This window comes from Malus sylvestris, chromosome 10, assembly GCF_916048215.2.
Source record: "Malus sylvestris chromosome 10, drMalSylv7.2, whole genome shotgun sequence".
NCBI classification, from domain to species: domain Eukaryota; kingdom Viridiplantae; phylum Streptophyta; class Magnoliopsida; order Rosales; family Rosaceae; genus Malus; species Malus sylvestris.
In genome coordinates this window covers 21,923,370-21,994,819 of record NC_062269.1, presented here as the reverse complement: position 1 = coordinate 21,994,819, position 71,450 = coordinate 21,923,370, and the positions used below count along the sequence as shown (strand labels likewise).

Below are 71,450 nucleotides of genomic sequence, written 5' to 3'. Positions count from 1 at the left end.
AATGATAGATCTGCTACAAACTCTTCGTGTGGGGAAGCTACTGGTGCTTATAATGCAATCAGATCTTTTGAATTTACTTTCATCTTGCATCTATTGCAGGAGATCATGGGAATCACTGATATCCTTTGTCGTGAACTGCAAAATAAGTCACAAGACATTCTGAATGCTATGAATCTAGTCACTGCTACAAAAGATGTCCTCCAGAAGTTGCGATTGGATGGTTGGGCTACCTTTATTGATAAAGTGAGTTTATTTTGCAAAAAACATGACGTTGATATGCTCGATATGAATGCTCAATACAAAGTAGGAACTGGCCGTTCTTATCAGCAAACAGATCATATTACATTTGAGCATCATTATCACATTGATATCTTCAATAATGCAATAGATTTTCAGTTGGCAGAGCTAAATAGCAGGTTTAGTGAGGAGGCAATGGAACTTCTTATTCTCAGTTCAGCTTTAGAACCAAGAGAAGCTTTTAAGGCGTTCAACATTGATCATATTTGCAAGCTTGCAGAAATTTTATTCTATGGATTTCATAGAAAAAGAGCTACATACGTTGAGATGTGAGTTGAAAATCTATGAATCAGACGTACCGCATCATCCTGTCTTTCAAAAAATGTCTACTACTTCGGAATTATGTCGGGGATTTGTTGAAACAAAGAGGTCTGAAAGGTACTATTTGATTGATAGGTTAATTCGACTTGTATTAACTCTTCCCGTTTCTACAGCAACTACTGAACGAGCTTTTTCAGCAATGAATCTTATTAAAACAAGACGTCGCAACAAGATGGAAAGTGAATTTCTAGCAGATTCAATGGTTGTGTACATTGAAAAAGAGCTTGCTGAAAAGATTGATTAAGAAGAAATAACCAAGGATTTCAATTCCATTAAGGATCGAAGGGCACAACTTAAATAGGTACCTTTTCTTTTATTTGTTAAGTTGTTATGACAAGATTGATGATGTATGTTTCTTTCTACTATAAGTTGCAACTTCAAATGTTTTCTTTGTTAAATCTAGTTGAAACTTGCTTTATTCTAAATTTCTTACTTTAAATTATTGCTTTCAAGTTTGTCATTGTGTAACTTTATGTAAGTAACAAAAAAATTTAACCATTTGATCTCCTAGTAATAATTTAGTTTAGCCCACCCACCAAATAATTCCTGGCTCCGCTATTGCTCCACCATTAATCGGAATGAGGCCTCCACTTCCTGTTGAGCGGCGTAATCATCATTTGCTTTGCCCTTTTCCTTTAACCTTCGGGCCTTGTTTCGTCTCATAGCCCTAGGTATGGAACCTTCACCCGAAGACGGATTTTCTACGTACCCTTGTTTGTTGAATGGTAGGAAATCCATCTTCATCCATATCTGCAGTTGAGGATGCAGTTCTAAACACCGGCGTAGGGCCTACTCTTTGTTGAGGTGGATCTTCAAATAACACCCACCCTTTACAAATTTCCCAACAACCGTGAAACTAAAAGGGTTTCAAGCTGCCCACCATATACAATTCCTCCGCTTGGTGTACCTAGAAAATATAATCACAAAAATTAAAGGAAATTAATTTATAAAATTAAATGTAATATAATTAAATATAATTACAAAAATTAAACGAATTTAATTTATGAAATTATATGTAATATAATTAAATATTTAAAATAAATTGTGAAAACACTTACTTCGTCATAGTAATTGGCACCGCTTTCATGTCTACTTGTTGTTGCTAACAATAGGGGTGGGCAAACGGGTACAGGAACCGCGGGTCGGAGCTGGTAATTAAGGTTCGGGACGGGTACATGCCAGTTCCTAATTTTTAAAAAGAGAAACGGGGCGGGGTGGGCCGGGTCCAGAAGTATAAAAAAAAGGTACCCAGGGACCCATTTGTGTAGCATCCCAATTTAAAAACATTAATGTCTCCGAGGGTCCATGTGACAGTTCTCCCTTTCAAGAACTGAGAACATTGTCCCGTGGTCTCCATCTCTCTTATATCGATGTTCTTTCCTCTCGGAGAACACACACACACCCCAAATCTCTCGATCTTTCTCCTTTATTCCTCTCTGGGAACTCTTCTTCCCGGAGCAGACACACCACACACACACACACACACACCATCGCGACCTCCACCATAGTGTCTCACACCTTCTCAAAGACTCTCATTTCCTTAGTCTCGTCCATCTCTCTCTTTCTCTTACCCTTAGTCTTTTTCTCTCCCGACACCTCTGTCTCTGATTTCTCACACCTTGGATCTGTCGATTCTCAACCTCTTCCTCTCGATCTCTCTTTCCCCCAGCCTTCTGATTTTTTTATTTTTTTTATTTTTTTGAGAATTGAGGTTTTAAAGCAATTGGGTTTTGGTTTTGGGTTTTTGGTTTGGATTTGTAGGTGTCGGAAGATCTTGCTTGCTGTTGCAATTCACGGATAAGAGGTTCCAGTCTGTGCATGATTTTACCATCGATGTCGAGTTCAGAGCTCGAGTGATCGCCATCTATGGTCATCCCTTCTTGTTTTATGTTTGGCTATTGAGAAAATAGAATTTTCGTGGTGAATTGGGTTTATGGTTTTGTACCATATTTGGAAACGGCGCTATAAGTGGATGTGGGTCATGATGTCGGAGACCGAGTCGAAGATTTGAAGGATGGCGAGTTTGGGAGGCGATCAAAATCGGAAAAAAAAAGACCCGTGGACCCGTCCCGAACCGGCCCATTTCAAACGAGTCGGGTTAGGTCTAGTTCCAGTAATCAGATTTGCAATACCCGGCCCAACCCATCTCGTTTCCTTTTTAAGCGGGTCTGGTTCAGTCCCTCCAAATTTGGGCCCGGCCCGTGCCCACCCCTCGCTAACAATGCTTGATCCCATTTGTTCAAACTTGGATGAAGATGTTTCTTCCATCTTGAAGAACAACTCTCGTGGTTTTGGGTATTCAGTGGAGTGGTGCCTTCATAGAACTCTAAGTATTTTTTGGACACATGAGTCCAAACACCTTCACTTGTTTGAGAACTCCTCCTCACACTATCTTCTGACATCCATCTATAAGCCTTGCAAAGAGCTTCATCTTCGTTTCGAGTCCAAGCCCTACCTTGCAGATGAGGCCATTTGAAAATTATTGAAAAAATTGAAGGAAAGATTATTGGAAGAGGTAAGAAAATATGAGAATTGAAATGGTGTAGGAATGGTAAAAAATCTGTGAGGAATGCTATAGGAATGATTTAAGGTTGGAGATGGTTTTCAGGCCATTTTTGACCTTCTGACCCTCTAGACCCTTCGGTTGGAGATGATCTTACTCCTGAGACCAGCCGTTGGTAAGGAAAAAAAAAATCATAAGAGCTTACGTTAAAAAAATCAAGGGAGAAGGTATTCTCGAAACCCTCCCTTTGTGCTACTCTCTTCTCCAGCCTAGAGTAAGAAGGTGAATTTCTCCTTTTTGGTTTTTTTTGCTGCCAAATTTTTTCAAGGAAGAAGAATTCAGTTTCTGATTGCTTTGCTTATGACGATTAGGACGTGTCAAATTCCTTCCTTTTGTCTCCACTAGAGTTGTCCATTTTTTCAATTTGAAATCTTATTGTTATTTGGTTAGATAACCCTTCAATTAGAGTTTGTGGGAGTAGGAAAAGTGGAAGTATCATATTGCATGCTAAAGTTTTAAAGATGAGCACCAACTGCAGAGCAAGTCAATCAACACTAACAAATTGTGAGTCCTACACATGTGGCCACATACACAACTTTAAAGACACATAAGCAAATTTAACAGATGTTTAACGAAATTAATAAAAACAAAGCAATGTGGAGCGAATTTTGATTTTCAAGAACTAAAGTAGTGATTTTTGAGTTTTATTGAGCAAAAAGTGAGATTAAAATTGAGTTCTAAGGGACGTAGCTAAAATAAGCCTAAAAGAAACAAATTGTATTTGTATATAGAAATGAACATCTGTCAATTCAAACTACATTACAGCTTCAACAGAATGTTCAGTTTGAACAATGAAGAAACTTGAAAAGAAAAATGACCTAGAAACTAAAATGCAGCAACTAGCGCTGGCCTAAACCCTAATTCACATATGTATGCACATCTTAAGAGAATGATGAAACAAAAACAAAGCAGTTAAGAGTTAATACTGAGGTCAGTTTTTTGTGTTATATCCCCTAAAAAATTAATATTGTACAACTTGATTACATCAATAAAATCCTCTTGATCCTCTAGACTGATAAAGCTCCAGCCTACTTTTAGCTTCCGGTAATAATTCTTCGACTGACGGTTCATTCGCCAGATGAGCCTGCTTTATCGACCACTCTAGCACAATCAGCACCTCCTCCTGAGCAAGCGTCTCGCTGTCCGGAATATGCAGCGCAATGTAGCACAGCAGAGTCAATGACGGAATCTGCACCCTGGATTCCCCAAAATAAACCAGTTGAATTAGATGCTTGGTTCCCCCAGCTTCTATAATCGCTTTGCAGTGATTTACGTGGAGGAAATTCTCAGTGCATGCAAACTTGTTCAGTGCAATCACAGCCGCTGTAGAGATATTCAGTTCTGTTTCGTCGAGCAGCTTCACCAATGGCCCAATGAATCGCGTCTCCGTCGCTCTGAAAGTTCTTGCTAAGTTTCCGATCGCTTGGATGCACGGTTCAAGCAGGTCGGAGTCTGCCTTTTTGATTATTTTCAGCAGCTGCTCGACCACTGCTTTGCAGGCGGGTGATGTCGGCTTGAAGGCCGACCGCCTCAAGTCCGCATTCTGCTCTGCCACCGCGGTGATCTCCATAAGCGCATTGGCCGAATTCTGCTGAACTTCCCAAGAACCTGTTTCTAGCAAAACCGCGAAACACAAAAGCGCTCTTGACTCCGTGATGCTACCACAAACACTCGCATTCCCCTTGGCAAGTTTCCACAGCGCCCTCGCCGCCATTGCCTTCATCTCCGCCTTGGTTTCGGGGTCCTCGTACTCCCTCCCCTTGATGCTGGCCCCTGACAGCGCCACGTGGTGATTGTGCGGTCTTGCGATGTGGTGACTCGGAGGCTGATGATGAAGGTTCTGGTGATTGTTATTTTGAGTTGGCTTCCCCTGGGCATGACCAGAGCCGGGGGGAGCCGGACCCTGATTGTTCGTAGCCATTGTGCTTTTCACAACATTCTGTATCTGACTAAACATGTTTTGATTCCCAGTTATCGGGTGTACCGTCTGATGCTCCGTGTTGTTGTTGCTCGCCATCACAATCGAGTGCAACGACATTTGTTCCTTGCTGGGGATAGTGTACTTGCTGTGCTCCTGAATCGTCTCGAAAGCGAGATGACTTACGAGCAATCGGATGACATTGTTTTGCGCAAAAGGGTCTTGGCATTTCGGATGATTCTCCGCCAATTCGGAGACCGCCCAAGCAACGAGCGCCTGGACTTTCATGTGGCCTTCTTTGAGGATTTTCGCAAACACTGGGCAGACGCCGGCGTTCACAATCTGCTCGACGCTTTCGGGGTCCTTTCCCAACAACCCAATTGCCCTGGCGGCGCTCTCCTGCCCTTCCTTTCCTCCTTCCTTCGCCACCTTCAGCAGCGGAGGCACCCCGCCTTCCTCAATGATCAGCCTCCCGTACCTGTCGTTGTCTCTCGCCAACGACACCAAAGAAGCTGCCGCATCAGATCGCTTCTCCATCGAGCCAGTGTAGAGGATCGCAATCTGTTCCCAGATAAGGCAGAGGATCGGTTCATTAGAGGCGATCGGGGGGAGCCCTAGATACTCATCATCACGGTCGTCGGCAGGGGCTGAGACTTGGAGGAGCCATGACACGTCGCCAATGTGGTTGTCGAGTAGCTGACCGATCTTTTTGAAGGCGCCGCTGGGGATGATGGTGAATACACGTTTCATAAGGCCGGTGGCTCGGCACTTGATGACGAGGGTGAGGGCCTTGTCGAGGGCTTGTTCGGTTTCGTCGATGATGCGACGCGTGGGGCGCTCGTAGAGATCATTGCTCGCACGCGCTGCCTGGCGGAGGAGGCCAGCGAGCTTCTCAGTCTTGGATTTAAGCTCCATGCACTCTTGTTTGTTAGATTGTGCCTCGTCGGCGGCCTTGCTCACCTGGTCTGCCAATTGTATTGGCCTTGCCAGGATCTCTTTCACAATCGCCGCCATGGCCAAGGCCCCCCCCAAACCTCCAAAACCTGATCAAACACCTTCAAACTGAAGAAACCCACCACCTCAGAAAATCCCAATCGAAGATGGGTTTTTGTCTTTCAACAATGTCAATAATGAAATGCGATTGATCCTTTGATCATCACATATTCATGTTATTCGATCAAAACATTAACGTAACAATGGTATCATTTCTATGGCAGATGAAGTCTCATTGGTGTCCCGGTGGGGGAAGATTATGGATGCGTTTGCATTCCCAATTGTGTATCAGTGATGGTGGTGGTGGTTCTGAGGGTTGAAGAGGAGGGTGGCGCCGCCGTTACGACGAGGAGGAAGAGGAGTTAATTGTTAAGGTGAAACAGGTTTTTCTCCAACTTTCACGTAAAAAAACTACAATTCATGTTGACGTACGTTATATATAGCAAGTGAATTGATTGGTCTAACTTTCCTTTGGATTTATTTTATCCAAGAAAAAAAACTCTCTTTCGACAAAAAGAAAGAAAGAGAAAAACTGTCTTAGATTGTCAAATGAATGGAGAGAATAAAGTTAATGAAGTCTATGGAGATGGGTCCAAATATGGCTTTACATTTATGATTTGAATTGTGCAAGGCTTATAGCTTCCAATAAAATCAAGTTTTGACTTTAGGGTTTTGCATTACGATTATTATACTCTAAAGTAATCAAATATTCAATTCTCTCAAGATGATAGAACAATTTTTTGGGTACCCGAAATACATTACAATTTTACTTCAATTATAACATGCGTGTGTTTTTTCATTAATATATATACATTAGAAGTAGACACTATAAAAGACCTTGCTAGGAGGAAACAATTTGTCGCGTAAAACATGGTTTCGTCTTTGAAAATTTTAGGCAACGAAATCCCGTCAGGCAAAGTTTAACGTGCAAAAGTCGTCGCTCGAAGTTTAACTTGACAATATTTAGAATTCGTCAGGCAACTCTGTTTTGCCTGACATAATTATGGACCACCAATTCATTGTGCAATATTGTGTTAACCAACTAGGCCCGACGATAGGCACGCTTGACCAAATATTTTCCTTGACCAAAGTTTAAATTTATGAAGAAAAAAAATAAACTGTATATTACTTGACGAAATTTCGATGGGTAAGCTTTATAAACAAAAAAGAACAAAAATGTAAAAACCTATACCGACTATTGTAGGCCTATTTGATTGAACGATCTAGGGTTTAGAGAGAGGGGGGCCGGCTACACTTAGAGAGAAGAGAGATTGATTTAATTGTGAAGTGTGTTTAATTCACCCTATTGTGCCTTTATTTATAGTAGTAGGATAGGTAAAAACCTTTCCCTTTAGGATTACAACATTTAATAGGTAGTCAACTCCCAATAGGAATATAAGATACATTCTCATATCTACTAGGATTTACACAATCACATTCCTATTCTAAATATGACTGCAACACCAATGACTTTCTTAGTTAGCTAAAAATTATTTAATATTAAAAACAATAAAAAAAAGTGTTATAAACTTCTTATTTAAATGTGATTGTGTAAATCGTATATTAGATTTGATTCTAGTTATTCTTCCCTATTAGGACTTGAATTCCTTGGAGGAGAAGGACAACCCTACGAACACATCTCTCTCTATATTTTCTCTGTGCCACCGGCCCCTTGTCCTTGTCAATTAAATATAGGCCACAACATATTATCAGCACGCTCCTACCGCCGCACTTAGAAATCTGACATGGAAGTTTTCTGCATCAAACCAGTTCACTAATATCATCATGCAATCAGGTTCTTTCAAAACAACAGTTTTTATCTCGATATTTTTGCAGCCTGATAGCATGAACATTCACCATAATGAATGACCCAACTTTACGTTTTTCAAATTTTAGATTCTACATAAATTGTGCAAGCATTATATCCATAATATGAATTATGTGAAATGATTTTGCCATGAATTGCATCATTTATCTATTAATGCATTAAATTATATGTTGAATATGCATCAAGTTTCATTAATTTTATAATCTGGAATTGAATTAAAAAAAAAAGGGGTTTCGTTGAAACCCAACCATGTCGCATGGGCCATCCCCTTCCCTAAGCTGAGAAACCCAATCCTGGAGCCATGACTCCAGGCTTAAACCCTAAACCCGATGCCTAGACAGTGTCGTATCTCCTACAACGTCGAGTAGCATGGCCTACAGCCATGCCCAGCCACCACGGCTAACTTCCTAGACAACCTAAAGTTGTCACCAACGAGTCTTGACCAAGATTCATTTGAATCTCATCGATTTTTCTTTCGAAATCCCGATTTAATTTTTAGGGTTCCTAAAAAGAAAGTTGAGAGTTTTTAATTTTCGTTCAAATTTTAGGGTTGTCGTTGAACCCACGGCCTTCACTGTGATTCTTGCACCACAACACAACCGCTTGAAACGATAGCGCCGGTTTACTTCTCTGGCGAGCTCCCCTAGCTCACACTGAGGTGTCTAGATCAAAAACCCAACCCACTTGAGCATGGCATGTCTCTCGGCAAAACACGACCTTTTGGGCTTCGACGTTTCTCTCGGCCCAACACCAGCCTATTGGCCACAGTGTTCCCACCGCACTGGATCCTAGCCGCTGTGCTGGTGTATCCGTGTCTGTATTGCACACGAGTGGCGCCCTTATTTAGACCATAGCCATTTGGACCTGCATTTGCGGCCCACGTTTATGCATATGGGTTTCTTACTCAAATCCCTACCTTCGAATGACACCAGCCCAATTGGGCTTTGGTCTCTTAGTGTACCCACCACAGCAAAACCTAGCCCATGTAGGGCTTTTTAGGTTCCCTGCACCCAACCGCACCAGATCTCAGCCTATAGTTGGTGATTTGGTGCACTTGGCCTGTGACGCACTCAATCGCGCCCCTTGGGAACACATACGCAGTGGATCCGTGCCTATTTGTCTTGGGCCTACAGCCAGGCCGAGCCCAACCCAGCCCAACTTTTGGGCCTGGGCTGCACGTTTTATATTACTCAGCCCACCCATGGGCTTTACCCCAATATTTTGGGCCCCGAGTTTAAATGCTTATTTTTTTTAAGCCCTATAGATTTTATAATTTTTTTACCCGCAATTTAATTTTGGCCCGAAGTCCAAATAATTAATTCAATTATTATCAAGACTATTTGCATATTTTCTTGTTGCATATTTCTGTATATATATTTGTGTTTGTCTGCAGGAACATATGAACCTAAAATTCATAATTATTTCGAAACCTAAAGTTTCTATAAACATGCCTTGTTTGAAAACCCTAAGTTTTCCTTCAAAACATCACTCATGGAAAATCCAAAGTATTTTTCATGTAAATTTAAGCCAATACATGTCTATTAGAACCTGAATGTTTTACTCATATGTGAATGGATTGATTATTTTCTCCATTCCACTAACCACATCTTGTCCATTTATTTTGTGATAGGAAAATGTCAAATTTGAACAAACTCGACTTCAACACTTTTGAGGTCTTTGGAAGAAACTACCTCAAGTGGGTCCAAGATGTGAAGCTCGACCTTACTGCAAAGAATTTGCGTCCCGCCATTGAAGATGAGACGGACAACCCGATTGACGAAGCTAAGAAAGTCACTGCCATGATCTTCATCCGAAAACACATTCATGATACACTGCAAATCGAGTACCTTATTGAGGATGATCCACGAGCACTCTAGGTCACTTTGGCTAATCGCTTTGATCACCAAAAGGACATCTTCTTGCCTGAAGCAAGACATGACTGGCAGCATTTGTGCTTCTAAGACTTTAAGTCTATGAATAAATATAATTATGAAGTTTGTCGAATTCGATCACTTCTCAAGTTCTATAACGAGACCTTGACCAAAGAAAATCTCTCGGAAAAGACCTATTCAACCTTCTCTGCTAATAATATTCCTATAGCAATAATACAGGGCTTAGAAGTTCACTAAGTTTTCAGATTTGATCTCTGTTTTACTTATTGCTGAAAACCAGAATCAGCTGTTGAAGAAAAATCATCAAGCTCAACCTATTGTGGCACTTATTGTGCCTGAAGCACATTATAGCACAAACCAACTCCCAAAACGCCAATATATGCATTGTAAGAGTGGCCAGAAGTCACCCCGTCAAGGTCAACAGAGCCAAGGCGCACTTAAGGGAGGAAACCGAGCCCAGAAGCACCCTAACCTTGCTCTCAAGGCCTCAAACTTCAAGAATAATGGCAAAGCACCTTTAACTATGGATGCGGACATGTGCTATTACTGTGGTTCAAATGACCATTGGTCCCCTGTTTGTCGAGCTCCCCAGAAGGTTATAGCCGAATATTATTCTCGTCTTAAGAATTTGAATTAAACTTTGTGCAAGTGGAAGAACCAAAGAGTACAAAAATGGAGGTTTCTGACTTTTAGGAAGATTAAAATCCTATGGGAGATTAGAATCTTAGACATGAACTATTTTTAGTTGAATTTAGAACCTTGGGGGGCGAATTCCACCTAGTGGCCGAACCCCCCCTTTTGTTTTTGGTTTAATTTTGAACAATTTCCTTTATGATTGGATTATTTATTGGTGATTTGTTTTTTTGATATTTTTTTTATTAATTACCATCCTTGAATACTTAAATTATTTTGAATGGATATTTGTTTTTAGAGCTTTTATGCATGTGACCGATTGAAATTAATTTTTATTTCTAGGTATGACTAGTGGGAAAGTTAATTGTCTGGCAGATAGTGCAACCACACACAGTGTTTTACGTGAGCGCATCTATTTCACTAACTTCATACCTAAGAATGCACCTCTGACAACCATCCCAGGCTTATCCAACCTAATTGAAGATACGGTAAAGGACGTATAATGTTGTCCAATGGTACAATCTTGACCATTGATGAGGCACTTTATTCTCCGCATTCCGGAAGAACATTGTGGAGTTTCAAGGATATTAGAGATAAAAATTACCACGCTGAAATCTATGTAGAAGACGAAGTTGAATTTATGTGCATCACTTCTTACGAATATGGCCAGAAGCATATTCTAGAGAAGATTGAGTGTATCCCGAGTGGTCTATATACTACGACCATATGCCCTATAGAAAGCCACCATGTGGCCGGCCCTACCTTTAGGACCACGCACGAAATTACACTTGGCATTATCTTTTGAGACACCTTGGACGAACAACGATGTGCCATATCCTCAAATCATCACACGGGCATCCACTAACCCAAAGTTTAGGTTCAATTCAAAGAATCACATGTCAAACCTACTCTATCTGAAAGCTTATTATTAAGCCTTCTTATGACAAGATTCGTTCGAATCCTCCTATTTTTCTACAAAGGAATCAAGGGGACATTTGTGGACCGATTCACCCTCCCTGCAGACCATTTAGATAATTATGGTTTTGGTTAGCGTTTCCACACGTTGGTCACATGTGTGATTGTTGTCCACAAGGAACGTTGTATTCTCCAAATTGTTGTCCACAAGGAACACTGCATTATCAAGCTCAGGGCTCACCACCCTGATTATCCGATCAAATATATTCGATTGGATAATGCTAGAGAATTCATATCTAAAACTTTTGATAACTATTGCATGTCGGTTGGGGTTGAAGTTCAACATCCAGTACCCCATGTTCACACCCAAAATAGCCTGGTAAAGGCATTCATTAAGTGCTTACAAATGATTGTTTGATCGTTAGTCATATGTACCAAGCTCCCGATTACTGCTTAGGGCCATACAATATTACACGTAGTCATATTGGTATGCCTGAGGCCTGTTGCGACCCAACCATATAGCACCCTTCACTTGGTTACCGAATACGAACCCAACATATTGCATCTGCGCGTTTTTTGGTTGTGCGATCTATGTACTGATTTTGCCGTCCTTACGTACAAAAATGGTGCCTCAACGAAGGATGAGAATCTATATCGGATATGATTCTCCTTCAATGATTCGTTACTTAGAACCTTTGACACACGATATGTTTACCGCTCATTTCGCGAACTTTTATGAGACAGTCTTCCTGTTATTCAGGAGAGATAAGAACATCAACGTCCTTAAAGAATAACATGAATTATCGTGGACAACTCCCACTTTGTCTCATTTAGATCCTCGCACCGTTGAGTTTGAGACTGAAGTGCAGTGCATATTAGATTTTCATAACGTAGCTCAAAGCATGCCAGATGCTTTCACTGATCTAGCGCGAGTGACAAGATCACATATTCCAGCTGCGAATGTGCCTATAAAGATTGATGTAATAAATGTACGACGGACTTCCTTCTTGGAGGCCCGAGATGTCATTTTGGCTAATACACGTACATTAGTGGCTAGCCAATCATCTGCCCTTACACACAAGAGTGACATAACATTTGGTTTAAAGGACTCACACTCCCGGAAGAGGAAACCCACTGCACAGGCCCCTGAAGAGCCAACCGTGAATCCGACTGTTGCCTTTTCATTCTATCTAACTCATGAGGAAATTGTAAATTACTAAAATGTCCTTAAAGAAACGAATCCACCTCCCGAGAATCGTGAGATTTTGATCCATTATGTTAGCTTGGATGATGTTTGGTGTAGAAATAAGATGATCGTCGAAGATGCATTAGCATATGCAATAGCTACTGAGATCATGTTGAGAGATGACATTAAACCTCGTTCCATTGATGAATGTCGACGTAGAACTGATTGGTCAAACTAGAAACAAGCAATCTAAGCTGAACTTGATTTGTTAGTGAAACGTAAGATGTTTAGACATGTAGCTCCTACTCCTCCACATGTGAAGCCCGTTGCTATAAGTGCATTTTCATTCAGAAGTGTAATGAGAATAATGAAATTGTGCATTACAAAGCTTGTCTTGTTGCGTAAGGCTTTTCACAATGCCCCTGACTTAACTATGACGAAATTTATTCACCCGTTATGGATATGATTACTTTTCGTTACCTTATCAATTTGGTAATTTTCGAAAAATTAAGTATGAGCTGATGGACATAGTGACTGTGTATCCTTATAGGGATCTTGATATAAAAATTTATACGAAAGTTCGCGAAGGACTTACTTTGATTGAATCAAATATTTCCAAACCTCGAAACACACCCTCAATTCGGCTGAGGCGTTCACTCTACGGTTTGAAGCAATTCGGAAGAATGTGGTATAACCATCTGAGTGAGTATTTAACTAGTCAAGGATATATGAACAATGAACTATACCCTTGTATGTTCATTAAGAAGTCACATTCCGGTTTTGCGATTGTTGCAGTATATATCGATGACATGAATCTCATTGAAACTCCTAAAGAGCTCGCGAGAACAGTCGCGCACCTGAAGTCGGAATTTGAGATGAAAGATCTAGGAAAGACTCGATACTATCTCGGTCTTGAGATAGAGCACCGTTCAGATGGAATCTTAAGGAGTGTAGTCAAAATAGGATTTGATAGGATTTTAATAGACTTTAAAATCAGGGTGTAGTTAATTACAGTTTTAAAATAAGATTTTAAAAGATTTAGAAATCATGGTGTAGTCAAAATAGGATTTAAGAGGATTTTAAAGAATACATCCAAATCCAAGGATAGTCAATTAAGATTTTAAAGAATACATCTAAATCCATAGTTAGTGAGAATACATCCAAATCCAAGGATAGTCCATTCTGATCCCTAATTAACTATTGGGTTCTGGCAAGTTCTAATCCCCTTTGCCAGTTATAATCTTGGCGTGTTGGTGGAAAAAGGGAATTAGGGACACTACAATAATAGCCACCATTTTTCCAACCATTTTTTTCAAGGTGAAGTGACGCACCCTAAACTCTAATCCCTTATATTGGCATGTTCTAATCTTTCCACAAATGACTCCCCACCAGTCACATGCTCTCCTAGGCAAGTACTTCTACTGCGTGTGTCATTTGGTGTGTAGGTCATGAAGGCAGTTTAATCTCAGCCATAAGATTTTATTAAAAATGATCTAACAACTCTATGTGTGATTTCCATTTTTTTCAAAATACTATGAAATCCATGAAAGAAGTTCATACAAATCCATAGAAATCTATAATATGATCCATATAAATCTATCAAAATCCATATACAATTCTAGAGTCTATTAAAATCCTTTGAAATCTGCCACCTAAAAAAGTATATTAAAATCATCTGAAATTCAAATTGACTACACCCCCTAATACATCAATCGAACTACACCCAGAAGGTGTTGCGCCGCTTTAACGAGGATAAAGCGAAGCCTTCGAGTACTCCTATGGTCGTTCGATCGCTAAATGCAAAACGAGATCCCTTCCATCCGAATGAGGATGATGAAGAGATTTTAGAGGCTGAAGTTCCTTATCAAAGTGCGATAGGCGATTTTTTGTACTTAGCTCAATCCACTAAACCCGACATCTTCTTCACTGTTAATCTTTTGGCAAGATACAGTAATGCACCAACACGTAGACTCTGGACTGGTGTTAAAGACATCTTCCTCTACGTTAAGGGTACCAAGAATTTGGACTTATTTTATCCGTACAGATCCTCGAGTGATGTCGCACCCCTTTATCTCGAGTTGATTCTTGCCTTATTGGTTATGCCGACGCAAGATACTTTTGATTTGCACAATGCGCGTTCTCAAATAGGTTATGTCTTTGCCATTTGAGGTATCACAATCTCTTGGAGGTCAACTAAACAGACCTTAGTTGCCCCTTCATCTAACCATCCTGAAATTCTCGCCCTATACGAAGCAACTCAGGAATGCTTCTGGCTGAGAGCAGTTATGGGCCATATTTAAAGCTCCTGAAATCTTTACCTCATCATTGACATCCTAACGATAATCTATAAAGACAACGCAGCATGCTTCAAACAACTCGATAAGGGTTACATCAAAGGAGACAACACCAAGCACATTGCACCGAAGTTCTTCTTCTCACATCAACAACAAGAGCATCAAAGATTGAAGTCACCCAAATCCGTTCACAAGACAATCTGGCCGACCTCTTCACCAAATCACTACCGAAGGCAACGTTTTAGAAGCTTGTTCAAGGAATTGGTGTGCATAAACTTTTTTAGTTGTAACATTGTTAGTTCTCCTTGGAATTGTGTCAAACTTAGGGGAGTATTCTGAAGTATACTTGCTTGATCTTAATGTACTCTTTTTCCCTACGATTAAGAGCATTTTTCCCACTGGGTTTTTGCTACCTAACGAGGATTTAACGAGGCACCCACCGTGGGTTGATCAAATCCTTGACGTTTCATTTGACTTTGCATTACTTAAACATTTTTCCTTAGACTATGGATTTTGTCCCTGCTCGGGTTTTTACCATAGCCTTAAGGTTTTTTGTGAGACTTATTTCCTTATGCAAGTTCCTACCTTATTGAGACTAGCGTGTTCCTAGAATTAGTTCGACAAGTCGACTTCCTACATGATGCCGAATCTACTTGAGTATTTACATACTCATGGGGGAGTGTTATAAACTTTTTATTTAAATGTAAATCCTAAATTAGATTTGATTATAACTATTCCTCCCTATTAGGACTTGTATTCCTTGGAGGAGAAAGATTTCTTCTCTCCCTTTTTATTATAAATAAAGGCACTGCGTAGGGGGAATAATACATCCTCTACACAACCCTACAAACACATCTATCTCTATATATTTTCTATGTGCCACCGACCCCTTCTCATTGTTAGCTAAATATAGGCCACAACAAAAAGATTAGATTATGTGTAATTTATTTAACAATTTTTATTATTAAACATTAATTAAAAAAATATTTCATTATTATAACCAAAATGTTCGTACAATTATTGCTAGCTCATTGTGAAACTAAACCCACCCCTCAACCTTAGCATAAATAATATCGTTTGTTAAAAAAAAAAAAAGACTGAAATCAAATTTATTCTCGATGGGAAATTGCTTTACTCATTCAACTACTACACCTCAACAGACGCCCATTTCCAGAATTTGTAAATTTTGAAAATAACCGCAAAGCCAATGACACTCGTCCATCCTATTCTCAAAACCATAAGGTGACACGCCCGACCCTGATATCCACCAAACACCAGGGTAAGCACGTACTGGCCAACACCCGAAGGTGATGAAGCCATTCTAGCATGCATGAGAAGTAACGAACATAAATAAAACTTATAAATTTAACTATAATGAAAATACAATTATGGAACGTATTCAAAGCATACAACTAATCATGAACTGTAAAAAGGAATAATATAAAATTAAATGACCAAAATGATGGGTCCTACATCAAGAGGACTCGAAGATGCCGATGCGAGAGTGCCTTGATGCCGGGATTGCACGCCTGGAATCTAAGTCCTGAGGGGGCGCAAAACAAAACATGAGTGGACCAAGTTGATATATAAGTAATACTAAAACAATTATTCATCAACGTACTAACCCCCAAAGTTTATGAAAACTCAATAGTATAATATGTAATAGGTTTTCCGAAAACCCTAGCATGCCATAAAACCTTCGTAAAACATATATCATATAGTGTGCTTAATAATGTTATCATAATCGGCCAAAACCACCAACCCACACCTGGCCGAAGCCATATCTTATTTCTCCTGACCAAAGCCATATCATATATCTCCCGGCTGAAGCCATAACTTATATCTCCCAGCTGAAGCCATATCATATATCTCCCGACCAAAGCCATATCTTATACTCCCCCAAAACATTTGTAACGTCAGAAAACACATATATAACTATAATAAGGTAAGTTAAAATGCTTGCACTGAAAATTAAAGTCAAAAGTCAAAAGTGGGTCTCACCCAAGCATTCGTAACGTCACGTACTCCAAGAACAGGTGTGTGTCTTTGGGTCGAGCCCCAACAATAACTAAATAGTAACAACTATCGTAGACATGTCTACCTGTCCACTTGCTTAACAAACCCAACAAATAAGCCATCGATATCACAGTCGGCCGCCCGCAATCTCAACAACACATTGTTGTCTCGATAAGCAAGTAGTAATTTCCTAAGGGTGCAAACATACCAATTTGTCCAGCCACTAAGGCGACAACAACACAAGTACACAATTTCTCCAATCGTAAATCAAACATCCGAAAACCAATTCGCAAAACTCTAATGTTTAACCAGTGCTACCAATAGAATATATCATACTAAGTATCAAATAGTGCCACACACAAACTGAAAATAAAACTATCATCATAACTACTCCAAAAGAAATCATCGCAAAATCTAATCATTTAGAAACCACAAATTAAAAGAATGTAACACGTCTTTCAAGATCTACCTAGTTCGTTAAAAACAATCCAATAGTCTGCAAACAAAGATGCGATATAGGACAAGCAACTTAGTACTCAAGACCTTCACGAAAACTTCATAAAACTTAGAAGCGACACACGTATCACGACGAGGTACAAAAATGGCGATTCACCGAGAACCAGAACAATGTAATCCATAGCACCTACGCAAGTTGATTTATTGAAAATTTCTCTCGGATTTAGCGAACAGCTATGCCGAGAAGGCCAAGTGAACACTCACGAATGTAAGGGTCAAAACAAGTCTAACAAATTTAAAGTATATGATAACTATAAGGAAAGTATAGCCTTGATGCAAGAATACGTGTAAGTACCTAACTTGATTTTGTGGTGGCAAGTCGAGATGGTTGAGTGCAGACTCGACTAGGTGGTAGTCTAAAGCAATCTGATGGACAGGAACTCAAACTTTTTCCCCATTCCAACTTTCACAACAACTTGTTACAACAATAAACTCAGGAATATTCAATCACCGGTGGTAATGCTTCGCTCGATAAAATGTTAAAGGGTGATAGAACGATTAATGGTTCCAGCTAAAACTTTCAGATCTGAGTGGTGTTCCTGAATAGTCTATCTGCTTTAGAAATGGTACAAAGTGTCATAGGGTAAGTATGAACCCAAAGTCGACTAGAATGCCTTCCAGTACCAGGAAGTGAAACTAAGATTTCAATCGAAATCGAAGGTAATCAAGATGTTGGTCTAACGAAGTCTAGAATGATTTTTTTTTTTTGCCAAGTGGTCGAAAGTATAGTCATCACGGATTGGTAGATAATACGACGAGTGAGTTGATTAACAAATACCAAAATGTCATCATAGTCTCCACGTGTACAAGGTGCTTTGTACAGGAAATCTAAAGTGACATTCACCCATTTTCATTCGCATCCTTAATGGGTCCCCTACAACCCAAGAAGGACAAACATGGGAATTTCCTCCCACCTCCAAACAAGAATAAAAGGAAATTGAGATAAGCTCAAAGGCTTCCATCTCACCGCTTCCACTTACTAGTAAATCAGACATCTACTCACATATTCATCAACATCCCATACATACAATGCCAGTAATAAAATGGACGAAAACAGTGGTACAATTTAATACTGCCAACATGCATAGCATACGCTGAAATGTGAGCCTCACCAAAAAATTTCCTTCTTCCAATTTCATTGCCCTTAGGCAAAAGCAACCTATTTTGTATCAAGGGAGTTCCAATTCCACGAAGAGAAAACGATAGTGGCACATGGATAGCTCGGATGAAAGTAAGCTGTGCATGGGGTTTTCTGACTAAGAGCATCAACTACAATAGTTGCCTGACCACGATGGTACTCAAAGGTGCAAACAACTCATCAATGAGTTCTATCCACCTCTTCTGTCCCCAACTCAACTATTTTAATGTGCAAACACACTACATCTTCTTTGATAAAAAAGGACACAACATTTCTCGTTGTAGAGAAAACTGTAAACACGAAATTCCTGGGATGAATGAGACAAGAACACGTGTACAAAATAATATTTGTATTAATGATTTAAGGGTTACAATCTCTTCTACAAATTTAGCATCTGATTCGATCTTCGTAATGTGTAAATTTGTGGATTGTGTTGTTGATCCAAGGGCCGTCGGGGCTTAATCCTGGATGAACGATTGATGAATGATGAACACTTTCTTCAAGGGATGTCGGGGCTTGATCTTGAATTGATAGAAGTTCTTCAAAGGTCGTAGGGGCTTGATCTTGAAGGAGGATTTCACGAAGAACGAAGAGGGCTTTCTTGATCCTTTGGGATTTGCTTGAGAGTAGAGAAAATGTATGTCAATTTCCTCCCTTGATCCTTTGATGTAGAGGCCTATTTATAGGTTTTGAGAATGAATTACCACCATCCATTTGTTTTGGTAGATGTTGTAGGTGGATTGGGTGGATTGTTGTAGGTGAATTGAGTAGATATTGTAGGTGAGGTGAGTGTATGATGTATGTGAAATGAATGTATGATGTAGGTGAAATGAATGGAGGTTGTAATTTTAATACAATTGTCAATATTTATTTCACCAAAATTCCAATCTCTACAAATGCCCCCACTTCAAGGCATGTTGTATGCATGTGCTTGTCACGTGTAGAAGATGCATTTTGAAATCCCTTAATATAGATGTCGATCCAAGGGCCATTGAGGCTTAATCTTGAATTAGGCTGGGAGTTTCTTCAAGTGCCGTTGAGGTTTGATCTTGGATGAAATTTGGACCACAAGGAGCTTCATGTGGTAAATGATCTTTGGCTTTGGTAATGGATAAACCAACACGTATTTTGTTGCGCTTGTTAACTTTCCACAGCTTTAATCTTGAACTAGGTTGGAGGTTTTTCTGGTTTCTTCCAATCGTTGATTTTCCACAGGCTTAATCTTGAACTGGGCTAGAGGGTTTTCTGGCTTCCTCCAGAGGTTCGAACTTACTCCTTTTATCTGGAGTTAATTTTGATTCAAGCATGGTGGACACTTGATTTTGAATCGGACTTGTGATTTCTTCAAGAGCCGTTGGGCTTGATCTCGAATTTAAATAGAACTACGAGCGGTTTCAAGGTTCAGACACATGGCAAGCAGGCACGAGGCGGAGGTGATGGCCTGTTTCTTTGTTCAATCTTTCCAATTCATATTGAAAAAGGTTAGGGGATGAATCAGCACTTGTAGTTGTCGTGTTTACTGATGATCCACAAGATTGATGTTTCATTGTCACTCGTCTTATCTGTTCTCTAGGCAGATTCGGCATCTTCTTTGGAAGTGTATCAACCGTTGAAGACGACTACTAGAGATCAATGCTAGGTAAGCAATCAGGGAAGAGGTTTCAGGCAGTCGGTTCCAGATCGAAAGGTTGACTCCAAATGCCAACTGATTACTCTCCTTCTTATTGTCCTACGAGTAAGAACAAGGATAAAGAAAAGGACATGGAGAAAGCATGATATGAGATACTCTCGCTTTCGACCTTGATGATATGAGATACTTTTACTTTTGAAGAAGTCCTGGCGATTTGACGGCGTCGCGCGACGAGGCTTTGCTCTTCGGTGACGGTGCCAATGAAAGGTTGTTAAAGCTTCTCGAGCTCTTTGATTATAGCAACGATGTCGGGCTCAGATTTGACTTAAACTCCTCCACCTGGATTATGCGGTTCTGTAGGGAAGGGCGTTGTGCTACAGTGAGTTGATCCAGCTCATCGTTCTGCATTCTTCTCTGCTTGTTTTTTTTTTTTGCGTAGCAGAAGTGGTGCGCAACCTTTTGCCTTTAAATGGTTCTTCAGAGCATCACTTCTTAGCGACTCATCCATGCTTAGCAGCTTCAGTGTAAAGAGCCAACATCATATCAATTGTCCTGAAGTGTTTGCTGAGGAAGTTCGAGACCCGTCGACAATTGGAGATGAGCATCGAGAACAATGCTAGGTAAGCAACCAGGCAAAGGTTCCGGGCAATTGGTTCCCGATCGGAAGTTTAATTTCAGGTTCCAACCGATTACTTTCTTTCTCCTTGTTCTGCAGGCAAGAGCAAGGGCAAAGGAAATGATAGGGGAAAAGCATGATATGAGATACCTTTGCTTTCGACCCTGATGATATGAGATACTTTTGCTTTTGAAGAAGTAGCAGATGATCAGCATATGTATTTGTTGCGCTTGTCTCCATATGCTTCGATGCATCATTTTCACTTGCCTCATCTGTTCTCCAGGCATCTGGTATCTTCTTCGGCAGTGTATCAACAATTGAAGATGAGTACTTGAGAGCAGTGCTAGGCGAGCAGTCAGGGAAGGGATTCCAGGCAGTCGGTTCCGAATCGGAAGGCTGATTCCAAGCGCTGGCTGATTGCTCTCTTTCTTCTTGCCTTACAGAGAAGAATGATGACAAAGAAAAGGATAGGGAGAAAGCATGCTATAAGATACTCTTGCTTTCAACCTTAGTGATATGAGATACTTTTGCTCTAGTGTGACTTGGTTGAATAAGTGTTTCCATGGAGGAAGAAAACTGAGTATGTTGAAGGGTTTGGTTACAGATGCATTTGGCAAGGAAGAAAAGTCAGGCATTTTGGATGTGTGCCTTGCCATAGAGGATGGAGGTCGAACTATATAGTGATTTCCCAACAGCAAGTGGTAGTGAGGATGCGGCCTTGTCACCCACGCTTGTCGGCCAAAAGTGTGGTAGTTTGAATAATGACCTTCACGCGTTTTCAACTCTGTCAGAGATCTTTAACAAAGTTGCACGTGATAGCCGAAAAGCTGAGATCGCGTCTGAAAAGTGTTAACGGACTTTACGCAGGAAAATCTGGCTTTTGAAATTCGAAGAGTGGTGTCTCTTTGATTTTTTTTTAACAAGTGGTTATATTGCCTCTCCTTTTAAAGAGGTGTCAATTGTATTCAACATGAACACTTTGAAGATTGCCCGCTTGTGAAAATCGTCTCCGGTGTACTTCTGAGCTTTTACTCTATCCAACCCTTTTCTTTTAACATTTTTGAAAATGGCTTACCCGTCTAACATTTGCTTATATTTGAGTCTCAGCAGTAACACAGGTGCGCCGCATCAAGGTAATATATGGCGCCCGATCTTCTGATGACCATTTTACAATTAAAGACTTTGTGATGAGGGATGCGACAACGGCTACGGTTGTAGCTAGGAACTTCCTCACTCCTAGAGATAATGGGTTGCTTTCAAGGCGGTTTGATAAGTTGGCTGTCCAAGACTCCCTGGCTCTCAGTGTTCAGTGTGCGGGCTCTATGTCCAACATGGGCCAACGCCTACTTGTTCGAACTCACCAAGTTGAATCATTGACAACCGAGGTGGAAAGCCTTGGACGGAAGATCAAACGTCTCAAGCACGAGAATCGAGAGTTGCGAATGCTTGCAAATGATTATTCGACAAGCATGAAGAGAAAGCTTGATCACCTGCAGGAATCTGAAGGTCGGATTCAAAGCGACCATCAGAAGTTTGTGGCTTTCTTCCAGAGCCACCAAGCCTTCAATTTCTAGCGTTCGACAAAGTATTGAGGCACCACATGATTAATCTTTAGTGCCTTCTTCTTCTAGGGCTCTACCTGATGTTGAGGCTTCACGTGAGTAACCTTTGTGAAGTCTTTTTTTTTTTCTTTTTTTTTTTGTACTTGTAATTTCTCGGAGATATCAATAAACATGCTTTATTTTATTCGGTGTATTATGCTAAAACACATATCTCACGAAGATGTGTCACTTCCCTTTTTTTTATTCTCCTTCTTTTCCTTTTTATTTTATTAATTTTTTTAAATCATACTTTTCCAAGGTGGTGTTGTGCACAATCCTTCCTCTTCTTTCTTTTTTGCAATAATTATGTCGCTACCACCTCTTTTCTTTTTGTTTTTCTTTTTGACTTGCTAATAATAGTATACACTTGTGAGTGGCTTGATGATAGCACGATTGGGTTTCTTGGTGGGTGCTTGAATTGGCAAAGGATATCATTCCTCTTTAGAAAAAAATGTGAGCTCCACCTTTGAATTGGCATGCGGGAAATTATGTCAGATGTGTTAATGGGTTGCTTTTGAACATGTGCCTTTATCCTGCAGCTTAATCCCACCTAGAACACTTTTCATGATGCCGTGCATCATCCTTGAAATCTTCATATATATATTTTTTTTTTTTCAGCTAACATCTTCCCTTTTTTGTTCTATATATATAGCCCTACATGGTACAAGAAGAAATGCAGAGGAGGTTGGAGCTGGATGAAGAACTTGGTGATTTCGAATCTGAGCAGCTCCTTGGCCAATTCCAAAGCTCCCATTGAACGAAAGCAATACCGTCAGAGTGTTCTGAGAAACCTATTCCTCGCTGCTGTGGAAGAATGCTGAGCATTGCATACTGCAAAGGAGGAGTCTTGGTGTAGTGAGAGGCTATGACAAAAAGCTCCATAAAGACGGAGACAACACGGGGTTTGGTGGATTTGTCGCTGGTGCATCAGAAATACCTTGTCGCATTGCCATGAGTGGTCGAAGAAGTCAGCGTCGTTGCCGAAACCTATGCTAAACTGATCCGAGCCATCGAAGGGATCACGGTGGATGTAGATGTGGCAAAAACTGTGTGGGGGATAAATGAGAACGCACCGCCTTCGAAGCCCAAGATGAACAAATCAAAGACGTTCTAAGAACGGAGCAGCGTGAAGCTTTCACCTCCGAAGCCAAAGATGAACTAATCAGAGGCGTTCCAGGGGTGAAGCAGGATGAACTCGCCATCGCTAGCTCGGTCGTTGGGATCGACCAGGCACGGAGAAATAGATGCCACCATCAATGCTACTGCAGATTGTGTAAGAGCATTCTAACTCCCACCTTTCAAGCGCATCTGTTGCGGTAAAAACGGTAATGATGAAATCGAAGAGAATTTCTCAAGACACTCAACTTCCTCTACACAGGAAAGCCATGGCGAACAGAGACGGTGGTCAGAATCTGAAGAAGTGAGCTCAAAGAGGAGAGCATGAAGAAGGCGCGGCGAATCAACGGGATGAGGTACGGGTCTCGCCAGTGATGATGATGATGAATCGGATGGCGCAGCAACAACAGAGGCGACATAGGTGAAAAGAAAGATGGGTAGAGGGACTGCAACATTTGGGACTTTGACGTGTCAACTTCGAGGACCCTTGACGGACTCGTCGGATCTTCACCGAGTGCTGGCCAAACTTTCCAAGAACTTCAATGTCGAGGCTTTGATGTCTTTCTCTGTCGGTCTGAGGCAATTCGAGCTGAAAGTTTGGCACGCCGCATCTCTTCCAGCAACCGCTCCCCTCTCTTCGCATCGATGTCGACAGAATCAGGCTCTCTACCATTAAAAGAGGAGCATGTAATTGTATACAATCCAAACCTTCCTCTCTATTTGGTGGGTCAGAGCTTGGCCTAGAAGGTTTTGGCGGAAGATCGGTCTCGGTTGAGCTGAACTGCAGTTGCGTCTTGAGTGACACCATTTGGGTATTTCTAGTGACAAATTTTCAAGCTTGAAATTGAATCGAGAAGATTCTAAAGAGATAGACGGAGACGAAGGCTTGGAGCCGAGTGAGAATGAGCTTTGAGAGCTAAGCCCAGATTTGTAGATGGGCTCGCTGGCTTTGGGAAGAAAAAGTTTCAGGGCCGGCCTCTTTATTTATTAATTTTTTTTACAGGTGCTCACTGCATTCATGGATTTCCTTGCTGTTTTAACGGATTACCCAAGTTCACAATTGGTGGCAGCTTCTTGTGAATTTGCAATTGGTGACAGAGTGAGCAGGACGTGGGTGTACCTGTGCCTTTTGTTGCCTAGTGCTTATGCAAGAGATTGCAACGGGGTTTTGCTGTGTAGTGCCTTTTGATTACAGTTTTCCCTTGGTGGTGCGCTGCCGTGTGGTGCTATGCAAGAGACTGCAGCGAGGCTTCGTTGTGAAATGCCTTTTGGTCCCAGTTTTTTCCTTGGTGGTGACGTCGCTGTGCGGTGTAAGAAACTGCTTGCGTAATCGCTGCGGGGTTGCTTAGTGCGATTGCGTGGCATTTTGGTTTCTTTGCTACTGTAGCATGCTTTGAATGACCGTTTTATAGCTGCCCTCTTTGTCGCTACTGCTTGGAGCCTATTCTAGTGCGTCACATTTACCGTGTGGGGTTGTGCAAAAGACTGCAGAGAGTTTATGCTGTGTAATGCCTTTTGGTCACAACTTCCCTCGGTGGGGACGTTGGCGTGATGCTCACCTTTGTAATACGGCTTTGTAACCAATCATTCCTTTAAAGAAATAAAGTATTCATATTTTGAATTTGCTTTTTATTCTTCAAAGTGTTTGTGTTTTTGTTGGTGATGTGACTGTACTTGAAGTTTTGAAGTTTCAAGTTGCCTACGTACCCTCGGTTGAGGAGGGATCAAGTCATGACGTAGTTCAAATGAGCGATGAATTGAACAGTGATTTTGATGATGATTTTGCTGTACACAGTTTATGCTCTTACGGGGCAGAAGCGTCTTGGTGTGGATTTGGTGCTGTTTGCAGTTTCATTTCGTGCAGGCAATGAATGTTTGGTGCCGTTTGCAGTTTCAACTCGTGCAGGCAATGAGCGTTTGGTATCGCCTTTTATGCTCATGCGAATGAGGAGCATTTGGTGCCGTTTTGTAGTTTTAACTCGTGCAGGCAATGAGCATTTGGTGTCGCCTTTTAGGCTCATGCGAATGAGGAGCATTTAGTGCCGTTTGCAGTTTCAACTCGTGCAGGCAATGAGCATTTGGTTGTCGCCTTTTAGACTTGTGCGAACAAGGAGCTTGTAAATTTGTCAAACGATCTTGGAGAGGCATTCCTTGCAATCTTCATAGCAAAAAGTCTTGATTGAGTAATTGAATAACTTTTTGAGGAAGAAGAGATCGCGCATAGATGATCTTTGTGTCAAAATTTCCTCATCTTCAACACTTTCACTTTGCTTTAGAGGTTGGCGAACGCTGCTTTGCCCCCTTTCCAATTGGTGAATTTATGGATGCAACGTAGGCTTCATGTGTAATTTCTTTGGAGCGACATGAGTCCATCCTTCAACTTTGCTTGACTTGGAGCATGCCCCCAGCAGTGGAGGTGATGACTTTGAGTCGAAAGAGCCAAAAGTGATGTCTTCCTTAGGGATTTCATCTCTTTTGTCCTTTTGGATCGTGATGGGGAAGATGTCTTCGACCTCCCCTTCAGTGCTGTCCACTTGGGCTTGTTGGCATGAAGATTGTCCAGTGTGGATGATGGTACGTCTTCTTACTTTTAGTGGTCCATTTGTGTCAACCTCCAAGTTTGCTTAGCGTTTCATCCTTGAATGAATCGAGCTTTAAATATCGCCTTTTTTTGCTAGCCCGTCGAGCTTTTCTTCCATTGACATTGTCTCCTTATTTCTAGAAAGCTTCTTGTTGTCTTCAAGAATTTCCAAAGCTGATCGACAAGGAGGAGAGCTGGCTATGTTACTTTGCTTCTTAGGTTTTGACAACCTTTCAAAAACAGAGCTTTGGGATGTTGGCATGTTAAGCCTCTTGAAGACGAAGGTTCGGTTTTAACCACCAATGCGATTAAGTGCTGACATTCTGGGTCTTGAACGATTCATCCTATCGAAGATAGACGTTCGAGGGGCGGATTTAGGCTCATCTTGATCTTGTTCAATGCTCACGCTGATGTGTTGAGTGCTAGCATTTTTCGATTTGCTTGAAATCTTCACGGGTGCATTTGGTGTGAAGGCAAGTCTAGCTTTGTTGTTGTCAACTCTGTAACCATGCTTCTTTAACTTCTTTTGAGTCTTGGTGATGTCACATTCTTTATTGTTAACGGTGTTTAAAACCTTCTTTCCAGGATTCGAAGCAGAAGTGAAGTCGTACCCAGCTTTTGACATGAGTTTGTAGGTCTTTAGATCAAAACCTTCTTCGGTCCTCTTGGTTGGGAGAAAGTTTGGTTCCACCCCCTTTGGTAAAGCTTTTATGAAGCCTTGTGGTAGTCTTACAACCTTAGTGTTGCTTAGTTATGTCAGAGGCAAAACTGCATTCGTCTTGAGCAACTTTACATTATTCATGTACCGCTATGCATCGACTTTGCTTGCTCCAGTTTCGAATGGAGATTGACCATTCTTTCTTCTCGACATTGGGATGTATCGGAAGACGGGTGTGTTTGGTCCATTTGAGGTCATCCTACTCCCTTTGGTTGTTGCAGATTTAGCAAGCTCATCATCGTTCTTGCTTGAAGATGGCATAACTTCTTCTTTTTGTTTCTTGGGCATGGCTTGCCACTCCTGCTTTTTAGGTGTTGCTTTGCCTGTGGATTTGATCTCTTTTGGAAAAGTTTCGGGCACCATGTCTTCATCCATGCAAAAATTGACGTCTGCGAAATGTGATTCGGCTTTGGTGAATGGTTTGGTGTCGCCATAGATCACCTTCACTCATTCTCGAAAGAATTTTAAGCATTAGTGAAGGGTGGACGGTACTACTCCATTCGCATGGATCCAAGGCCTTCCTAAGAGCAAGCTGTATGAAGTTCTTGCATCAATCACGTGGAATATCGTGCTTAACTTGAGTTCACCAATAGTCATCTCCACTCGGATCATGCCCATCGCCCTTTGTCTTCCTTGATTAAAACCTTGGATTAGTAGACGACTTAAGGACAGTTTATCCGCCTTGATGCCAATTGTAGTCATTGTTGACTTTGGCATGATGTTTATGGCTGATCCACCATCCACAAGCATGTGGTTGACTCTGTGCTCCCTTACGTACCCAGAGACGAAGAGAAGACGGTTGTGAGGCTTAAATCCTAGCATTAAGTCTTCGCCGGTGAAGTGGATTGCATCCTTGGTGGCACATTCATGTGGCCGAAGCTTCAAGTCTTTGTTCTTGCTTTCTTGCACTTTATGGTCGTCGGGACTTACCAAGACCGTTGCCAGTGCTCTTCGCATCTTCTTTGGTAATCTAGCGCTTCCTCGATGCTAAAGTGTGTTGGCAGACCTTCTTCGAGCGTAAGAGTTTTTTCCCCCTCAGTGGCGATAGTTTTGCCTTTTGAAGGCTCTTCCATCTCTACTTCAACCATGTGACAAGCGACGGTAGTGCACTATTAGAAAAAATCCTTCGGGAAGTACTCGTGCAATGAGACAGGAATGCGTGGCTCTTGCTCCATAGGTTCCCCAGCATACGTTGGCTTAGCAACTTTTCCGTTTCTTTAAGGCTTCCTACTGTTGCGGCGATGATGCTTTCTCCCTTGTTCCACCTTTGGCCTTGTGGCTTGTGGTTTTGGTTTCCTTGTTTTTTTGTATGTGCATCTTGGTCGCTTGCCCTCGGTGCTGGTTGTGCAGAATGTGCCATGCAGCTTGAGCATTGACGGAAATGGTCAGGTGTCACGTGGACAGGCACGGGATCGAAAGATCCATATGCAATTGTAATAGTATGCGTTGTTGCCGTGTCTTCAAGCTCGAGCTCAATTTGCCCTTGTTGCGCTAGCTTCATGATGAGTTCTTTGAGGACGAAGCACTTGCCAATAGGATGGTTCACGATACGATGGTACTTGCAGTACCTAGGATCGTTTACGCGATTCATCTCTTCAAGGCACTTGCATTCCGGTAACTCGATCACCTTCTTTTTCAGCAAGTCGTCTAACATTGCATCCATGTCTGAGTCAGGAAAAGGGTACACCTTCTGCTCCAATTCCTTCAAGGTGTTTTTGTACCTGTCTTAGGTGCGAAGAGGCTCACCTCTCTTTATCTCCTTTGTTTTGGTCTTAGAGGAGATCTTAATGGGCGCAGATGAGGTCTTGATGGGCGCAGTGTTAACAGTGAACGCTTCCTTGGGATGCTTCTTCCCAGTCTTGTCTACATTTGGGAAGAACACATTATCTTTCTTGAAGTCGGTAATCAACTCATTCTTCCCGTGATTGGCGATACTCAACTCCATGTTATGGGAACGAGGTTCCAGCTCCTCAAACGTTCTCGGTTTTATGCCTTAGAAGATATAATGTAACCCCAGTGCATGCCTTGAACACACATCTCAATGGCGGAGGTTTCAGAAAGCTGATCTTTACAATCCAGACTTAATGAACGCCATCTATTGATGTAGTCGACGACGGGTTCATCCTTCTACTGTTTCGTACTAGTCAGTTCCAGCATGCTTACGGTGCGGCGAGTGTTGTAGAAGCGGTTGAGGAATTCCCTTTCTAGCTAATCCCAACTGTTGACATATTCGAGCTCAAGGTTGGTGTACCAGTCAAAGGCGTTACCTTTCAACGAGCGCACGAACTACTTGACGAGGTAGTCTCCCTTCGTCCCGGCATTGTTGCAGGTTTCAATGAAATGGGCGACATGTTGTTTTGGGTTTCCATTTCCATCAAACTGCATGAATTTCGACTGCTGATAAGCCCTCGGCATCTTCAAAATGTCAATCTTCTTGGAATAAGGCTTTAAATATAGTACAGAGTGATGTGAGCTTCCTTCGTACTGCGCCTTGATGGTGTTGGCAATCATCTCCTGCAGCTGTTGGATAAAGAAAGATCTCATGAGCATCGCTGCTTGGTCTGGCTTTAGCTTCTTTTCGACTTTCTCCGCAGGAGGCTCCTCATCCTCGTCGTTTTCCTTCTTTACTGGATTATCCATTTGCTCGACTTTCACGTCGGGCTTCGCATCTAGTTGGTTGACGAGTGTGGCGATTTGCAGGTCTTTCTCCTCCACAGTCCGTGTGAGTTTTACGATCGCTTCATTCATTTAAGCCAGCTGCTCTTCGATTGAAGTTGTTCTGGTAGTCATGACTTGCATGGCTATGCTGCTGCTTAAGTCAGCATCGGAAAGTAAGGGCTCCGAGTACTTCCTCGGGCTTTCCTCTCTTGGCACCCTTATCGAGGCTAGGGTGATCACGGGTCCGTACCTCGAGTGCTCTTGTGCCTTTAGTGGAGCTGATGCAGGGGTGGAAGAGGTGGCAGAAAGAGCCATTGCCTTGCGTCGGGTTATGATGCCTGAAGTGACACCACCTGCGGTGATGACGCTCTTGTTCCCTGCATTGGTTGCGAGAACGGCTTAAGCCTTCCTTGATGCCATTTTTGCTTTTTACTGATTACGAAGATAGAGATGAGAGGTAGAGATTGTCCCACTAGGCGTGCCAAATTTGTAGACACGAAATTCCTACGATGAATGAGACAAGAACACGTGTACAAAATAATATTTGTATTAATGATTTAAGGGTTACAATCTCTTCTACAAATTTAGCATCTGATTCGATCTTCGTAATGTGTAAATTTATGGATTGTGTTATTGATCCAAGGGTCGTCGGGGCTTGATCCTGGATGAACAATTGATGAATGATGAACACTTTCTTCAAGAGTCATCGGGGCTTGATCTTGAATTCGTGGAAGTTCTTCAATGGCCGTTGGGGCTTGATCTTGAAGAAGGATTTCATGAAGAACGAAGAGGGTTTTCTTGATCCTTCGAGATTTGCTTGAGAGTAGAGAAAATGCATGTCAATTTCCTCCCTTGATCCTTTGATGAAGAGGCCTATTTATAGGCTTTGAGAATGAATTACCACCATCCTTTTGTTTTGGTGGATGTTGTAGGTGGATTGGGTGGATTGTTGTAGGTGAATTGAGTGGATATTGTAGGTGAGGTGAGTGTATGATGTATGTGAAATGAATGTATGATGTAGGTGAAATGAATGGAGGTTGTAATTTTAATACAATTGTAATTATTTATTTCACCGAAATTTCAATGTCTACAAAAACATCACCAGATTTCACAGCAAGGAAAATCGTTATCAGCTCTAGGTCAAAGATAGTATGGTTCACATCATGTGGTTCCAACATTTAATAATACACCACCATAGAAATTCGAAAAGTGTAAAAGCTACGATCAGATGAGACAATACCCCGTTGTCAGAAACTTCATCACCGTCAGCATCGCAATAAAGTTGACTAATTTCTTAGCCAAAAAGGAAATAAGTTGAAGATCAAAAGAATAGTTAAGAACTACTGATAGGATTTGATAAGACCAAAGACATTTCGTATTTCACAACATCTTGTGAGGATTTTCCAATTTCCATTGGTCGTAACCCCTTTTGGAAATTGATGGGAAAAACATTTGCTACCCAAGAAACTCCTAAGAAAAGTATCTAGTTTAAACAAAAACAACATTCGAAGAATTTGACGTACAGCTGACTGTTGATGTTCAGTGAACTTGACCTTGTGGTTAGAGTAAGCTAGAAGGTTATCAATAAAACAATCGTCGAGAATTGTTCTAACGGTCCACACGAATTTACTTAGCGGGAGCGAGTCCGATGACATAGATTCGATCCCACCAAATAACATTTACTACACTTCGCAACATCTAGCGTTTACTCGCTTTCTCAAACATGAACTTCGAATGTTTCGAACAATTTCCGTAAAGATATGACTCTACCCGCCATTCCTAGGGAACGTATGTTGCAGAGTGACATCACCGATTTGGATCTTCCAAACTCAAACCACTTAGATATTTTGTTTCACCACACTCCTATGTAGATATGACTCTACCCGCAATTACTAAGGAATACATGTTGCAGAGTAACATCACCACCTCCAATCTTTAGCTGGTCTTAACCAGACTTCCTCATATTGAGATTTTTCCGAATTGAATTTCTAAAGTTTGTAAAATCCAACGTTAACCGCCACTTGAATTTGTGATTGATGGAGATTTAACCGTTAGATCGTTCCGAAACTTTAGGATGTTGTTCTAGAAGCTTATTGAAACTCTTAGGAAGTTATGGATCAAAAATATAAGGTGTTGATATTCCGAATCGAGTTACGTAGGGTTGTGGACCCTACCGTCGACCTTTGATTGACAGTTGACTTTTGGTTAATAGGTTACAAATCATTCTAGAATGTCCTTTGGGATGTGTTTTATGTAAGTTACATGTCCTATCGATAAGAATTTTGAGACATGATTTGATATTTGTCCTAGGCGACGATCGTTCGTAACGCCTCGATATTCATGCTAGGGAGTTGTAGTGCGGACTTCAAGTGAGTGGGTCTTTTCTTTTATATAGTATGTACATATTTGTTAGTTTCCATTTATACATTGAAAGAGAATTTATTACGTATGCCTAGTTTAGACTAATGCTTATAAGAATTAGCGAAATAACAAAAAATTACGAAATGATCATAAATCCTACGGGATGCACAGGTATGCATATGTTTATTGATGCCATGATTATACCTACGGCTATGAATGATATTATGTTGACTAGAATTATTGAATCGTTATGGTATACTTATATTTATATAGTTTGTTCATCATTGCTGCACCTGGTGTTCGTGCTCACCCAAGGACATGGTCAGTCTTTCACGTGTATGTTCACATCCACACCGTGTATGTTCACATCCGCACCGCACGCTCACCTTGGATCCAAGTAGGTTCTAGTCATGTCATACAGGTTGCAATAGGCAACTCCGACATCTTGTCGTACAGGTTGCAATAAGCAACTCCGACTCGTATGTGACTGCGAATAACGCCAGTCTTCACGTGATTGTAGCACTAGAGCGTATACTATGATTACACCTAGTCCTGTCATACAGATTGCATTAGGCAACTTTGACTTGTGTGCTAGCGTAGATTGATGAGCATCAGTTCAGTCGTATAAGTTGTATTAGGCAACTCCGACTTGTGTGCTAGCATAGATCGATGAGCATTTGATTTTATTATGCTATTGTTGAGATTTTGTGATTATGGATGTCATGCTTTTATTTACAAGATATTGTGCCGTAATGAATTCTTGAGATTTTGCAGGATACGGTAAGTATTTTCATACTATATGTAGTATGCATATCTTGGAAACTATACATGTTTTACGGCAAGGGGCTATAACGTTTTCAAAGGTTTTTATTAAAACTTTATTTTCAGGCCCGCTCACCCTTGTTTTTCGCCCCTCCAGTTTTTATTGGCTGAGCTTTCTTATCGACGAGGATTCTTAGTAAATCTCGATGTAGGTGGCTACCTTTGATGGTATAAATCTCATCCTACTTTACTGTACTCTACTTATATTTTGTTGATGCACAAAACCGGAGAGGTCTTGGAACAACGTAAATCCGACCGTGAATCTGCAAGAAAGTAAATAACATAAGATGTATTGTGGTTCACCCTAAAGCTTCACTCATGAATGTTTATGTTGATTGACATGAGTGATGCTCATGGATGTTGACATGAGTGATGCTCATGAATGTTAACATGAGTGATGCTCATGAATGTTGACATGAATGATGGTCATGAATGTTTATGTATGATTGACATGAGTAATGCTCATGAATGTTTATGTATGATTAACATGAGTGATGCTCATGTATATTTATGTATGATTGACATGAATGTTACTCATGTATAATTTTGGAGTACTGGGCGTACTTTTGATCACCTAGTTGGTGATAATAGCGGCAGGCTGCCAAATAATTTTTTGTAGCACTGGACGTACTTTTGATCACCTTGTTTGTGGTGATAGCGGCAGGCTGCCGAATAATTTTTTTAGCACTTGACGTACTTTTGATCACCTGGTTGGTGATAATAGAGGGCTTGGCTCTTTTGGGCATACGGTCCTTCGCCCTCCACATAACATTCCAGCCCATTATTTTGGGCTTTAAGTTTTTTTTTATTATTATTACCCTCTGATGGGGTTTATACAGATGTCTCCGAAAGATAAGAAAAATAAATCACATCATTCAAAAACAAGAAAAGTAAATCACATCATTCTGGTTGGGTGTTTATTCCTTGCTTTTGCTTTTCTCTTTTCCACTGCACCTTTCTTTTGCTTTTGTGTTTTCTCTGCAACTTTGAAGCTTGCCTCGCTTGAACCGACGAATATGACTCATTGGTGACAGTTTGCACCTCCCTCTTTTGCTTTTGTCGTTCTCTTTTCCACCACACCTCTCTCTTTTACCTTTGCTTTTTGCATTTATTATTCTGTTGCTAAGGTCCAGGTGCATTAGCCCTGAGAAGCTCTATTTTTAGTGAAAAAGAATTCTATGAGAAAAGTAAAGTTCTTTATTTTTCTTTACTTTGTAGATGGCAGACAAAAGTAAAGTAAAGTTCTCTTTACTTTGCTTTACTTTGTAGATTGCAGATGGCAGGGGCATGGACTTGTCTTTCTTCTCTTTTCCTCTTTACACACAGTCCCGAAGGATGCAGTGTGGAATGTGGTCAGGTTCTGAGAGACGATTTTCCCACCAGTGATTACGGTTTTGCCCTTTCATTACCGATGAACATCAAGTTGGTCTTCTTCCTCTCCACTTTCAAATTCTTCTCCTCGTACCTTCCTGCCCTGATGTAAATAATTGTCTGACGAGAACTATACTCCGGTGCCTTTTTTATCGCCTCGGCGATCGTCTTTCATTAGGAGCATTACCGCTTCCAAGCCCAAGTAGCAAATCATCGAAGCCGGGCACGCCCTTCTCCACTTTATCCGTTCCTCTAGAGCCTGAGCTTTTCAATTGGGACTCGGCCTTGCCAAACCCGCCAAGAATGTCATCAAACCCACTGGCTCTACTACTCCCTCTAGACGGCAACGACGTCACCGACGAGAAAACGTCCTCGTATTTACCTTTTGCAGCTATGCTATTTAGCCCCGGAACGCCAACGAAAATGTCATCGTCGTAAACAGGTTTATCATAAATGGGCCTCAAATTCGTCGACGATGACTTTGGAATCGAATCAGCAAATCCACCAAACATTGACTCGAAGTTGAAAATGGAAGAAGATCAAGACCCAGAAGTTGATATGAGCAAATGGGAAATGGGTTTTGAAATTGAGGCTGATGCGGCGGAGGATAAGGGGTTGAGGCACGCCATGAAGGAAGCTTGGGTTGTGCTCTTGGACGCCGCCATCGAAGATTTTCCTGGAAATTTGAGATGTGCACATTTTGCAGTTTATGATGGGCATGAAGGTCGATTGGCTGCGGAGTATGCTCAGAAGTATCTAAATACGAATGTGCTTTCTACCGGATTACCACTTGGATATAAAAGCAGCCAAGAAAGCCATACTTAACGGTTTTCGAAAAACTGATAAGTCTCCTCTTCGAGAAAGTGCTGCAGGAGGTGGCAGGATTGTGCTACAGCTGTAAGTGTTTGAGGATGTGAGGAAAGATTTTAGGAGGGATTTTGCTGAAAATGCCAGTTTCAATCCTCACGGCACGTGGACTCTCTTCCTCGCAATTTTGAGGCACTCGACCACCTCCGCCATTGTGGGCCACCTCTTGGCCGAGGATCGCACGCACTTCACAGCCAACACCGCCACACGGCGGAGCACAGCAGGGTCCGATTCTGGGGTTCAAGACTTCGGCGAAGTCGCCGCGCCTTATGATCGGCATGGCCCCGTCCATCACCGATGGCGAGGCTGTCTTTCTCGTCAATGGTGTTTCTCCTGCTCAAAATCTCTAATAGGATTGTTTGATCTTAATGGGCTTTTCAACGATGGCAGTGGTTTTGGACAATAAAGTTTGGGAATTGTCGACGAAGATGGCTGAGTCAGCTCGGCAAGAAAGGTACCCCCCCTAAGAGGAAAATCGAGATCTCAACTTTGCGTGTTCTCAAAACTCAGGTTCAAAACCGTTATGGGAGGGACCAAAAGGTCTTTTTCTTTTGAATTGTAGAGAGAGAGAGCGGAAATTCAGATGGATTCATGTTTTTGTTGTTGTTAGGCATATGAAAATGGAGAACCGTGGGGTTTTTCTGGGAAAGTTTGGGTTTTTGGGTTTTTGTAGATTCATGGTGGTGAGATGAAACAAATGAAAAAGAACCGACATGATTTTTTTGTGTCGTTTCCCACAAACGGCGCCAAATGTTGATGCACAAAACCGGAGGGGTCTTGGAACAACGTAAATCCGACTGTAAATCTGCAAGAAAGTAAATAACACAAGATGTATCGTGGTTCACCCCAATGTTTGGGCTACGTCCACACTGATTATTGTATTTCTCTGAGAGTATTGTGAGAGAGAGAGAGCTTTGAACATGAGAAGCTTTGAGAGGGTGAAGGGACTTCTCATGGCCTAGGAAATGGCCTCCCCCATTGAGGAGAGTGATGAGTCCTTTTATAGGGGCTCCTTACTTATTACATATTTGCCCCTTCCTTTATTACATAATTACATTTGAGTCCCCCGAGTATTTTTACGAGATCTAAATACGAAGGTCTTAAGTATGGTACAAACATACTCTGTCATCACTTGTGAAATGGGTTCATTCCCGCTCATAAGCGCACTCTTGTATTTAGGCACTTTTAGGTTTAAATTTATTCATATATTCTATCACACTACACTTTATGGCTTCGTCACCTTCAAGGTGTCGGCCAGCACAGTTCGATTCGGAGTCCAAGTGGACATTCCAGGTTGGGGTATGTCATGGCCCAACGAAATACCGTTCATCTGGTCAAATTTGGTCAGCAAATAGTATTTTCTAGTAGTGAGAACATATTAAGCACATGTAATGGTCAACGGATAAAAATTTCCAACTTATAATTAAGTGTTCAAGTTATAAAACTTGTCACGTGGTGTATCTCCAAGAATGATGGATAAAAAACTTCAAAATTTCCTTGCGCAATTATATAATTTAATTTTTAAAATAGTTAAGATAGTACACATTGTTACGTGGTGCATCTCCTAGTTGTATGTTATCCAATATTCTAGGGGATACGATGTTGAGTTTCTATTCATGCATCCCAAGTTCGAAATTCTCCATTTTGTAATTTATTTTAACAATTTCGAATCATATCCCTCTTCTTAATAATAATAATTTATTCTCCTAGTTCTTGTCCTTAATATATCCAATATATATATATATATATATTGTTTTTTAAAACACAAAACGATATCATTTTGAAAATAAGCACGAAATCAACACAAAAAGTTATCATATGATTGTATTTCACATTATTAGGGAACGGAACACAAGATCTAATTAAGTTAGTAAAAGTTGTTTCAAATAATATTTTGTTGCATGAAGTTGTCCAACAATATGTAAAAACCTTTGGTTTTTTTCCTCTTTCTTTATAAAGGAATTAGAATAGTCACAAACGTTTGTTTTGCGCAAGAACAATTCAAAATTGCATTGTCAAATTGTACTATGACAGATGCATATACCCATGTAGCAAACATTTTCTCTTTTGGATTTTTCACTGCTGATCGATTTCTCTACCAAACATGACATAATTAATTTCGCTCCATGGCGCTATGGATGTTTGGGATTAATAATGTTAGAAAGACTAAATTTTTTAAACTAAACTTGGAAACCAAATGATGTGCACCAATAGAAAATAAATACGTTAATCGGTCCTTAAATAATAATCCAATAATCAATAGCCATGTCATCTGGTTTGTAAATTTGATTTAAATATTTGATCTCCCTATCATTACCCTTGACACTCCTTTTCTTCTTGTTAGGTATAAGCCATGACATGTAACGCTGTAATCTATGGGAAGCGCAATGAAGATTCCAAAAAGACTAAGGTCAAGGCCAAGTTGCATCGCATGCATGATTCTCTTGTACGTGCTCTACTCGGACTAGGGTAATGCCATATACACACAATTTGCATGCATGTATACCGACTCGACTATTCAATCGTATAATTTTGAACAATTAATATCTAGAACTAGTATAGTTTTCCTTCATCTAGAAAAGAAAAAAAAAAGAAAACAAAAGGCTAAGTTGATTTTGTTGTGGCTTTCATTACAAAGTAAACTAGTTACAACAATTCACACGTGTGAAATTTTACCGCAAACATAAAAAAAAAAGTACGATGATCATGAAAGAGAAAAGTTTGAGAGAAAAATATATGTGATTAGTGGCTTTAAAACTTAAAAGTCTCTTGGAGAACAGTTCCACTTAGAGAAGCTAAATTCGGAGAGTTAAAACTTCCTAGACAAAAAAATGGCTTTGTAAATGGATTTTGGTCCGATCAATAGAAGCATCAACAAGCTATAAATACGACAGGAGTTGCTCTACATTTTTTGGAATTTAGTTTTTGTAATTTTGGGTGTTTTGTTTATATCCTTAGATATGTTGTTTGGTTGTATGATTTGCTTCTGTGTTTTGTTTCAGGTCACTGTGCTTTTCGTTTTTTGGGGCTTCTGTATACAAGCTTGGAAGCCAATTATGTTCAAGGTAAATAATTTCGGTTTTTTACGCATTTTCTGCAACAAATTGTATTTTTTAATATTGTGAAAGTTATGTTTTCTATAGTGTGAAAGTCCAATCTGTGGGATTTATTTATTTTTTAATTTTGGTGTCGTTGCTGTGTTGTTTTATGGTTTTGGATGGTGTTGGATGACTTGGTTTCATTTATGTGTTGCAGAAGATTTTATCTTTGCTGCTGAGCCATATGAGTGGTACATTGACTTGCTGCGCTTCGGGGCTGTCAAACATTGTGGTTTTGGTTTAGGATTTGAACGGATGGTTCTGTTTGCTACTGGTATTGACAACATAAGAGATGTTATTCCTTTCCTTAGATATCCAGGAAGAGCGGATCTTTGAATTAGTTTATAGATTGAAAGGGATATATTTGAATTAGTTGTTATAGGTGTTGATGCACAAAATCTGTGAGGACTTTGGACCAACAGAAAGTGTCAGGTTTTGTGACCTTCGCTTGGTTACTTCGGTCACTAGTGAGGATAAGTACGTAAATGAATAGAGACAGAGAAGCAAACACAGGATGTACGTGGTTCACCCAGATTGGCTACGTCCACGGAGTAGAGGAGTTCTTATTAGTAGTGAAGGGCTTACACAAGTACAAAGGATCAAGCTCTCAATTTAGTGAGTTCTTGTGAATGATTTAACACAAATGGCATTAGGCAATATTGTGGGGGAATGACCCCTATTTATAGAAAAACTTGTAGCTTTGTCACATTGACATGTGTCATGTTATGATTGGTTCTTGATGTCGACACGTGCTGCGCTCTGATTGGCTTCTAATCTTGACACGTGTCGAGTAGTGATTGGCCTCCTGGTCGGAGGGGAACTCTTCTGGGTCCTTGACAGTATAGCGTTGGCCGGTGCTCGGTAGTTTCGGGATTGGTCAAGTATGGTACAAACAATAGGTTTGTGTCCTTTACCTTTATCTACGTTAACAACAGTATTGCCCGATCATCAGCGGAAGAACGTAGAACAAAGAATTGCTGCTGTCAATTTGATTTGTTATTAGACAAGCAGATCTATTCAGAATTCTATGTTTTGTTGATTCACAACTTTAAATTATGTTTCGTGTGATTTTTGGAGCTCCATTTTTATTTCGATTTCTTGCGTATTGGAAGGTTATGGATGCATGATTGGTTGTTGGTTGAAGTGATTTCTCCCCACCGCATCGCGTCCAGAAGATCAGGTTTAATAATTTTCGCACATTCTTCAATCGATTCTGTCAATTTTTTCATCAATTCTGTCAATTTATTTTATGAATTACACAGCTCTGGTTTTGAATCTTTGTTTGGTGATCGAAGATTGATTTCTTTGTCTCTTCATTGTCGATTCAGGTGCTCACCTCACATGGCTTCATTGGAGATGTGATGGTTTTGCTTAAGTGTTTTAGATAATCTGAAAAAATATGTAGATACTATGATTTGGGGTTGCTTCCTTAAACCGTGATAAAGCAGTCCATGTAATTTTAGCATGGTATCATTTTTTATCTAATGCATGAGTATAAGAAATGTTAAGACAATAGTATATTGGGAAACACCATGTGATTTAAAATGCAAAGAGAAACAATGAACCATGTTTTATATTTTGTTCATATTGGTTGATTTAAATTTGGGAACTTTTGACTTGGATTAATGTGTTCTGTTTAAGATATCAATTTTAGATTATGAATCGTTTGCCAATGCAAAAGCTTACATCTTTTTTATGGTAGGATTCATGCGTTTTTTCTTAATCAGTTAATCTTTCAAGCTTTTAGTTTTTATCAAGAAATTTAATTTGGGTTTCATTTATTTGTAAAACTAGACACTATTTTGTGAAGATTTTTCTTTATAATTCAGTAATTAATTGCTTCTTTAGCTGTAAATTTGACTTTTGTAAATTTCCAGGTTGTTCTAGACTTTGTCAATACTGCACAGTTCTCTTTGCGGCCCATTTCTATTTCGTATAGCAGAGCTTGATAACAGGTTTGGGTCAGTCTCAATTGCCAGTAGATATTACTTTGTTTTAACTTATTCATCTTTTTTCAATTTTTGTGCAAATCTTTTTGAAACCCTAGTAATTCAAAGTTCAAATTTATGTGTAAATTGATAGGTGTGGGTGTGGACACCCAATATGACGTTTACGTGGTGTTGCTATCTGGTTTCACATAATTATACTGTGAACCGTCGAAATTTTGGTTTAGCTGCAGATAAAACAAAATCAAAACGTTACAAAGTAGAGGTATAATTTAATTTTTATATTTGATGCATCATTGGATTAAATGAATATATTAATTGGTTTTGGTTTTCCTCACCGAGCATGTGAAGGGTGTAATCTACCTAAAGTAAATAACCCAATCAGTTGAAAATGCACTCACCTGTTTTATTGATAACTATACAGAGATTTGAATCATTCAATTTGTGTTAAAATATTGTATTGTTTTCATTTCAATGCTTTCTTCTTAATTTCTATCAGCGTTTTAGCTTATTAGTTGGTTATATAATTATTCCTGTGTTTTTTTGTAAATTTACGAAGAAGGATTGCAAAAAATCACTTAATGCTCTGGCAAATTGCTTGGTGATTCTATTTGGTAAGCTTTGAAAAGCCTCATCTTTTTATTCTTGGTTATTTTCCCCTTAATTAGTATTTGTCCTGTTTGTACGTTTGGTACAAGTCTGTCTCACTATTTTACTGTCATCTGTCAGAATTGTTTTTTATTATTTCCGTGATGTTTTGCAGGATACATTGATAATAGATTTCGTATCAACTACCATGCGTCCAACTACGTACCTTCTTCGTTTAATGTAAAATGGTCTGCAATGACATCGATTGTATCAAAAATTTCGGTCACCCAATTTATGCTTTTCATGTAATATTCTTTCAAAAAGTTCAAATATCTTTCAGTTTAAATAACATTAACGATTTATAACAATCTCTTATAGCCTTGAAACATATTTTTTTAATACGGTTTCTAATCCCGCAGCAACGCGCGGGTCATATTTCTAGTATATACTAAAAGAGAAAAACGGTTGAAACATTGTTCGCTCGCCAGTGTTCTTCCGTTTTTACCCTTTCTTTGTTTCTATGGACACTGTTTATTCTACAGTGTACTCCCGCTTTTGCCCTGCTTCTTTCTTTCATTCCATTTCTGCCTAGAATGAGGGCTTATGAAAATTGGGCTCTTCCTTTTGCTTCCAATACGTTCTTCCAACCCAGCCCCGATTCTCTCTCGACAGTTTTTCAGGAAGCACAACGTGAATCCCGTCTCAGTTCTCCCGATTCGAAGAAAAATCTTCAACTAGCTTTGATTTCACGGTAACTCTTCTCTCTCCGTCTCAGTTCTCCCGATTCGAAGAAAAATCTTCAATTAGCTTTGATTTCAGGGTAACTCTTCTCTCTCTAGAATTTTGTTTGGGATTATCTTTTTCTCTCTGTTCCGCTGAATCTCTATGGCCTCTGATTAAATCTTTTTTGTTAATCATCTTCCAAGTTGCCACCGCTACTCCCGTGCACATGTCGACCATCGCAAAAAGGGTGTTCCGTCGGTCTCAATAAGAGTGGGTTGAGGGCAGTTTGCAGAGTGACAGAGGTGGGTCTAGGGTTTCTCTCCCCTTCCTCTTCTTCTTCTCCATCAAAACCCTAATATTCCCAATCTGATCTGTCCTTTATTGGGTAAGCTCTGAAACCTTTGTAGAACTCATGCATGTTGTGTTGATTTCATATTTTCACTGTCAATCACTCTCAATTCCACAAAACAACATTTTATGTTCACATGTATGAGTAATTAATTTGATTAGGTTTCTGGTCAGAGTTGCATTTATATTCTGCATTTTCTTTAAGAATTTAGTGTCTAATTTGAAAAATTCAGGAAGAATATTTGATTTTGTTCAGAACCCATCTACTAAAATATCTAGATTTCTTAATGGACTTAAGGAAAAATATGGTAATTTGGTTTATCCACCCCTCCAAATTTTGATATTATGTATTGTATTGAGATTTTGTGTCCAATCTAAAAAACCCAGCAAAAATCTTTGCTTTCTAGTAAAATTTGGTGGTTCGCTGGAAAAGAATCAAGGGTGCTAGAAAAAATTGGTGGTTTGGTTATAAGAATATACATGTTAAACGTGTAAAAAAGATTTCATATTATGTTTGGAATTTTGAGCAATTGGTTGTGTTCAATTACTACATGAAATTCAGAAATGCAATTCGGAATTTCAATTGAGGTCGGGATATGATTGTAGAATTTGTGTCATGTTTCGTTGTGCTGAATCGGGTTTGATGGAGAATTTCTGATCGTGATCAGAATCATGGGTTTTATTTAAAATTGAAATTGGATTCAATTATATAATACTTTTAGAGAATGAAAACTTTATATAATGTTTTTAGAGAATGAAAAGGAGAAAGTGGTGATGGACACAAAATAATTACCGATCAATTATGCTTTAACCTTGGAATGTGGGGTACAAACATTATGAAAGTGTCATTAGAGAAGCACCAAAAACCAAACTCAACTTTCGGTGACTTCAAAGACAAGAAAGGCTCAAGCTTTGGGAGACATATTACGTTTCTTTGATAGTTGTTGAGATAGGTGTGAGACTTAAGTACCCTGTTCTATGAATGCACCACAGTTCATGCCTTTTGGTGCAGCTTTTCTCCTTAAACACAATTCCACCTGGAATGGCAGATTAGCCTTCAAGTCTCTAATTAGTGTGCAATTATAGAGTTTTGTTTAAAAAGATGCATATATTTTTCACCCATATTTTCCAGGACAAAGGGGAAAAGAATCAAAGAAATGGGTTTATGTGAGTGTTTGATTATCCCATTTAATGTAACATCACGTGGAGAGTGTGACAGTGATTGTGGTTTGTGAACACTACTGTCAAAAGAAGAGATAAGGTTAAAAGATGTGTTTTTGCTCACCAAATTGTTGGTTTTTGTAGAGACAGCTTCTGTTATTATTCGGTAGATCTTTCGCTTATTCTCAAGTGATTTTTGCTTTTTCTTTTGGCAATTAGTGAGTCGGCTATGTTTGAGGGATATAATCCTCACTCATAGTATAATGTTGTTTTTGGTAATTAATTCTGCAATAGTCAATAATGACAATCGTAGTTGAATTGCATGTATGAAAATTTGGCCTTTTGTATGGAATTTGAATTTTGTGATTGAAAATTTATAGTTTTTTTTCTTTCCAATTTCCAGCTTTGAATTCACAGAAAGAGGTAGTTGTCATCGTTCAAATTCATATTCAAATAGTATTTATGAGCTTATTATTTCGTCGTGGTCATGTAAGGCTCAAGAAAATAGTAATATCAGTTTTTAAATAAACCCTTTTGTTGAATTTGAATATCTGCATGTTTGATTTTGGTATTGTATAAATAGGATTTTTAATTTTAGTCTTGAGTAGGACTTTGATTGACTATGCATTATGGGAGGAAATGTAGATTGAAAGTGTTTGCTTACCGTGTAAAAACCACATTAACTTTTCAACATTTGAAGTACAATACTTTAGGAAAACACCATATCTATACCAACAGGCTTGCGATATATTTTATGGTTTTCTTTTATGTTGAGAAAATTGGGGATTCCTTTTAAAAGACTTTATTGGTCATATGGTTTGGGAGTACTTACTGGAACTACAGCAAAGCTGCCAGCTTTGCTTTCTTTATCAGTCATTAGAAGAATAGTGGAAGCAGATGAATTTATGAGGCCTAGCTTATAGATGGATGGCTTCCTAATCTGTATGACTACCATGTTCATCGTTACTATTCAGGTTCGTCCAAAACTTGCTCAAAGAGCAGATTGTCAGTAATTTGAGCTGGTTGTAAATAGTATCATCTCTTTGTAAATAACACTTTAAAATCATCTTTTTGAGTGTAAACATTTTATATGTAAAATAATATCACCCTAAACAGTCTTAAAACCAGCAACATAGCTCGAGGGCTCAATTGCTAGTTTAAGCTAATTAATATTGTCCTTCTTCCACACTTGATGTAATATGTATATGTGTGGATGTTTAGCCTAGGTTTCAGCTGTATAGCAAATACTATATTACTATACGTGTAATTTGATCCAGAAATTTAGCATTCATATACAAATGCGAACCATGATCCTTGTGAGTTCTTTTTTGGCTCTAATTATATGTTTTTTAAAATACAAGTGACACAGGAAGTAGATTAATCGAACAAAGAACCTCCGATACATGAGTAGTTGGCTCCTAATCATTTAAGCTGCAAGTTAAAACATCGAACTCTTCTCTTCAATTCACTCTATAATTCTAAATATCTTTTTGAGTGATATAGTGATCTAAGTTCTTGGTACGAAGAGTGAGTAGCAATATTCCAAAATTTATGTTTTAAGGCCCAAGATCAAATGGTTCATCCTCATGAAATTTGGTGAACTGTGATGATTAACTGGGCTTGATGGAAAATTTGTTGATTCTTAACTGCGGCTGCCTTTAAATATTGGACTTTTCAACCCAATAGTTTAACTTATTTTTTTGGTCTTGGAAATAGTTTAACTTCGAATTGAATGTTTTTTTAAACTTCGAATTGAATGTTTTTTTATTTTTGACAGATATTCTATTTCTTTTTTTCTTTTTTTTAACAAATGATATGCTATGGGCTAGCAGCAATAATGTGGTTTCAAATTCGTCTTTGACGAGAATGAAATCTAAAATCTTTTACTTACAAGTGAAAAGAAATACCATCAAACCGTAATATTAAGTGGTGAATCGATATTCTATTTTAAATCATTTTAATTATGTGAGAGTTATTTAACTCGGATGTAAAGAAATGGACACGTCGCCTTAACTAATATCTCAATTTTTCATTATTCCACACCAGTAATGTCTCTTGATTATCTTGATTACCAGTTAACAGTTCAATCATACAAACAGAAAGTATCAAAATTGTTGAACAAATAAATCTTTAAAGGTTGCATAGTACGAGCAACTAAATTGGAATCGGATAAGGTTATGGTTGACAACGGACTGATTGCGTGGGGTCCAAGCAACAGTGTAGATGGGTACATGTACCACAAAGAAAAAGGAAATGGAACATTGACATGAAAGGGAGGTGCACCCCTTAGATTTATGTCTGGTTGTGATGAATTATAGTGTTGATAACAGACTGATTTGTGGCCACAAACGAACAACTTGAGTTATTATTTTAATCTTTACCATTAATAGTGTCGATTTTGTTGTTGTTTCAACTAAATCTCTCCTAAATTTAGTATGAAAATTTATATGAATTGTTGCATAGATGGCTTATGGTGTGTTTAGAGGAGACACATTTTGTAGTCAAGATGTTTGATCATTTGTTTGTCGTAATAATTAATAGAATAAGTACGTATTACTTTTCCACAAATAAAGCGATCTAAAATATGAAAACTCTAGCAATCAAATGCATGACGCTTAATTAGTTTGATTTTATCTGAACGTATTACTTTTCCACAAATAGTGATCTAAAATATGAAAACTCTAGCAGCCAAATGCATGGCGCTTAATTAGATTGATTTTATCTGGATGTGATCCAATATCTTAGTGGATAGGGTGTAGGGGTTCTACTCATGGAATCTAGTTCAAAACTCTCAATTTCTTTAAATTATTGTGATAGTTTCTAACTTTCCTCTTCCTCCTTAATAATAGTAATATTTTTTCGAAAAAAAAAAAAAGGATTTTGATTTTTATCCCATTAGCAACAAACAATATTCATAAGCCAACAAATCACAAAGCTAAAACGCATTTCAGACATTTATACATGCACATAATAAACAGGGGGTCCTCTGTTTCCTCTGTTTTGAGCTACCAACATTGGTCAGTCTCCCAATTCCTATTAGTCCGTCGCGAAGACCCCGCCATTGCCGAAGCGGCAGCAGCCATGTTCGCCGACGAGTACGAAGATTGGAAAGGTTGGGGACATCTATAAAGATCCCTGTCGTAGTTTGCTCTTTTATCGGGGTCCGATAGCGTTGCGTAAGCTGCATGGATTTTCATGAACTCATTAGTAGAGTTTTGCTTTTGGTCCATGGCGACAACGTCAGGATGGCACCTTCTGGCTAGCTTTCTGTAGGCTGCCTTGATCTCATGACCACTTGCGCCCATTGGAAGGCCAAGAACCTCGTACAGTGAGGAAGTTGAGCTAGCTGCTGCAGCCATGAAGTTTTCAAACGTCGTCGGTTTGAATCTTTGGAATCTGTTTGGGTTGGTAGGAAGAGATTCAACTCTGGGGTTTTTTAAAGTGCTAGATTTTGAGGGAGGAGATTGAGATGAGGAGTGAAGTGAGTGGGAGGTTGTATTGGAGGGCTTGAGGAGTGGGATAAATGGGAAGGTGTTTGTGTTAGTTTATATAGAAGTGGATATTATGTATCTTCTGTTTGATTCTGCAATACGACTTCAATATTTGTTGTCGATGATTACATATATTCGAGATTTAGTCAGGATATTGTACCAAAAACATCTCTATCTCGAACAATTGCATGGATGAATGATACATAAAAACATCATCTGCACTGTCGATATAATATAATGTTTTTGTTTGAAACGATCAACCAATGCAAAATTAGTAACATGGATGGTACACAATGAGAAACTGTTCTCGGAATTATGCAAAGGACTTATGAGCTTATCCATAGGATGCTGTACTGTGCTGAGTCAGCTGTGCTGTTTATATGGATAGGACTACACTTTCCTCCGATGGTCCCACTTTCCCCTCCCTACACTGGATATACAGATAAAGTTAGGTGCAGTGAATTCATGATTTGTTCTATTTGTTTTCCTTGGCCCCACTTTTCACTTCCTTAAAAGCATCTCCACTTTTTACTTTCTTTGTAGACGTTTTATCTTAATTTTTTTTAAGAACTTTTTAACCTAAAATGTTTAAATTGTAACAAAGTAAGATTTCATTATTTATGAATTATTTGTTGGATTAAATTTCTTTATTTCAATCTCATCAGTTGAAAGAAGCAAATACCTACTTCGCTCTTTGAAATAATTTGATTTTCACGTATAACACAACAATTTACCTAGCACCAATTGCTAAATTAGTATCGTATAATTTTGAAAAAAATTATTTGAAAATTTCACTCGTCAATGTTCATGAACATTAAATCAATTTGAAATTTTAATTCTTATGGAATTTAAAACAATCATTAATTAGCCAAATTGTAAGAAAAATAAGTAAGAAAAAAAATTAAAAAATAATAAAAAGAGAGTATAAGTGTATTTGCAAGTGGAGGGACATTGATAGAATTTTGCTCACATAAGTTGCTACTTATTTTGTGGGACCCACTGTTTTTTGGGGCTACATGTAGCAGGATTTTATGCTACACAAGAAAGGAAATTGCTAATTTTAGTGGTGAATCTAACCCTATTTTACGGTTCATTGGAGATGAAAGATCTTGGTAAGGCTGAAAATATAATAGTCTCATGCAAAATAAAACCCCTGCTGGGAATGCTCTTACCAGGGGGAACTTCAAGATCCCACTTTAATTAAATCTTAAAAGATAACTGTTAATTTAATTAAATTAGACAAATGACTTTGACACGTTGGAGCTTCTTGGATTGAACAAGGTTGAGACTAGTTTTATCAGACTGATGAGAACGTTTGAGCAACTAACTACTGTGGGGAGCTTATTCATCAACCACTCCACTTGTGTGCCAAACTTTTGTCACTCATAAATGGTGTGTTTTACCGATCTGGAATGGAGTGGGAAGAAAGGAATTACCCTCCTTTCAAGGCATTCAGGTGTTCATTTAGTATTTAGAAAATGAAATAATAGTTGGGTCCACTTAAAATCTGTAATCAGACTCTTAAATTTTTCGGAATTGGATTTTACTCATATGAAAATGTTATTTGAATTCCGAAGAAGAGAAGTACGATATGTATTGAAATAAAATAAAACATACAAAGTGGAAGATAACGTGTTTAAATGGATCTTGATAAAAAATTTGTTGGAGCTTTCAACTCTATCGAAAGAAAAAAGAGCGTCCTCTCCTGTAGCACTCCCTCCCCTCATCCCTCTCTTCACCGACTTCCTTGTGCCTTCACCACCACAACACCAGCAAGACCATCAAATATCGTGGCTCTTATCCCTCTGCATGAGATTAGTAATTTGGTAGAGCCTCAAATCAGAATAGCTTCTCCCAAAATTAAGACATGGATAATTTACAGTAGAGAGACTCAGAGGTGCCTATGGGGCAGCGTGGAAGTGGGAAGATAGAGGTGGGAGGGAGGAGGTTCACAGATTCCCATGAAGGGCAAGACACGATCTCTCTTTTGCCGGATACTGTCATCTTTGTACTAATCTAAAATATATGTTTAACAAAAGGGTAATACAGTAATCAACCTAGTTTTAACTCCGATTCAAATAAACTTGTAAACAATTTATAAGAAATTATCTATCATTCCTACTTCAATTTTAGATAGTTTAGTAAACAACTTTAACATAAATCTCATTTTGATTTCGTCTTAATACAATTCTTCATCAATTTAATTTCTCTCATTTTGATTACAAATTAGTAACTTAGTCATTAGTGCTTTCAATTGATGTTTGTAGTCTTGTTTATTGTTAGTGGGACTGTATATCAAAACAATTTGCCAAACATGAGAGTTTCTTGAAGGGTTTGATAGTGTTTCTATACAAGTTGAAATTCTTATGTTTTTGCAATAGATTTTTCCTTGGTCTTGAACATATTTGGGTTTAGATTTCATCAGTTGTATCGATCCTTACTGAAGTTGCATAACAGTGAGGAATGCACTGGAGAGTAAGGATAGTAACTTGACAGAAAAAGGAAAAAACTGTTTGTAGGGACAATGTGCCTCTATGGATAAAAAAACATCTAACTCATCTCATGGAGCAAAAACTTTGCAATCACTTTGTAGTACAACTATAAGTATACTGTATATCTCTCTTATCAACTTTGGATACCATCACAATGACATTCCCGTTGCATGAAATTTCTTCTCTATTATATAATGTCATGGTTTTTTAAATAGCGTTATTGTACTCTAAAAGATGGGGAATTTGAGTCAACAATAAAATTTGAGTACGAAATTGCAATTTAAGTGGCTCAAACTTAAAATCTCAAACTAGAAAATGGAAAGAAAAAAAAAATTACCACTACATTATATCACTAAGAATTTTTCAAGCTCATGTTTTCCAAAGTCCCGAACCAAAAGCCTAAAGGCAAACAACCTATGACAAGTGACACGGGCCACACAAAAACACTCACGTAAAAAATAAAAATGTTAGGGAGACAACAATTATGTATCACGTTAGACGACAAGTGATGCCTATACATTACTGAATTAATAAATTTCTCTTATTGAATGTTGATTGTATGCATTGCATTGCTTATCATATGTGAGTATACATTAATATAATATAAATATGCAATCTCCTTAACGTTACCTCAAACGAAACGTGTGTAGCGCCACGCCATTGTGGGTGGGTGGAGAGATTGGAGTCCGTAAGCATAAAATTAAACCCAAACTGAAGTTGGCTGACCCATTAACAATCGTATTCTATAGACCACGATAATGTAACTCAGCTCATGGGCCTTTGAAGTCGCAAGCTAGAATGTGGGCGATGATCAGAAAGCGCCAAATTTCGGCTGCCTAACCCACAATTATCAGAAAGCGCTTGTAGAGTTGGCCCATACACTAGAAACGCTTTTAAAATGATTAGAAGCATTTTTGTTAGTGAATGCCGTAAGACTGGAAGCACTTTTGTTGGTGAATGTAGGGCTGGTTTGGTATTGCTGTGCTTTGAAAAAAAGCTGCTGTGAGAATAAGCGGCTGTGCTGTGAGAATAAGCGGCTGTGAAATAAATCAGCAGAGTGTTTGGTAAACTTTTTTGTAAAAGTGCTTTTGGAAAAAAAAGCAGTATGATAGTGGGTCTTTTCATTAAAGGAGCACTGTAGTTCTGTGTGCTTTGAAAAAAAGTCAGTTTTCCAAAGCTACAAATGCCAGCTTCAGCTTTTTCCTTTGATTTCAGCTTATTCTCACAACAGCTTCCAAAATAAGCCCTTTTTTTTTAGTTTACCAAACACCAAAAACACTCCCAGCTTTTTTTCATAAGAGCTTTTTTTTAAAATAACCTCAACCCCAAACTGGGGCGTAGTATGATTAGAAGCACTTCAAAGTGCTGAGCAGGTGACAAGACGGTTTCTCACTTGTTGTCACCATACTACTTTCAGTCTCAAATGTCGATGAACAAAATTAAGAAGAGGAAGAGAAAGGAGGAGCGACCTGCGACCCACCCGAGAAACAAATACTCCGAGAACCCACCCGACTTCGCTCACTTGGCTTCCCCAGCCCTTGGTCTTCGTCTCTCGAGACGGTCGTCCCAGAATCGACTGGACCGACTTCAACGCCACCTGGGAACTCACCTGGGTCCTCCTCCTCCACGACCACCGCCTCAATTGGTAATTTTCCTCATCCATATCTGCATTTGCCTACTTGGTGCTTCTCTTCTAGGTTGGAGCTTCGTTGGGTCAGGTTGTTTATTAGTTTTTCGATAGTGTTTTCAGACTTGGTTTTTAAATACGCCAATGTCTTGCGCAGAACCTAAAAGAACATTTTCACTGACCTTGATTGCAGATGTGAGTGATGTTGCACTAGAGTGGGCAACTGATTTTGTCCAAAGCCAAACATCTCGATGGGTGGGGGCTGGCCTGGTCCTTTTTGCCTCCTGCCAACAAGTTACTTTCATCTCATGTGGCTGTGAAGAAGAATCTCTCTTTCATGCTTGAGGTTTGTTTGTCCTTCTTTTATATTGTTTCAACCACGTATTTTAAGCATCTACATGATATTCTGAATGTTGCAAATTGGAAGTTGTGAGTTTTCAACATGAGGTTAAGGATTCCCTTAAACCCTAAGACCCACCCTGACAAACCCCCATCCATTTGATTGTTTGAATGACAAACCTGCTCTTAGAGGAGAGGAGGAACTATTTTGGTACGAGGGCTGGTAGCAATGATGCCATTATTCTAATGTCAACTGGAGACCTCCAAGATTTTATTTTCTTGAGTTTTTAATGAACAATTCAAATTATTGAGAGATGAATAGTAGTTAGTCTTTCCCTGCACATGTAATTTGCTGAATAATTAGTACAACATTATGGCTTAGGGTTGCAATCCCAGGAGCAGTGAGCTGAAAAGATTTTAAAATTCCTTCCATTTTTTATGCCACAGTTTGCACTAGCAGATTGTTTTGTTTCTATTTTTTTGGTCAAATATCCTTTTTTCTATAATAAGCAAATACGCGTTTATTAAGGAATACAATCAGCATCTCTGAGGACCGAGAGGACTGACTTACATCGCTTCATCTCATACTTCTTATCCTCTCTTGCATTTTGTTACTGTCTTGTTCCTACTAATGTGGACATGTAATGCCGCACCTTGTCTACTTTGCGGGGCCTTGACCGTAAATTTGGTGCCATACATGTATTGGAATCAACCAAATCCTTTTTCAGCTGTAGTGGTGCATCATGTAACTTGAACACATCTTCATTTACTGTCGATATATGCTCATCTGTTAATTTGTTATTCTGTTTATTCATCAAGTGATACTGGTTTGTACTTACAAGCAGCACTATCTAACTTTTAACAGATCACAATGACAAAAGATCACACGGATGCAATCTTGAAGGGGTGAGTCACAAGATTGTGATAGAGTTATCAGTTGTGAAGATAAGCAAGAGGCATCCACAAGTTCAAGCTGTTTGAACTTGCCTTCAATTCATCTAGGTTTTCGTGTTTCAGTACGATGCTGTCATTACTTGGCTTGTATGTGGTGACGTTGTCCTTAGAATTTGTGCTTGAGACTTGGGAGCAGCCTCTCCATAAATGGGGGTATGGCTAGCCGACATTTACCTCTCCCAGACCCTGCGTAAAGCAGGAGCCTTGTGCACTGGGTACGACCTTTTATAAGTCTTTCAGCAAAACCGAGGGACACTTCTGGTGAAAGGCTCACTACAGCAGAGAGATAGTCAACTTTCAGGTTTTCACCTACCTATTTATCAAATTCTATTAACATAAACCATTGTACTACGCTCTGGTGATGTGTTTACTTCCTTTTACTAGCTTTGAACTGTCACCAACATCAGTGCAATCTATCTTTCCTTGTGCGTCTGAATGATTTTGATCGCCAAAATGATTGACCTACAAATGTCTTGACTGCCTATGTTGACCATTTTGAAATGCATTCATGTATCCATGAACTTTTTCATATGTTACTTGTTCTGAACCACTTTAGTTTCCGTTAAAATCAGTTGGATGTCGCTAAATTTTAATAGTTGTATTTGTTCAACTTTGAGGCAGCTCCAAGAAATATGCTAAACACTCTCATTAAGGATGACAGTGATGATCACAGAATAAGTAATCATATGTTGTTTTTCACTATTTCATGCGTATCCTTCATTTAATTTCCCAAGGAAAGAATAGTTCATCACATCCTACGTATTAACTTGCAGGACCTCTCGCCAAACGTTTTGCAATGGAAGATTTATAAGATATGGTTTTATGTTAATTGCAGGAGAATTCTCACCAATATTCGAACGACTCGAGGAAGACCTGAAACAGAGATTCTGTAGAAGGAAATAGGCCGCAGTAGACCTTTCTTTGTCTAATTCCCAGCAATATAGCAGCACTAGACATATATCCACATCTGATCTAGTTTTCTCATCCGGTCCAATATTTCCTCTGTTTTGTATACCCCAAACGCATAAAACGTAACTTCAACGGTGTTTATATTGCACTCGTAATTCAGTGTAGTGTCCTGAACACTTATGATTATCTTCTCTTCACTTTGTTGTATTGAATGGCATGCTCCTGAGTCCTAATTTAATCTTCCCTCACCACATGATCAAAGTAATTACTTTGCTTCTTGTAAAGTGATTGGTTGGTACAAGTTTGAGATAAGTGAATCTTGTACGTAATGCCAATGAAAAGGGAAGCTGCCTCATCACCCATCAATGTCGTTTCTATGCTTGATCAATCTGATATGTTGCACTTGAATGAACCTTCCACTTCCAGGGTGGTAATTGCAAGTAAATACAACTTATGGACACAGTTTTTGTTGACTCATTTGGACACTAGTAATTGGTTGTTTAGGTTCTCGCAGTTTTTTTCTTTTCTTTATCATTGTGGAAGAGGGGATTCCAACTTAGAACTTCTTATAATATTGGAAGTAGGATTTACTACTAGATCAACAGTTAGTTGGTCGGAAAAAGCAAAGAGCTACTAGGTGGAAGTCTTTTCCTTACTTTTATTTACCCAAGGATAATTCTTTTCTCATTTGAAAATTATTACTATTTCCTTTTTCCTTGACCCATCACAGCTCCAACGCTGATTTTATTCATTAGATTGGTAAGTAAGAAAATTATTTCCTTAATTCAATTAGGACCGTTTATTTTTTATGCTTATTGAAGAAAAAATTGCAGCTCCAAGGTTGATTTTCCACTTAAGATTTGTAAACAAAATTATCATTCTCTAGTGTATTAGAGTGGGGGATCACTTGCCAATATCTATGCGGGAAACACTTTTACTCATAAGCGCTTTGGTTATAAGTAGAACCAATGTTCTAAAACAGGCTAGACACTAGTTAGGCAGTGGGTTAAGGCCTAGCACTTATACAACTAGGCAGGACCCTAGGTGGTGGAATAGGTAGATTTAAGTAAATTTATTATATATCGTAAATAAGTGCATATTTATACTTACAAAAATACATAATTGTATTAGGATACATAAATTGCAAAATAAGATGACATATTAAAGTATTCTAACATATTGGAAAACAAACATATAATGAGTGTTCATCCAAGTATTCAACAAGTCTCAAACACTGTCTAAATGAGGATCGCGATCTAGGTGGGTTTAGGCGGGCTAAGCGTTCGCCTAGGCGCCCTTCCTTAATTTTTCAACGCATAAGGGTTAATCGGGTTGGTAATCACCCGCCTAGCGCCTGGGCAGGGCCTAGGCGGCAGTAGGCGAAATTTTTTAGAACAATTAGTAGAACATAACTTTTATGAACAACTCAAAAGTACTTGGAAGTTCCGGAGTTCCGGCATGTATGCACATTCTCCAGCTCAAACTTACACGCTGCAGATGATTAGATTCATTAGAATATGTAGTTTTACAGCAGAGATTAGAGAAATATCAACTTTTATTCACAGAAAAGGTTTCTTCTTCAACAAGAATGAAGAATGTGAGATCACTACATCTTCTTTACACCCTTCATATATTACATTACAAACACATAAATAAAAGGATTGAATTACATGGTGGGAAGGAAGATTTATCAACAAGAAAACAAGAACAAGACTGCACAGACATGGAAACTTCATGCTTTCCCTTCAACTCTTGCATATGTAACCGCAACGCAAGCATCCACGAAATCCTCGTCTATAAAATCTGTAGAAAAGATCTGCAATCTATCCGCAATACCTTTAGAGAAGCACTGAGTTATAAACAGCCTCGCGAATCCATGAATCCTTCTGGTCACAGGCTTAACACACAAAACCGGGTTATCGGCCTGAGGCGTGACCGTGTTCTCCACCCTGTAAAAGAACTTCCTCGATGAAGCCGGCGGCTGATTACTCAAATTCTTCAGGTTGCTCTCGAATTTGGTGGATGGCAAATCCGTGTCAATCCAGTTGTCCCTTAAATGCCCTGCATTCCACAGAGGACTCCCTGCCTTTGGCTGAGGTGACTTCCTCGGCTTCCAAACGCATATCACTCTCTTCGGCAGCAGTTCTGAAATAGTCTTGTCGAAAACATGATCGTCCTGGGGGATTAAAAACTCGCCGAGCTGATCAACCAAGTACTTATCAAACTCAGGTGGATCATCATGTCCAAATTCAGTTCGGATTTCGAGTATTATGATCTCATACTGCGTTTCCGATAAAAACTTCTTGACGTCGTTGATCACAACATCAATGTTGTAAGTGAGGAGGATTCCGTGGCAGACTTTTCGGTCCTCCTGGATTCGAATATCGAGAACTCTAGTGCCTTTCTCGAGCTGCTGGTAGATGGAGAGATTTTGGCATTGAGCAAAAGGCCTAGTGATGCATGGAACTCCAATCTTGTTGGTTGCAGAGTCGTGAGTTCCCGGCCATACGATCTTGTTTATGTGAAGTTTATCAGGGTTGACCCCAGCCATCCAATTTTTTCTGTCTGAAGGCCTGTAGGCACATGATGGAAACTCTTCACCACAGCTCTGGTGAAGATCACACAGTGTTTTTTTCTCCGCCGCGATCGCCTTTCTCCGTTCTACCTGTTTCGAGACCTCGGAACCCATCTCCAATATGAAAATAGAAGAACAAGAAGGAACTTTTTCTACTACCCCTTCTGGTTGTAAACAGAGGAAGTCGTGAAGAAAACGGACTTTTTATTGTTGCAAGACCTATTCATGTGTACAAAAACTGACTATTGTTTATATCAAATGATTTCCGCTCATCTTTTTTTCTTTCGGTTCACTCTGTTAATTTTGTTCCTTAATTTTTCTTTTATTTATTCAATCCGAAAATAAAATATAAACAGAAAATGTGGAGTGAGAAAAAGGGTTTGCGGAAATAGTTTACTTTGTTTATTAGTGCATAAATATATTTAAAATTTCTTCAAGGTTTGATTAAGAACAGGACGAAATGCAACAATCTTTTATCTTGGTGGGTCGCCGGTTTGATTGAAGTATTGGTGGATTGTCACAATCGATGTATCTGTTTTAATGGTCCGATTGTGTTCATCAATATTTGATTTGTTTTCTTTGGTTGGTCCACTTGTATGGCTGTCCTAAGCTCTATAAGCCGTTGACTTTGATATCCATCCTTCGTTTATTGTTTCACTTGACAAGAAACTGTATTATTTTAATCATTTCGAGAATATTTTTGCTCGCCACTTTTTACGACAGTGTACAGTTACTATTCCACTCGATTCATGTTACACATATCGAGTCGAATAGCAACATTAGGACCTCTTTGTGAAGTTTGATAACTGTTTGGATTCAGCCATAAACGATGGCCTAAAAGGATACCCACCTAATAAAGTCAGAGCACAAACGCTGAATAATTGAAGGAAATTGCAAGAATTATGGCTTTAACACCAGTGAAATTGACAAGGAATAAAACACCACATCTGTTGAATGTGAACTCTAAACACTGTTTTGAAGGTAAGAACAATGTTTACCTGTCATGTAATCAGTAATCATCGCTAAAGCATCCTCCGATCAGACGGTCTTCTTTACTGTTTCAGCAAAAGGTTTTGAAATTTTTTTGACAAAGAGAATGTTAATGCTTGAGAATGGTCATGAATCTGGAAAACGTTTCAGTCAGAGCAAAGACGTGAATGAACTGGAAGGTCATATGAACAAAATTAGACAAGCAAAAGCAATGGTCCGCAACGACAGTCCTAGATTAGACAAGCAAGAATATTGACAAGAAGCTAAAACCATGTAGTTTTATGGGGCATGCCATGTGAAAATAGTTCCCCTTAGATCCGAACTCTATAGAGTAAGTTCGTATTTAGGATAAGGATCACCTGCAATCTTGATTGAAATAGAAACAGAACAGAATCATTTAGCAAGGGGTTGATGACATTATGAAACTTTCTTGAGAGGTTTAGCAGAACATCAGCTGCCACAGTTTTAGCAGCATTAATTCAACCTTTCACTTTTCTTTCCATTCTTTTCTCTTATATGCAATATCACTTATCAAACTTTTTGTATTACTTCTTTAATCTTGATCAGCCTCTCAATCTGTTATCTTCTATCCTTTTCGTCTTTTCTTTTCGGCTATAGATACTTCTAGTGATCTATGTACACAATCATTAAGTCAGAGGAAGCAGAAAACCAAATACTAGACAGGCACAAAATGTTCGAATGTTGGAGCCGATTTGGCTACCGAAGGCAAAAAGCCTGAATCCAATTCGACAAACTAAATTTAAATAGAAGCCCACCCCATGCCTAATAGTTTCTACCCATGTTCACTTCTTGTAATCTGAATGAGAAATAAGCATACTTTGCAAGTTTTCAGTTGCATGCACATAATTGAAAAGTTGAAAATTTTTATTTAGTGTAAGACTGTAAGTGGTAAAGCCCCTCAAGTGTGGTAGTCTTTAATGAACAAACAGAAGCAAATGATGCAAAAACTAAACACAATACCTTCCATGCGATCAGAAATTTAGATTTTATTGAACAGATCTCGCACGTATATCATTTTTTTTGAGATTCAAATCTAAAGAATATGAAAACGGTAGCTTAAAAACATGTTACGAACTACAAAATGGATATATATCACCAGTTCTCCCTATTCAAACCCCAAAGTAACAAACCATCAAACTTTTAGCTCACAGAATTAGGTACCGAAACATCTTCTTCCATCTGGCCAGCTAAATGTTCCAAAACTGAGTATATTTCTTCTTTCAGAGGATGCAACCGATCCGATACAGTGAACGCATTCACTCTATTTTCAACTTCTATCCAGCTAAGGGCCCGCTCTTTCCTCACTTGTCTCTCATCCATAAGCTGTCTCACCTTCTCCACCAACTCCCATTTCCCATGTTTGGCATATATACTTGAAAGTAGTACATAGGCACCAGAAGATTGAGGCTCCAACTCAATAAGGTGTTCGGCCACTTTTCTTCCCAGCTCTGTGTTTCCATGAATTCTACTAACACCGAGTAATGCATTCCAAACTTGATCGCCAGCTTTACATGGCATATTCTTGAGCTGGTTGATTAACTCGTCAAAATGTCCAGCTCGACCCAAGAGATCAACTAAGCATGCATAATGTTCTTGATCAGGAACAATACCATGATCACTAGTCATGGCCTGGAAAAAACTAAGCCCTTCCTGCACTAGACCAGAATGACTACATGCATTGAGAATGACCACAAAGGTGGTCCTATCTGGCTTCACTCCTGATCTGACCATCTCCTCAAACATCCCCATTGCCTCTATACCATTACCATACTGCGCTAAGGCAGATATCAATGTGTTCCATAATACAGTATCTTGCTTATCACCCATGAGCTTGAAAACTCGTCTTCCTGCCCCCAAATCCCCACATTTTGAATACATGTCGATAAGAGAGCTCACAACAATTGTGTTGGGTCTAAAATTACTTCGTATTAAAGACGCATGTACTTGTTTACCATGCTTAAGTGAAGCTATACTAGCACAAGCACAAAGGCAACTACTAAATGTAAACTGATCAGGTCTAACTTGATACATCATCATCTCTGTAAACAATGCAAGGGCTTCATGCCCCAAACCATTTCTAGCATAGCCGGAAATCACAGCTGTCCACGATATAGGGTTCTTCTCGGGCATCCGATTGAAAAATTCACTAGCTGATTCCATATCACCAAATTTCGCATACCCCGAAACCAATGTTGTCCAAACAAGAACATCCTTCACAGGCATGCTATCGAACACTTTCCTCGCATCTCCCATCTCCCCACACTTGGCATAAGCATCAACAACCGAACTAGAAAGCACAACATTTGACAAAAACCCAGCAACCAAAACCTGCCCATGAACTTGTCTAGTAAGCCCCAATTCCTTCAACTTCACACAAGCAGTCAAAACACCCGCAAAACTAAACTCATTGAAACCAATTGACAATCTCCTTAATTCTCTATAAAACCTCAAAGCCTCATCACAAACTCCACTCTGAGCACAACCAATGACCATGGTGTTCCACGACACGACGTCCTTTTCCGGCATTTTTTCAAACAAACTCCTGGCCTCACTCAACTTCCTCATCTTAGCATACCCAGAAAGCATATTGTTCCAAGAGTACAAATTCCTCACAGACATTTTATCAAACACCCTGCGGGCTTCTACATCATCGGCACATTTAAAGTACATATTTATCAAATGGTTTGCTAAAAACGTAGAGGGGTGCTTGAATCCAGTGAGCTTCAAATGGATGTGAACCCATTTGCCTTCTCGGAGGGACCTGGCGGCGCCGCACTGTTGCAGGAGGAAAGCGAGAGTCTTGGCGGGTAAACGGATACCCCTTTGGACTAAAAGGTCGAGGGAGGAGAGGGCTTGCGAGAGGTGGCCCTGCGAGCAGAGCTTAAGAAGAGACTGGACGACGCAGGGACGCTTGGTACCGGCGAGGCGTTTGTTAGGCTTGGTGAGAGGAGGGAGAGGTGGGGAAGAGAAAGAGGGCATTTCAGAGTGAAACCATGAGAGGTTTGGATTGAAGTCTTCATCTAAAGTGGGTTTGTGGCGGCGGCGGCGGTTGGATCGGTGGGTCTCGAGTGTTCAGCTCCGGCGAGCATTGCCGATAGTGGTGATGATTGAATTGGCAGTGACGATGTTTTCCTCCTGCTCATTAATTCCATGTTAACTCGGTTGGGCCTTACCTAGGACAATCGAGTTTACGAGTTGTTGGTGGGGACAAGTCAAACAACAATTCAATTGAACTGTTGTATCTTATAAGGGACATGTCAAGAGATTGCCGCACTAGTCCGTGAATTTTTGTCAAATTGTAGTGGGTTTGAATTTTCTTAAACAGAGCGAGATGTCCGTACTTTAGCCTAATTGTCTATGTGCTTTTTCGAAGAATTTTGCAATTTTCTTGTAATTTTTCTAAAACAAGTTGTTTGCATGCTCAACCCATTTTTCATTAACTTTACACAAATAATGACATGATAGGAAACAATGTGGTTAATAACTTAATGTTGGAGCATACATACATCCAATTAGTAATCTTTTAGTTATGTTTGAGGAACATGATATTAGTTTTCGAGTTTATTTGACTTGCATAAACATTTAAGTCTTGGGCTTCATATTCCACTTTTCTTATTCTTCTCTCATGACATCAATCATCATGGTAATGGTAATTAGGGTCCTTGGAGTCTTCTCCAATTAAAATCGTAACCCATTTTATGATACTGAAATTTACATGTCTACATGAAGACAATAAGAATTGATTTTGATTAAAGAAAGTGAAAATTTTATCCTCGCTGAATTATACTTCTTGGTTGATTTGATGAGGTTTGGAACAAGTTAAATAGATTGAAAAATTGTTCATTTATTTTTTATTTTTATATTGAGTACTTACTGATTCTAATTCCTAATATACAGCAAGTAAGAAAAAACTCGCGGACAAAGCAAAAAAGAAGAGGCATCACTTCAACAACATGATGACCAAGAGAAAGATGCTCATTTGCAAACAAGCAAGATCAAAGATGATAAAGAAAAATCTTCGTGAACATTGAGCAGATAAGCAATGCCAACTATTCAATAACTATGAACATATGTACAAATATCTAGCTTTCGTAGTATGTTTATCATTTGAACAATGAGCAATTGAACACTGCCTTCCTTTGATAACTATCAACTTATGTACATAAATCTAGCTTTCGTCATCTCTATCTTTTGAACAATCAGCAATTGAACACCATCAAAATTTTGACAACTATGAACATTGTATATAAATCTAGCTTATATAACCTCTGTTTCATGTTTGTGTAAATGTTCAAAACATTTTGTCTAAAAAGATCATTTTGCGAATTAAATTATCAGGCACATTTTTTGATAAAAAAAATAAAGCAAAATTTGTTTGTTATTTTCATTTTTAATCATAAAATTACAAAATACTATTTTTAAAAGTTTACTAAAATTGTCTTTTTAATACGATAGAATTGAAGATTTGGGCTAATTCATAGAATGTATTAATTATAATACTATTTGAATTTGGCATCCACAAAAATCGATATTAAAATTATTCACTTACAAGTGAAAATAAATAGCTTTATATTGTGATAATATTGTTGGTAATGCGTTTCAATATTAGGTAAGTGAGCCACCTGTCACAATTAGGGGTGGAATTTTTTCCCGAAAATCCCGAACTGTCCCAAAATTTGATCGAAAAATGCTCGAACCGAATTTCCCGAAAAATTCGGTACCCGAAACCGAACCCGTCCAGAAAGTTTCGATTTGGGATTCAGCCACAGCTTTGAAAGCGTTTGTAATCCCGAACCGAACCGAATATTATATATATATATATATATTTTTTTTTTTTTTAAATTTATAATTAGAAATTACTTGGACCGTTGAATTGGTTAAGATCTAATCCAACCGTCCATTGAGTTAGATCATTTGTTATCCTCAAGCTTTCTAAGTCGCTCATTCTCACTCAATCTCTCGAAGCTGCTTGTGCTCCCACCGTTCCGCTCCTCCATCGATTTGAGTCACGCCGCTCTTCTCGTCCTCTGTCCACTTCAACGACACTCATCCAGCTAGCCACACACACATAGACGTAGGAAGACGCGAATCCGAGACCAATCAAGTCCCAAAATCCAAGTAAAGGTTTCTGATTTTCACTAGTTTTTGTTCTTTAATGTTTAGGGTCAAATTTCATGTTGATTAACTTGATTTTTGAGTATTTTGTCGAATGTGTGAGGGTTTGAGGACTGTGGGTTTCGAATTAAGGTGGGTGCACGAATTTGTAGGTTCATTCAAATTAAGATTAGGGTGGGTGGGTGCACGAATTTGTAGAATAAAATTATAGGGGATGGGGAAATATGACCTGCAGGAATAGTAGGGGGTTTCAGATTAGGGTGGGAAATAGGACCTACAACGTGTCGATGGTGCACTTTTGGGTCTTCAAAATCTTGTGCCTACAACATTACAGAGATAAATATTAGTTTACAATTAATTTAGCGATTCTATACAAGAGCGTCATAAGACATTATGGGCACGTTTGTTTGACAGGATTAGCAAGGCTTGGACTGGACTAGACTATAGTCCTGTGTTTGGTGTGCAACCGGATTAGCTTTAATGGGCTTAGGTGGGACTCGCTCGGATTACACGCCTCCTTACGAGTTCTTAACGAAGAACCCCAATTTTGGGCGGACTCGTAAGCACGGAGAGAAAACCGCGAGGATCCCCAACGTCCTGCTCGTCCTCATCTCTGCGAGGATCCCTAACGTCCCTCGTCCTGCTCGTCGCTCGTCGTCGATCTTGCCCTGCTTCCTCGTCGTCGTCCTCCTCACCCTCATCGACGAAAGCTTCTCGTTGGTGCCCAAGTTGAGGTAATGCCGCCTTCTTCCAGCTTTTTTGTTTCTGGGTTTTTGAGAAATTCGGGTTTTTGGGCTGTGATCCTCGTCTATTTTGGGGATTTTTTATTTTTGGATTTTTTTTATGGGTCAATTCGAATTTTTTGATAGTTTATGAAGTCAATTAAGCTGATTGTTGAATGTTTTGGACTCGAAGAGGCATGCATGGTAGCCGATTGCACTGGTTTTTGGTAAAATGTTTTTTTTTCTTTAATTTGCTGCAACATTCACTACTTTGCTGGCGGCCGTCGTAAGCACCCCAGGCGCCACCGCTGGTTTTCTGTTAAATGGGTTTTTTTCTTTATTTGAGTTATTTTTGTTTTTGTGGGGAAGAAGATTGGTAGATGATGTGGTCCAATCTGGGAACCAATGCATTTTCTTAAACGGCTGAGATTGAAAGACTGATTTGGCCTGGTAGAGCATCCAAGTAAAAATTTGGGTGTGTAATCTGTGTGTGTGCATCTGTGTGTGTAATCTGTGTGTGTGTAAGTGTAATATGTGTGTGTATGTAATCTGTGTGTGTATACTCTCTGTGTGTGTGTGTGTGTAATCTGTGTGTATGTAATCTCTCTCTCTCTCTGTGTAATCTGTGTGTGTGTGTGTGTGTAATCTTTGTGTGTGTGTGTGTGTTTGTATGTATGTAATCTCTCTCCCTCTCTCTCTGTGTAATCTGTGTGTGTGTGTGTGTGTAATCTTTGTGTGTGTGTGTGTGTTTGTATGTATGTAATCTCTCTCCCTCTCTCTCTGTGTAATCTGTGTGTGTGTGTGTGTGTATGTAATATGTGTGTGTGTAAGTGTAATATGTGTGTGTGTGTGTTTGTGTAGTGTGTGTGTGTATTGTGTGTGTGGGTGTGTGTGTTTGTGTATTGTGTCCGTGTGTGTGTGTGTGTGTGTGTGTGTGTGTGTTTGTGTAGTGTGTGTGTGTATTGTGTGTGTGTGTGTGTTTGTGTAGTGTGTGTGTGTATTGTGTGTGTGTGTGTGTGTGTGTGTGTGTGTTTGTGTATTGTGGCCGTGTGTGTGTGTGTGTGTGTGTATTGTGTGTGTGTGTGTGTGTGTGTGTGTTTGTGTATTGTGTGTAAGTTTGAACCAACTTAAGTTGTACAATTTGATTATGTATGCAGTGTATGTATGTATGCAGGGTGTGTGTGAGAGTGTGTATGTCCGTGTGAGTGCAGTGTGTGCATCTGACCAGTGTGTGTGTGTGTGTATGTATGCCGTGTGTGTGTGTGTGTGTGTATGTATGCAGTGTGTGTGCAGTGTGTGTGTGTGTATGTATGCAGTGTGTGTGTATGTATGTATGTATGTAGGCAGGGTGTGTGTGAGTGTATGTCCGTGTGTGAGAGTGTGTATGTCCGTGTGAGTATGTGTGTGAGTGTGTATGCAGTGTGTGAGTGTGTATGCAGTGTGTGTGTGTGTATGCAATGTGTGTGTGTGTGTATGTATGTATGCCGTGTGTGTGTGTGTATGTATGCAATGTGTGTGTGTGTGTGTGTGTATGTATGCAGTGTGTGTGTGTGTGTGTATGTATGTATGCCGTGTGTGTGTGTGTATGTATGCAGTGTGTGTGTGTGTGTGTGTGTGTGTGTATGTATGTATGCAATGTGTGTGTGTGTGTGTGTATGTATGCAGTGTGTGTGTGTGTGTGTGTGCAGGGCAATCAAACCGGAACTCAAGAAAGTGTTCGTCCAAAGGCTTTTAAGCGACAACGCAAGCGGATGAAGATTTTGGCTAATGTTAACATGGATGTATTTTATTAATGTTAACATGGATGTATTTTATTAATCATACAATCTTATGTTATGGCTTATAACTTAGCTTTGCACTAGTATTTTGGCCTATGTTAACTAGCCATTTTGTAAATTATGGAGATCTATTTTGGCTAATGTTAACTAATGTTAACTAAGATTTTCTAAATTATGGAGATCTTCTTATGTACTTGTATTTGTTGAAGTTGCATGTATTGGGCACTATTATTTTTCTTCTGTTGGGTGATAGAGTTTAAACCAAGCTACATTTGCAAATTAAACCCAATTCTATTAGCAGGTAATAGAAACAAAACAATTGTCAATTTTTTTTAAGATTCATAATATACATGGCAAAAATATGCTCCAATTAACCCATATCATGAGATTTGTAGCATAACTCTATTACACAATGGCAAAAATTTGTAGTCCTAGTCTAAGCAAACACAAATCTGGTGAACAGTACTGTTTTTCTTATCCTGCTTCTTAGTCCGACATTACACCAAACGCTTCACTAAATTAGTCCAGCTTAGTCCAGTCTAAGCCAGTCCAGCTTAGTCCCGGCAGCTAGTCCAGTCCGAGACAGTCCGGCGCAACAAACGCACCCTATAAGACCTGGAAACAGATTCCTGAAAAATGGAATGTGCAATCTCCAGCTTACAATAAATGTATGCGAATGAATCAGTGAAATATTTATGTGTTTGATCTGTTTATGGGTCTGGTAGTGATATATTTATGTGTTTGATCAGTTTTTGGGTCTGGTAGTGAAATTGCAGAATGGACTGTGGTTGTAATATATATGCTAAACTGTGGTTTATAGGTCTGATCAGTTTATGTGTTTGATCAGTATATGAGATATATGAATATTATATATGCTGAACTGTGGTTGTGATATATTATTGTGCATTGTCAGGATGGACGGGTCTGGTAGTGGTAGTGGTAGTGATAGCCAATCACAATCTACTAGTACACCTAGGACCTCTGATGCAGGAAAAACTAAGGGAGTCTCGGAGGGACGGGGGATGATAACCTGAGATTTGCTCAACCAGGAGCAACGGAGCTCACTCATGTCGCTAATCGTGGATTTGCTCACATGACCAAGCCAAATCCTTGATTTTAGAAGGAGAAATCACTCTTCAAATGCACAAGGCAAATACAATTTTAATTCATTCAAATCTGTCATTCAAGGCTTTCTAGTACAATATTTATAAGCGTTTACAAATTAATAGACCTCAAGTTTCCATAACACCCTTACAACTCCCAAAATAACTTAACAAATTCCTAAGTAATTAAAATACAAAACCTTTGTTATTCCAAAGCATATTAATGGTTTCAAATTGTTTTCTCCAAGTCTACCTCCCACATCAACCTCGGTTTTAGTAAAACGAAAGCCACAGTACATTCGAACTAAATACTATGAAGATTATTGTGATGATGATCCGGATATGGATGCTGATATAGGGTTAGAAGAAATAGAGGAAGGGGTCCAATTATCAACAAGAGGAAGGGGTCCACCATTAACGGCAACAGATCATTCATCAACAAGGGGAAGGGGCGAAAAGGGCGAAAGGGAATGAACTTACTTAAGCTTCATTTTGGTTGCATGCACTTTTTTGCTTATAAACTATGTTTTGCTTTTGGTTTGTAACTTAATCTAAATTCATTCGGAAGTTTGGTTTGTAAAACTTAACTTATTTCATTTTGGTTGCATGCATTTTTAATTAACTAGTTTGGTAGACAATTGTGAACTTAAGCTTAACTTGTTAGTTGTTGCTTGCTTGGTATGAAAATTGAAATTATGAGATGAGATTGTGGTGAACTTTGATTAAGATGAAATTGAAATTATGAGATGAGATTGTGAAACAGGTGGGTTGCAAGCAGTGGGCTGCAAGCCTGCAATTGTTAACTTTTTTTTTTCTTGAAAAATGGGTGGGCTTACTGTTTAAAGAGCTTAAAATTGTAAAAAGTTAAAAAAGCCCAACATTTTGGGCTTCAAAGCCCAATCCCGAAGTGACCCGAAAATCCCAAAACAGTTTCGGGAATCCTGAATTTCGGGAATTGAATAGTTTCGGTTCGGTTTTGGGATATAAAATCCCATCCCGAAATGATTTGATTTGGAATTTAGGTTGGGGGTTTCAGCTAGGGATCCCGACCCAAACCAGCTCTAATCACAAATGTGAACTGCCCAAACTCTAAAGCAAATACTTGAATACTATTTTCAATGTGAAGATCTAATTGGAGTGACTTTTTAGATAAGTTTTTTTTTTCTCTTTGTTAAGTGGAGAAATCATTTTCCTCCACCACATTTTTCTATTCAAAAGATCCAACAACCCAAGGGCAAATAGTTCAATAAAAATAAGCCTTTTTAGTTAAAATATTTTTTGGGATTGACATAGTTTATCATTCTCTAATAATGAAAATCGATAGAAGTAGTATTTATATTTCTCTATCGTAAACTATTGTCATTCCATGAAAAATTTGTCAATATCCTCAATAAGTGGAGAGGTTGGATTGATAAAAAATATCTATAAAAAAGAAGTCACGTGGTCGTTCATGTGACAATTTAACTAGAATATTGACAAATTTTTCAGAGAATGACCAAAATAATTTATGGTAAACAAATTTAAAGATCACTTTTATCGATTTTTAATGTCAGAAATCAAATTAAGGAATTAATTCAATTTTAGGGTCTATTTGAACTTTAAAAACTCAAAAAATAAAGTGACAGAGAGGAGAGGGGCTCATGCAACATGCTTCGAAAATGGTGCCCTAAGTTTCCCACGTGATATCATTCATCTAAAATGTACAAGCAAACAAACATTTTCCGTCACTTGATACTAAAATCTAATGGTATTCCTTTTTATTTTTATTTGTAAGTGAGAGGTTTTAGGTTTAATTCTCCTAAAGACAAATTTGAACCATATTATTAAGAGTTCATTTTAAGATTAAGCTCACCCTATTCTTGTAGATAATACCGATTGTTCTCAGAAAAAAAAAAAAGAAAAAAAAAAAAAAAAACATTTTCCCACCTCTCATCGTGAATCCGTGATCAATCAAAAGTGTTGATCATCGAGTCGTCAATCGGACGGTGGGCACAAGTCACGTGACAATTGAAAGAGCTACCAAACCGGCAGCTGATCCGCACGTGCGCAAAGCCCAAAGGGTAAATAGTAGACCCAAAGAGGAAACCCTTTCTCCAGTTTCTCGTCCACGTCATCCCGATCAACGACTTTTACGATGATATCGATGTAAGATTCTTGACCGTCAGATCAAATCCCCACAATCATTGTTGACCGTCCATCAGACTCTTATCCTTAATTACTCTGCTGGTTTAAGCCTAGTAGGGATATCTAATACACAAATAGAAGAAAATCCCGGAGCCTCAGTCTCTCCCTCTCTCTCCCTCTCTCTCTCTCCTCTCTGAATCGAAGCGAGACGAAAGGCAGAGCCTTCATCTCTGTCAACCCAGAAAACCTGGTAAGCTTTTTATCCGCTTTTTATTGGTTAATTAATCTCCTTTATGCATTCATTTAATTTATCTCGTATTGTTTTTTTAATTCCTTTTTCTGCATAAACCCTAATGAAAATTCAAGGTAGGATCTGGGGTGTTTCGTTTCAATTGTTTTTTGTTATCAGTGATTGATAGGTACATACTGGAAATGTTAATGGAATTGTTTGAATGCTCTTTTGTTGGAAAATTTGGAGTCTTTTTCAGTTGTGATTATTTTTTTTTTTTGGGGGGGGGGGGGGGGGTTTGGTGATTTGAATTGAATAATCTGATAATTGGCTTTTTTTCTTCTTCTGGGTTTTAGTGAATCTAGGGTTTTGAGGCTGCATATTGAGGATTTGGGGATGGAAAATGGTGATAAGATTGCTGGTGGGTCTGAAGTGGGGGAGAACAAGGGTGTGGATGTTAAGGTTGTTGAGGAGAGGGTTGTAGAGGGGTCTAATGGACTCAAGGATGATGCGGAAGATGAGGTTTTCGAGGAGGCGATAGAGACGCAGGAGAATTCGCAGGAGCAGGGCAGTAAAGTTGATTTAGTGGATGCTGTTGTTGTTGGTGAAGAAAGAGAGACTGAGACGGTTGGTGGCTTGGGGTTGGCGTCTCTTATTGAGAGTCCTAGTGTCGATACATTTGAAGAGGCAATTGAAGTTCCTGATGAGGTTGGGAAATCTGATGATGATGATGCTGAAGTGAAGGTGGAAAATCTTGTAGGTGGGAACAGCGATGATGAAGTTGGAGTGGCAGGCGGAATTGATGATGAACAGACTAAAAAGGAAGCAGTCACTGAGGAAACAAATGGATTGACAGATGATGGGTTGGTGGGCAGCCAAGAAGATGCAGTAAAAGAAGTTACTCAGGTTGAGGCTGGTGGAGGAATATCAAGTTTGACAGGTGGGGATGAGGCTGATGTAAAGTCTGTAGATCTCGAGAATGTGAAGTTTGAAAAAGACAATTTTGAATTAAATGGACTTGCAGATGGCTTGGTGGGGAGCCAAGACGTTGAGGTGAAAGAAGTATCTGAGATTATTACTGGTGCGGAAATAGTAGGTTTGACAAATGTGGGTGAGGTTGATTCAAAGCCTAATGTTGTTCTTGAAAATAAGGAGCCCGAGAAGGATGATCTTGATAATTCAACTTCAGAGCCAGTATCTACAGATGAAAAATTAGATACTGAAGATCTTGATTCTCCTCAAGTAACTGAATTTAATAAGGAGATTTTGAAGGAAGCTGGTAATGGTCAGGAGTTAGAGGAGAATTCCTTGAGCATAGAGAATCAGGATGAGAAGACTGTGGATCTACTAAGTGCTTCAGATGGCGTTCCTTTGAAGCTTGAAGATGATAACGGTGTGGAACTGCTTGATAGAAACATGGATACAGTGCATCAGGAAGGTGATAGTGCTGAATCAAATGATGCCACGCTTGGCATTGAAGAAAAGCAGGAGTATAATAAGACTGAAGAACTGAGAGATACTTTGACTTTTACAGATGCAGAACATCAAGGTTTCAGTAATGGAGAAGTGAAAGACTCTTTCACTGTGCTGGGTTCAGAGCATCACGAGGAAAAATCTGAACCAAAAAGCATTTCATCTGATAAACAACTGTCTGGGGAGGATAGTGAGGAAATGATTGTTACGTCAGAAAGGGAGATCTCAGCTCTTTCTGAAAGATCTGCAGCTGAGAAGACAGAGAAGATTCAGGATGGTGCCACTAATTTGAGAGCACAAAGTAACAAAGATGATCAACCTCAGCGAGCTGATGAAATTGCTCCTGAAGTTCGTGACAACATTGCTGTGCCTGAAGAGCCTGAAAAGAAAGAAAACATTCAGGCAGAAAAGGGAGTCACAAAAGTGAACAAAGAACAAGAGATTCAACCTGTATCAACTCTTTCTTCATCTGGAAATTCTACACAACCAAGTCCCCCTCCTGCTCGGCCAGCTGGCCTTGGGCGTGCTGCCCCACTATTGGAACCTGCGCCTAGGGTGGTCCAGCATCCTCGAGTAAATGGTACAGTATCTCATGCTCAAAACCAGCAAATTGAGGACCCCGTTAATGGAGAGACAGAGGAGTCTGATGAGACTCGTGAAAAGCTTCAGATGATAAGAGTGAAATTTTTACGTCTTGCACATAGACTTGGGCAGACTCCGCATAATGTTGTTGTGGCTCAGGTTTTGTACAGATTGGGATTAGCTGAGCAGCTGCGTGGTAGAAATGGGGGTCGTGTTGGTGCCTTTAGTTTTGACCGTGCGAGTGCCATGGCTGAACAGCTTGAGGCATCAGGGAATGAACCCCTTGATTTTGCTTGTACCATTATGGTTCTTGGAAAGTCAGGAGTTGGTAAAAGTGCAACCATCAATTCTATATTTGATGAAAAGAGGTTCACCACTGATGCTTTTCAGATGGGGACAAAGAAAGTTCAAGATGTTGTGGGTACTGTGCAAGGGATTAAGGTACGGGTCATTGACACACCTGGACTTTTACCTTCCTGGTCGGACCAGCGACAGAATGAGAAGACTCTCCTAAATGTTAAGCGCTTTATCAAGAAAACACCTCCAGATATTGTGTTGTATCTTGATAGGTTGGACATGCAGAGCAGGGATTTCAGTGATATGCCACTCTTGCGCACCATCACAGACATTTTTGGGCCCTCTATATGGTTCAATGCAATTGTGGTTCTGACTCATGCTGGATCAGCTCCTCCTGAGGGCCCAAATGGTGCCGCTTCTAGTTATGACATGTTTGTCACTTCACGATCTCATGTTGTTCAGCAAGCCATTCGTCAGGCAGCTGGGGATATGCGCCTCATGAATCCTGTTTCATTAGTAGAGAACCACTCTGCTTGCAGAATTAATAGGGCTGGGCAAAGAGTCCTGCCAAATGGTCAGGTTTGGAAACCTCATTTGTTATTGCTCTCCTTTGCATCCAAGATTCTGGCCGAAGCAAATGCATTATTGAAGTTGCAAGATAGTCCACCTGGAAAACCTTTTGCGACTCGAACTAGGGCACCTCCTTTACCTTTCTTGCTTTCATCACTCCTTCAGTCAAGACCACAGTTGAAGCTGCCTGAGGAGCAGTTTGGTGATGATGACAGTCTAGACGATGATCTGGATGAATCTTCAGATTCTGATGATGAATCAGAATTTGATGAATTGCCCCCATTCAGACGTTTGACCAAGGCCCAGGTGGAAAAACTCTCAAAAGCACAGAAAAAGGCATATTTTGATGAGTTAGAGTACAGGGAAAAGCTCTTTATGAAGAAACAGTTGAAGGAGGAGAAAAAGCGACGGAAGTTGATGAAGAAAATGGCAGCTGCATCAAACGAACTGCCAAGTGATTATGTCGAAAATGTAGAAGAAGACAGTTCTGGTGCAGCATCTGTACCTATTCCCATGCCAGATTTGGCATTGCCGGCTTCCTTTGATTCTGATAATCCTACTCACCGTTACCGGTATCTAGATTCCTCCAACCAGTGGCTCGTAAGACCTGTTCTGGAACAGCATGGTTGGGATCATGATGTTGGTTATGAGGGTATAAATGCAGAAAGACTGTTTGTTGTTAAAGAAAAGATACCCTTATCTTTTTCTGGCCAGGTTACCAAGGATAAGAAGGACGCCAATGTCCAAATGGAAATTGCTACTTCAATAAAGCATGGAGAAGGGAAAGCGACTTCATTAGGGTTTGATATGCAGACTGTTGGAAAGGACTTGGCTTATACTCTACGAAGTGACACAAGGATCAGTAACTTTAGGAAGAATAAGGCTACTGCTGGTCTCTCAGTTACTCTCCTGGGTGATGCTGTATCGGCTGGTATGAAAGTTGAAGACAAATTTATTGCTAATAAACGGTTCCAATTGGTTATGACTGGTGGTGCAATGACTGCGCGTGGTGACGTTGCTTATGGTGGTAGTTTGGAGGCTCAGTTGAGAGACAAAGACCATCCTTTGGGTCGTTCCCTATCAACCCTTGGGCTCTCTGTCATGGATTGGCATGGAGATCTTGCCATAGGGTGCAATATACAGTCTCAGATTCCAGTTGGACGGCATACAAACCTGATTGCTCGTGCCAATTTGAACAATAGAGGGGCAGGACAACTCAGCTTGCGCTTAAATAGCTCAGAACAGCTTCAATTAGCATTGATCGGCCTCGTTCCTCTGCTCAGAAAGTTGTTCACTTTTCCTCAACAGTTGCAGTATGGGCAATGATGATAGTTGTGCAGTGGA

At 39.4% G+C, this 71,450-nt stretch overlaps 6 protein-coding genes and 3 long non-coding RNA genes across 17 annotated transcripts in view; 5 read left to right on the top strand and 4 right to left on the bottom strand.

The window, feature by feature from the left end:
* LOC126584319 (uncharacterized) overlaps positions 1–570 on the top strand; it is a 957-nt gene extending 387 nt beyond the window's left edge. Inside the window, exon 1 of the mRNA XM_050248737.1 lies at positions 1–570. This exon is cut by the window's left edge and continues 387 nt beyond it. Within this exon, the coding sequence (XP_050104694.1) occupies positions 1–570 (570 nt within the window).
* A 3,307-nt stretch (positions 571–3,877) lies between these two features.
* Positions 3,878–6,507, bottom strand: LOC126585222 (uncharacterized). The gene has a single exon (XM_050249632.1). The coding sequence runs from the start codon at positions 6,111–6,113 to the stop codon at positions 4,167–4,169; it is 1,947 nt and encodes a 648-aa protein (XP_050105589.1). The 5' UTR covers positions 6,114–6,507; the 3' UTR covers positions 3,878–4,166.
* Positions 6,508–37,807: 31,300 nt separating this feature from the next.
* On the top strand, positions 37,808–40,851 carry LOC126585013 (uncharacterized). Of its 7 annotated transcripts, none has more exons than XR_007610223.1 (6): positions 37,808–37,916; positions 39,062–39,129; positions 39,278–39,904; positions 40,032–40,160; positions 40,455–40,509; positions 40,659–40,851. It is a non-coding gene; the product is annotated as an uncharacterized LOC126585013 (long non-coding RNA). The 7 variants fall into 7 exon arrangements; XR_007610224.1 differs by having other exon boundaries at positions 39,278–39,910; XR_007610225.1 differs by lacking the exon at positions 40,032–40,160.
* LOC126585014 (uncharacterized) lies at positions 37,923–39,017 on the top strand. The gene is made up of 2 exons (XR_007610230.1): positions 37,923–38,331; positions 38,849–39,017. It is a non-coding gene; the product is annotated as an uncharacterized LOC126585014 (long non-coding RNA).
* A 4,869-nt stretch (positions 40,852–45,720) lies between the features above and the next one.
* On the bottom strand, positions 45,721–46,074 carry LOC126584318 (chaperone protein dnaJ 11, chloroplastic-like). The gene has a single exon (XM_050248736.1). The coding sequence runs from the start codon at positions 46,072–46,074 to the stop codon at positions 45,721–45,723; it is 354 nt and encodes a 117-aa protein (XP_050104693.1).
* A 3,584-nt stretch (positions 46,075–49,658) lies between these two features.
* Positions 49,659–52,760, top strand: LOC126585223 (uncharacterized). Of its 2 annotated transcripts, none has more exons than XR_007610375.1 (5): positions 49,659–50,343; positions 50,519–50,671; positions 51,530–51,570; positions 51,851–51,919; positions 52,454–52,760. It is a non-coding gene; the product is annotated as an uncharacterized LOC126585223 (long non-coding RNA). The 2 variants fall into 2 exon arrangements; XR_007610376.1 differs by having other exon boundaries at positions 49,659–50,416.
* A 1,304-nt stretch (positions 52,761–54,064) lies between these two features.
* Positions 54,065–56,941, bottom strand: LOC126587652 (uncharacterized). Its single transcript, XM_050252741.1, has one exon. It carries the CDS (start codon positions 55,214–55,216, stop codon positions 54,260–54,262), a length of 957 nt encoding a protein of 318 aa, XP_050108698.1. The 5' UTR covers positions 55,217–56,941; the 3' UTR covers positions 54,065–54,259.
* A 138-nt stretch (positions 56,942–57,079) lies between these two features.
* LOC126587651 (pentatricopeptide repeat-containing protein At2g21090-like) lies at positions 57,080–59,339 on the bottom strand. Its single transcript, XM_050252740.1, has one exon. The coding sequence runs from the start codon at positions 59,090–59,092 to the stop codon at positions 57,254–57,256; it is 1,839 nt and encodes a 612-aa protein (XP_050108697.1). The 5' UTR covers positions 59,093–59,339; the 3' UTR covers positions 57,080–57,253.
* Positions 59,340–67,076: 7,737 nt separating this feature from the next.
* The window catches only part of LOC126585818 (translocase of chloroplast 120, chloroplastic-like), a 5,333-nt gene continuing 959 nt past the window's right edge, over positions 67,077–71,450 (top strand). For both annotated transcript variants that reach the window (XR_007610657.1, XM_050250366.1), the window contains exons 1-2: positions 67,077–67,205; positions 67,541–71,450. The exon at positions 67,541–71,450 is cut by the window's right edge. Coding sequence is in view for 1 of the 2 variants with exons in the window: in XM_050250366.1 (XP_050106323.1) it covers positions 67,581–71,432 (3,852 nt within the window). In the remaining variant the exon portion in view is untranslated. The remainder of the gene's footprint in view (positions 67,206–67,540) is intronic.

Bases quoted from the DNA above. Each gene is read 5' to 3' on its own strand.
- LOC126587651 (XM_050252740.1), bottom strand. From the start codon at position 59,092: ATGCCCTCTTTCTCTTCCCCACCTCTCCCTCCTCTCACCAAGCCTAAC.
- LOC126584318 (XM_050248736.1), bottom strand. From the start codon at position 46,074: ATGGCTGCAGCAGCTAGCTCAACTTCCTCACTGTACGAGGTTCTTGGC.
- LOC126585222 (XM_050249632.1), bottom strand. From the start codon at position 6,113: ATGGCGGCGATTGTGAAAGAGATCCTGGCAAGGCCAATACAATTGGCA.
- LOC126587652 (XM_050252741.1), bottom strand. From the start codon at position 55,216: ATGGGTTCCGAGGTCTCGAAACAGGTAGAACGGAGAAAGGCGATCGCG.